Source organism: Delphinus delphis, chromosome 14 (genome assembly GCF_949987515.2).
Source record: "Delphinus delphis chromosome 14, mDelDel1.2, whole genome shotgun sequence".
NCBI classification, from domain to species: Eukaryota; Metazoa; Chordata; class Mammalia; order Artiodactyla; family Delphinidae; genus Delphinus; species Delphinus delphis.
In genome coordinates this window covers 16059940-16119149 of record NC_082696.1, presented here as the reverse complement: position 1 = coordinate 16119149, position 59210 = coordinate 16059940, and the positions used below count along the sequence as shown (strand labels likewise).

At 48.9% G+C, this 59210-nt stretch overlaps 1 protein-coding gene across 1 annotated transcript; it reads right to left on the bottom strand.

Annotated features, from left to right (window-relative positions):
- Window positions 1–17719: 17719 nt before the first annotated feature.
- ZC3H12D (zinc finger CCCH-type containing 12D) lies at window positions 17720–52482 on the bottom strand. The gene is made up of 6 exons (XM_060029813.1): window positions 52062–52482; window positions 44342–44716; window positions 29690–29829; window positions 24695–24929; window positions 21512–21618; window positions 17720–20319 (listed from the first exon to the last, which is right to left on the bottom strand). The coding sequence occupies exons 2-6, from the start codon at window positions 44644–44646 to the stop codon at window positions 19619–19621; spliced, it is 1488 nt and encodes a 495-aa protein (XP_059885796.1). The 5' UTR covers window positions 44647–44716; window positions 52062–52482; the 3' UTR covers window positions 17720–19618.
- Window positions 52483–59210: the final 6728 nt, after the last annotated feature.

Below are 59210 nucleotides of genomic sequence, written 5' to 3'. Positions count from 1 at the left end.
AAAAAGGGCGGGGGGCGGTAACTTAATGTCCACCAATACAGGAACAGATGTGTAAGTTCATACCGTGGAATCTATACAGCAATTAGAATGAACTCCAGCCACACATGCTAACAGAGCTACATCTCAAAATATAATGTTAAGTGAAAAAACCAAGCTGCAGGCAGGATTATGTGGCATTTGGTATCACTTATATAACACTTTAAATGCATCATACCCTGTATTTGCAGACTTATATGTGTGTTGGAAGTATAAAAATAGAAGGGAGGCCACCAGCTGTAGAACACTGGTTACCCCTGGGGAGAGAAGACGGGTGACAGGATTTAGAGTCATAAAGAGAGTTTCAACTATATCTCGTATTCTCATTCTTTTAAAAATGTGATGCATTTAATGGCTAATGTTAGCATTTATTAAGTCTGAGTAGTAGGTTGCATAGTTGTATAACATAACTTTTTTTGTTTTATTATTCATTTATTTTTGGCTGCGTTGGGTCTTCGTTGCTGCACGCCAGCTTTCTCTAGTTGCAGCCAGCGTGGGCTTCTCTTGTTGCAGAGCATGGGCTCTAGGCCCATGCTTCAGTAGTTGTGGAGTGCGGGCTCAGTAGCTCCGCAGCACGTGGGATCTTGCCGGACCAGGTCTTAAGCCCGTGTTCCCCTGCATTGGCAGGTGGATTCTCAACCACTGCGCCACCAGGGAAGTCCCAACATAACATTTTATATGTTGAAAATTCTTTATTAGGAAAGTTGGGGCGGGGGGGAATGATTCAAGTAATCCAGGAGAGAATTCACAGGAACAATCACAGTGGAGATGAAGAGAGGGCAGGTAGGAAGCAGAATGATACATGATACATGATACATGATAGCTACATGATAGTATAAAGTGGAGAAGGAAGTTGGTCAAGGATGTCCCCCAGCCTCTGGCAGGGGCAGCCAGGTAGACAGTGGAGAGCACGGAAAGAGGCGAGTGTGCAGGGAGAGCAGATGGCTGAGCAGGGAACACAGATAAAGGGGATTTGGGGGGAGAGTCATGATATCAGATGTGAGCGTGCTGAGTCCCAGGCACCAGTGAGTCTTCCAAATAGAGCCGTCAGGGGGCGGTTGAAGCCCAAGGTGTGTTCTAGGCTGGAAAGGCAGCTACGTGTCAGTGACGATCAAGCCCGGAGTAAGATTGCCAACAGAAGGGCTGTCGAGTGAGAAAAGGACAGTCTGACCAGTACGCCTGCCCATCACGGTCAGGCAGAGCAGGAGAAGGGGGTGGTGGTGGTGGTAATGAAGTGCAGGGTCCCCTGCATTACTGATGACGGGGTAGATCTGCACGCCTTCTTGGAAAGCAGTTGGGCAATAGGCGTCAGAGACCTTAAACCATGTGTTACTTTGCTCGTGCCTAGTAATTCTACTTGGTGTAAATTCTGGAACGGTGAAAGGGCTTCATGCCAAACATATTTATATGCATAATAGCAAAAGAGAGGAATAAATAATGTGCAATAAATTAAGTAAATTATAGCCTCTCCACGGCAAAAAATATGTAGTTCTAACAGATGATGTTTACAAAGTTTATAATAAGAGGAAGAAATGCTCATGTTACAATATTATAGGAAAGAACCAGGATTTTAAATTATATCTGGAGAATGATCTCAACTGTACATCTGCAAACAAACAACAGCAACAGAAACTTATATATTAAAAGCATATGAGAAGGAAATACACCAAAATGTTACGTGGTTGATTTGATTTTTTTTTCCTCGTCATTTTTCTGTATCTCCTGTGTCTTCTCTAATGAATATGTATCTCCTTAACAGTGGAATACACATACGCATTATTTTCCCAAGAAGAGCTGGTGTTAAGGAGTTGCCCTCAACGTGTGGATGTCTGCATTGTCTGGTAAAGTGGGGTGGGGCACAATCCCCCTGCTTGTGAGAAGGAACACGAAACAGAAGAACCTGCGGTGGTGGCTGCTCTGGCTGTCATGTGACTTTTCACTGCATCATGGTTTGGGTTCAGCTGCCTTTTTATATTTCCCCAGGAAAAGCAATAGTCTTTATCGTATTTCCCAAAGAGCCCATTCAAGGGAATAGAACACAGGAGATAAACCCCGAGCAGCATCACAGGTTGGCCAGCGCCGGGCACGCAGCTGGACTCTGTGCAGGACAGCAGCCATGAGCCACGTGTGGCGATTTAAATTTATAATTAAATTAAGCAAATTAAGTAAAATTTAAAGTTCACTTCCTCAGTCACACTAGCCACGTTTCAAATGCCCAATAGCCACACATGGGCGGTAACTACTCTCTTAGAGCAGAACATTTCCATCACCACAGAAACTTCTACTGGTCCACCCTAATGGAGAAAATTAACGGGCTTTTCCCATATGCAAAGACGGCTCAACATCAATAAATTATCAAAGAAATGCACATTAACAGATGAAAGGGGAAAACTGAATCATCTCAGTAGATGCAAACAAAGTATTCGGGGAATTCAAGATTTATTCATACAAACATAAATACACCAAGAAGAGACTATGGGAAAATGGAAAGAAAAAAGAATTCATTTATAATAATAATAAAGACTACAAGGTGTCCAGGAATAATTTCAATAACATAGGCACCCACACCTTTGCAGAGAAAATTGCAAATTATTACTAAAGGAAATAAAGGACAACCTAAATACATCTAGATATATGCCATGTTCCTAAATGGAAAGACTCAGTATTATAAAGATGTCAATTCTCCATGAACTGATCTATAAATCTATAAATTCAAAGCAATTCTAATAAAATTTCCAGTAAGGATTTTTGTGGGACTTGACAACCTGATCTGAACATTTATCCAGAACAATTAAGGACCAGAGATAGCTAAGACAGTCCTGAAGAAAAAAGAAAAAATGAGAAAAGAGACTTGCCCTACCATTTATTCATTCATTCATTCAACAAATACTTATTGAACACCTACTATGTGCTATAGCTTTAGATGCTGGGAATATGATAGTTAACAAAAAGGTCACTGATCCCTGCCCTTGTAGAGCTTAATAACATTCCAAATGTCAAGACTTGCTCTAAAGCTGTAATGATGGAGATGGTGAGTACGGGCACAGGCGCAGACAAACAGAACAGAGAGCCCAGAAACAGAAACTTGACATGGAATGTGGTTTGATAGAGGAAAAGGACATCCACATGGAGGAAAAAATTCCTCACCACATACAAAAACCAATTATAGGTGGATTAAAGACCTAAAGTGAAATGTAAATTTTTTTAAATTTTAGAAGAAAATGTAGAAAGATATTTTGGTGACCTCGGGGTAGGGAAATATTTCTTATAAGATGTGGAAATGTTGATAAATTTGACTACATAAAAATTTACAACTTTTGTCCGACAGAAGTCCCTAGAGTTGAAATAAGCCACAGATTGGGAGAAGATATTTCCAAAGCATGTAACTGAAAAAGAATAATTATCCAGTATATATAAGAGACTGCTACACATCAATAGGACAAGACAGTACTTTAGAAGATGAGCAAAGAATATGAATAGGCAATTTACAGAAGAGGAAATGCAAAAAGCCAATAAACACCGAAAGATAGAAGTTAGGAAAATGCAAATTAAAACAACAAAATAACTACACAAGTCAGATTGGCAAAGAAAGGAACAAAATTAAAGAAAATAATATGGCCAAAGAAGAAGTCTAGGGCTTTCCTGGTGATGCAGTGGTTAAAACTCTGCCTGCCAATTCAGGGGACATGGGTTCGAGCCCTGGTCCAGGAAGATCCCACATGCCGCGGAGCAACTGAGCCCGTGTGCCACAACTACTGAGCCTGCACTCTAGAGCCCACAAGCCACAACTACTGAGCCCACGCGCTGCAACTACTGAAGCCTGTGCACCTAGATCCCGTGCTCTGCAACAAGAGATGCCACCGCAATGAGAAGCCCATGCACTGCAATGAAGAGTAGCCCCCGCTCACCGCAACTAGAGAAAGCTTGCGTGCAGCAACGAAGACCCAATGCAGCCAAAAAGTAATTAATTAATTAAAAAAAAACACACATGGTTTCATTTAAAAAAAAAAGTCTACACACCACTGGTAAGAGTGTAAATTGATTCAACCACACAAGGCACGATAAAGCAAAAGTTGAGAATTGAAATACACGTGCCCACGGCCTTTGCAATTCCACTCTTCGAGGGAGAAGCTGTCTTGCACGTGAGCACAAAGAGACCTGTGTAAGAATAATCATTGCACAGAAAGTAGTTAGTAGTTGCCTGGCTGGCCTGGGACTGGAAATTAATGGTAAATGGGCATGGGGCCTTATTGGGATGATAGTGAAATGTTTGAAACCTGGATTGTGGAAATAGTTGCACAACTTGGTAAATTTACTAGCGGTCATTAAATTGTATACTTAAAGTGGATAAACTATATGGTATGCAAGTTACACTCGAATAAAGTTGTTTTAAAATTGTCATTGCAGCCTTATCTGCAATGAGTAAAAAATTGAAAACAGCCAATAATTTTACAAATTGATTGCTGTAGAGATTCACTTGAATACAATAAAATGATCCAAGTAAAAAAGCCAGAGCTACTTATATCAACATGAATAAACCTCCAAAATGAAAAATAATGGCTGAGGTAGTAAAAGCAACTTGCAAAACAATACACATAGTGCGAATGGTAACATTTACCTAAAAATTGAAAACACCCAGAACGATACTATGCAATCTTTATGAGTACATACAAATACAGTGGTGGCATAGAAATACACAGGAATGAAAAACACCAAATTCAAGATAGTATTGTCTCTGGAGAGCCAGCAATGGAGCTTCAACTGTATCAGCAATGTTTCATTTCTTTTTTTTTTTTTTTTTTTTTTTTGCGGTACGTGGGCCTCTCACTGCTGTGGCCTCTCCCGTTGCGGAGCACAAGGCTCCGGACGCGCAGGCTCAGCGGCCATGGTTCACGGGCCCAGCCGCTCCGCGGCATGTGGGATCCTCCCAGACTGGGGCACGAACCCATGTCCCCTGCATCGGCAGGCGGACTCTCAACCACTGCGCCACCAGGGAAGCCCCAACAATGTTTCATTTCTTTAAAACAAACGCTGAAACAAACATGGCAAGATGTTACAGTTCAAGTCAAGTGTTTCTCATAATAGTCTCTGCAATTTTCTGTATATTCAAACTAGTTTAATATGAATTTAAAATTACAATGTAAAAATATATTTTATTTGCCTTTCCTGATGTTCGCAATACCCACAGCTCTTACATCTTCCACTAACAAGGAGCTGTAACTGCCAGTGCGCAAGTGTAGTGAGCTTTACCTATATTCTGTAAACACTGTCCACTGTTTACTGGTTACTGACCTCAGGCCGGGCACTGCTAGATGGTTAAAGCTGGAGCACTGTCAAGCGCCTGGAGTCCAGGTCAATACAAGTTGTGTGCAACAGGGACACCTAATGGTCAGAGAAGGTACTTACCTGCGCTCTTGGGTCTGAAGGACTGGGTAGCCACAGGCCAACGCTACCAGCTGTATTTGGAGGCCTGTTCTTTCGGCAGCTAAGTAAAACAGAACAAAGGATTCCGGATTGGAGTGGATTACAGTTGGTCAGCTCCCTTCTCAGCCGAAGTAGATGAACATAAACTAATTCGGAGAATTTCGATTGTGCTTTTCCTCTCCTTCCAAGAGCTGAGCCAAGTCGTAAGTCCTGAAGAAGCTTTCTACTGGCATCCTTGACAACACCAAGGCAGCGTCTGGAGCGCTTTGAAAATAATGTCTCAAACCCACATGTGAAGTGAGCTCTGAGGGGAAGAAATGTTTCTGTAGTTGGGTAGGAAAGACTGCGTGGGGTAGGGACATGTACTTTTATCCATTTCAAAGCAAGCTGGTTAGTGGTGCTACATAAATGGGAAGTAGTTTTCAAAAATCATGGAGTGTCAGGGCCAGACAAGACCTTGGAGCTCATGGTACCAACTCCCCACAGACACTGGATGTCTTGAAATGTCTGAGAATGTACATGTGACCAAGAATAGAAGTAACTCAATAACACTAGTATTTCTAGCACTACATGGAGGACCAGTGACGGGTGTGTTCCCCCAGACAATACACTCGGATGCACCAGCCTTTCTCCTTCCACAGCCACTTATAAATCCTCTAAGTCTGCACAGTAACAGGCCACAAACAACACTGACGGCTTATTTGCTTTGACATTGAAATCATCACCAGCCTGAGCCTTTCAAAGTTACTAAAAATCAACATCTTCATTTGAAGGTCATTAAGTAATTAGTGCAGGGAGAGAGCTAAATTCATCAGTATAATAAAGGTTCTCCAGAGAAATAGGACCAGTAGGAGGGAGAGAAAGGGAGAGAAAGAGAGAGAGATTTATTACACAGAATCAGCTCCCACGATTATGGAGGTGGACAAGCCCCAAGATCTGTAGGGTGAGTCGGCAAGCTGGAGACACAAAAGAGCTGCTGAGTTAGTCCCAGTCTGAGTCCACAGGCCTGAGGGGAGTAGTTCCTGTCCAGAGGCCAGTAAGCTTGAAACCCAGGAAGAGCCAATGTTTCAGTCAGAAGGCCGTCCAGCAGGAAGAACTAGGGGGAGGGTCAGCCTTTTCATTCTTTCTGGGCCTTCGCCTGATTAGATGAAACCCACCCTTACTGGGGAGGGCAATCTGCTTTACTCAGCCTCCAATTCAAATATTACTCTCATCCAGAAGCATCCTCACAGACCTACCCAGAATACTATCTGACCAAACATCTGGGCACCCTGTGGCCCAGTCAAGTTGATACATAAATTAACCATCACAGTCAGTAAGAGTTAATCCCCTGGAGGATGAGGGTAGGAGCTGAGAGAGGCAAGTGCCCACTGCCCCACAGGTGCCCTGGCCAAGGGCCTGATTCCCTACAGCCCAGCTTCTTGTTGTTTTCTGTTCCTGGAAAATGGGTTGCCAGGCTTGTATCAAAACCCTCCTCTTGGGCTTCCCTGGTGACGCAGTGGTTGAGAGTCCGCCTGCCGATGCGGGGGACACGGGTTCGTGCCCCGGTCCGGGAAGATCCCACATGCCGTGGAGCGGCTGGGCCCGTGAGCCATGGCCGCTGAGCCTGCGCGTCCGGAGCCTGTGCTCCGCGAAAGGAGAGGCCACAACAGTGAGAGGCCTGCATACCGCAAAAAAAAAAAAAAAAAAAAACAAAACAACCCTCCTCTTTCCCTTCTCCAGGACACATTCCAGTCATTGTGGATATTGGAGCAGAGGAGGGTGAAAGCCAATTCTTGTAGCATTTCTGGAGTCTTTTTACCTGGAAGTTTGCCTCAGGGGTCATGGATTTGTGAGGAGCTGGGGTGACCAGCTGTCTGGTTTGCCCAGGACTGAGGTGTTTCCTGGGGATGTGGGGCTTTCAGTGCTAAAACTGGAGCAGTCCTGGGCAACCTGGATGACTATCACCCAAGGAGCCCTGCCTTGCCTAAGGGGTTTCAAGTGGCTCCAGGTTCTTTGTCTCCTTTGGTTTAGGTACCTTGTCAACCCTGGACCCATAGAAGTGTCCAATGGTCTCATGGTCAAGCGACTCCGAGCGGGGTCAGCTACAACTTTGGACCCCAGATGTTTTCTTGGTGGTGCAATAGTGATGGATGTTTGTGGCTGCTTCAAGTCACTGCTTGATGTGAAGCCCTTGATACTGTGATGGGGCAAAGCCCTGCCCACAGCCCACAGCCAGGCTCAGGTTCTTGCCAGCGGAGCGCCCACTCCCAGATGGGACTGGGCTGTGCCTGTCTCAGCTCCCAGACAGGCTGCCGCCACTTGCTTATCTGGGAAGCATGGGGCAGTCGGTTCCTTGCAGATGCAACTTTAACAGGAGCCCTGAGATGTTAGAAGCAGAAGGGACCCAGGATCTCTTATAGCCAAATATTTCTATGTGGTCCCTCCCCCACTGAGAGATGCAGGAAGATTCGGGATGTTACTCAGACCAGCTTTCTTTCTTTTCCTTTTCTTTTCACTTTGTAACAGCTTTAATGAGGTATAATACACAGGCCATACAATTCACCCATTTAAAGTATACAACTCAAGCTTTTTAGTACATTCACAGAGCTGTACAACCAACACCATGATCTAATTTAGAACATTCTCATCATCCTAAAAAGAAAGCCCATACCCTTAGTTATTATCCCCTTACTTCTCCCAACAGCACCCGTTCCCCAGCCCTAGGCAACCACTGATCTACTTTCCATCTCTATAGAAATATCTTTAGTTACATAACTCTTTCATGTGTACCGGAAAAAATGTAGCTAACATATCAACCCAGGACCTCACAGATACTGCTGCTTGGAAAATGCTAGATAAAAATGGGTACATGTACAGACACAAAAATAAACTCTAAATGGATTAAAGACCTAAATGTAAGACCGGATACTATAAAACTCTTACAGGAAAACATAGGCAGAACACTCTTTGACATAAATCGCAGCAATATCTTTTTCAATCCGTCTCCCAGAGTAATGAAAATAAAAACAAAAATAATGGGGCTTCCCTGCTGGCTCAGTGGTTAAGAGTCCGCCTGCCAATGCAGGGGACATGGGTTCAAGCCCTGGTCCGGGAAGATCCCACATGCCGCAGAGCAACTGAGCCCGTGCGCCACAACTACTGAGCCTGTGCTCTAGAACCCGCGAGCCACAACTACTGAACCCAAGTGCCACAACTACTGAAGTCCGGGAGCCTAGAGTTCATGCTCTACAACAAGAGAAGCCACCGCGATGAGAAGCCCGCGCACCGCAACAAAGAGTAGCCCCTGCTCACCACAACTAGAGAAAGCCTGCGCAGCAATGAAGACCCAACGCAGCCAAAAATAAATAAACAAACAAACAAGCAAAAATAAACCACTGGGACCGAATTAAACTCAAAAGCTTTTGCACAGCAAAGGAAACTGTAAACACAACGAAAAGACAACCCACAGAATGGGAGAAAATATTTGCAAACGACGCGACTGACAAGGGATTAATCTCCAAAATTTACAGACAGCTCATGCAGCTCAATATCAAAAAAAAAAAAAATCAAAAAAATGGGCAGAAGACCTAAACAAACATTTCTCCAAAGAAGACATACAGATGGCCAAGAGGCACATGAAAAGATGCTCAACATCACTAATTATTAGAGAAATGCAAATCAAAGCTGCAATGAGATATCACCGCACACCAGTCAGAATGGCCATCATCAAAAAATCCACAAACAGTAAATGCTAGAGAGGGTGTGGAGAAACTGGAACCCTCCTCCACTGTTGGTGGGAATGTAAATTGGTACAACCACTGTGAAGAACAGTATGGAAGTTCCTTAAAAAACCAAAAAATGAGCTAACCTATGATCCAGCAATTCCACTCTTGGCATATATCCAGAGAAAAACATTGTTCGAAAGGAGACATGCACCCCAATGTTCATTGCAGCTCTATTTGCAATAGCCAAACATGGAAGCAACATAAATGTCCATTGACAGAGAAATGGATAAAGAAGATGTGGCACAGATATACAATGGAATGTTAGCCATAGAAAGAATGAAGTAATGCCACTTGCAGCGACATGGATGGACCTGGAGATTATCATACTAAGTGAAGTAAGTCAGACAGGGAAAGACAAATATCATATGATATCTCTTATATTCAGAATCTAAAAAAAAAAGAGAAAAGAAAAAACCAATACAAATGAACTTATTTACAAAACAGAAACAGACTCAGACTTAGAGAATGAACTTGCAGTTACCAGGAGGGAAGCGGCAGGGGGTGGAGAGGGTATAGTATAGATTGGGAGGTCTGGATTGACATATCCACACTGCTATATTTAAAATAAAATGCCTTTCCATGAAAAAGAAAAAGTATGAGAATAAAAAATAAGAGATTAAAAGAATGGGTAGGCAAATGTAAAATAGATAGCTAGTAGGAAGCAGCTGCATCGCACAGGGAGATCAGTTTGGTGCTTTGTGACCACCTAGAGGGGTGGGATAGGGAGGGTGGGACGCAGAGGGAGGGGATATGGGGCTATATGTGTACATATAGCTGATTCACTTTGTTATACAGCAGAAACTAACACAGCATTGTAAAGCAATTATACTCCAATAAGGATGTTAAAAAAAACAAATGGGTAGGTGTAAAATCAAGTAAGGAGAAATGCCAAGTAAACACTAGTACTGGTGCTCTGGTGAACGGACAGAAATGGGAAGCTGGTATTTTCTCGTGCCTTCTCCTTTGCTGCTGTCACTTTCTCCCTTCCCTGCTCCTCCCATTTTCCAGCTGTTCCTGGAGCACTTATTTAAGAAGCTGCCTGTGCCCCACGTTCCTTGTCTTTCCACCAAATCTCCAGGGCATTTCAGTGCCGGGCCTGAAATGAGAAGGGCTGCCACCTTCAGGAACTTCCCCCCCTCCACCCAAGGTGTCCACGAAGGGCCAGAGAAAAAGGCCCTGGACAGCAGAGCAGGGACTGGACGGGGGTCAGGAGAGCGGTCCAGCAGCCCAGCCACAAGGGGACCTACCTGGAAGAGTGGGCCCTGGGAACAGCCAGGACAGGGCCCTGTGCTCCACGGAAGACCCGGCAGCCCTGCAGTCTCTCCACAGACCAGCCCCCATGTGCCACTGAGCCTTAGATGGACCTACCTCATTCAGTGGGGACACACAGGGCAGGGGCCCCTCCTGCTGGACTCTGTGCGGGACAGAGAGGCGACGGGGTGAGGCTGGGACCCAGCTCACAAGACTCACAGTGACAGCTGGTCCGCATCAAACCCTCCAGAATTAGTTCTTTTGGGAACACGTTTCTGTGCAGTTTTTGTTTTTCTTCTAAAGAGTTTTACTAAAATATAATTAACATACTACGAACCGCACATATTTAAAGTGTACAGTTGATGAATGTTGACATCTGTGTACACCCACGAAACCACCACTGCAATCAGGATGATGTATCCATGGCCCCCAGGTTTCCTCGTGCCCCCGGGTAACCCCTTCCTCCTCCTCCTCCCCACTCCCTTATCTCCAGGTAAAGTTGCACTGCTTTCTGGCACTAGAAATCAGACTACATTTTCTAGCGTTCTACATAAATGCTATCATACATTATGTGCTCTTGTGAGATGGGCTTCTGTCACAGCCTCATTTGAGATCCATTCATGTTGCACATACCAGGAGTTCATTCCTTTCCCCTGCTTAGTGGCATTCCATCACACGGTTATGCTACAAATTGTTTATTCAGTCACCTGGTGACGGGCATTCAGGTTGTTTCCAGTGTTTGTCTATGACAAATAAAAGCTGGTATAAAAATGTATGTGGAAGTCTTCCTACGGATATACACTTTCATGTCTCTGGGGTAAATACCTAGGAGTGAAGTGGCTGGATCACATAGCAGGTGAGTGTTTAACTTTTTTAAAAACTGCCAAACTGTTTTCCAAAGTGGTTGTACCATTTTATTGATGGTACATTCCACCAACAGTGACGCAGTTCCAGTTCCTCCACTTCCTTGCCAACACTCGACATGGTCTATCTTTTTTATTTTAGTCATTCTAATAGGTGTGTAGCGGTATCCCATTGTGGTTTTAATTTGCATTTTCCTAACGACTAACTATGTTGAGCATATTTTCATGTGCTTATTAGCCATCTATACATCTTCTTTGGTGACGTGTCTTATTCAGTATCTTTATTGGTCTGTTTGTTTTATTATTGAGTTTCAAGAGTTCTTTATATTGTCTGGACACAAGTTATTTAGCAGGTACATGTTTTGCAAATGTTTCCTCTCAGTCTATGGCTTATCTTTTCATTCTCTTAATAGCATCTTTCAAAGAGCAGTCCAATTTACCAATATTTTCTTTTATGGATCATGCTTTTGTACCTGAGAAATCTTTGTCTTAAAGGTCAAAAAGTTGTCTATGTGTTTTTGTAGACATGAAACTAGAAGTTTTATAGTCTTAGGTTTTACACGAAGGTCTGCGGCCCATTTTGACTTATTTTTGTATATGGCACGAGTTCAGAAAACAATCTGAGTTTGAGTTTTTGTTTTGATTTGGCTTGTACACGGACATTCAATTGCTCTAACACCATTTGTTTAAAAAACTATCCTTTCTCCACTGAATTGCCTTTGCACCTTTGTCAACAATCAGCTGTCCTAAACAGGGTTTCGTTTTGTTTTGTTTTCCGTTCTGTTCTCTGGAGCTGTTTGGAGCCTCCCTTAAATCGCAGGGGACGGCAGCCCCTGCACCAGGAGCAATTTGGTCTTTGCTACCTGCTGTCCAGCCCTCGTCAAGGCGCCCTCCGACCCCAGCTCTCCTCACTCCTTCAGTGAGAACAGCGCAGTTTTCCACATGACTGTCCGTCCCCGTGATGAAAGTGGTCAGTGACTTAAGCAAACTGCTGCAGCCACACGGTGGACCCCTAAGAAGCTCCCTCCCGCCTTCCCGAAGCTTCTGTCCACTCCTTATGGCCTCCAGGTCCCCAGAGGTTCCAGCAGACAGCCATGCTTTCTCCTTCGCAAAGAAGAGAACTATGGATCCCTGCCCGGAAGGGTCCTGGGGCCGAAAGCTCCCCTGGGCCTTGAGCGAGCCTCCCAGGAAGGGAGTCCCTGGGAGTTTCCTTCCAGCTCCATCCTGATAGGAAAGCACCACGTCTGGTCCACCAGCCGCAATGGCTCCAGCACAGCCCTCACCTACAGCCCCCAAGAAGGAGGCCCAAGCCACTGGAGTCCATGGGCACCACAGGCCCTGGCTGTGCTCCCAGACTCTGTAATGAGCTGACCCATCAGAACCAATACAAAGTCGTGTGGCTCAGCTCCCAGCGAGGAAAGAGCAGGTGTGGAAGACACGGGGGACGAAGCGGGGCTGCAGGCGGCAGCCATCCGGTGAGATGCACGCTGGGAATCTCCTCGGGGGCTTCTGGAAAGGGGTTAAAAGCCGGAGACTATGAGTGACGTGGTCCAGCGAGTCCAAAGGACAACTGCCTCTCCATATGAGATATGAGGCTGAGCTCCGACCAGGGTGTGAGCCCTGAGGGCAGGGGCCACGCGGTCAGGTCCCGGGGCGGAAGCGCTAGGGAACCCTTCTTGGCACTGCAGGTCCTAAACCACTCTTGGTAAACAAGCAAAGGGAAATTTCCCCAGGGCCCCAGGCAGGGACTTGCCAACAAATCAAAGGTCAGCAGAGCCACAAATCAACTGTATTTGCACCAAATAGTTTGTGAAGAGTTATTTGAAAAATGCCTTGGCCAGAAAAATTCCCTGGAGCTGAATCAACTCAAAGAACAGAAACAGAGAATGGGAAACGTGCATCTTCCTCCTCTCCCAGGCAAGCAGCTGAACAGTGAGAGCTGCCCCCTCTCCCCCGCAATAGCACGATCCCAGATGTAAGTGTTCGTGGCCCCGGGTGCCGAAAGGTCTTCATGCGACAGCCACTGCGGCCCGCAGACATAGAGCTTGGGCGGGGCCTGCCCAGATCCTTCAACCTTCCCGGGATCCAGGGCCTGCACGAGACGCTCTGGCAGTGGAACCAGCACGAGGCTCTGCTCACCTGGACTGTGATGTCACTGACGTCAGCCAGGTGTGACCCGGGCCCTAGCCCCTGAGGACCCTCTTTCAGTTAAATATGCACGCGTGTATGGAAAGAGATCTGGAAGGACCTACACCTTGGTGTTATCAGATGTCAATTCAAGATGCCTGAATTGTCTGAATCTTTGATAATGAATGTGTACTTTTATTATTTTTTTAAAGGCAGCATTGTTTAGCAAGAAATTGTTTTCTTGTTACCACAGTTATTAGCTATAGAAGATTTAGAAAACTACAGAGACCAAAAAGGGGAGAGGGCCACCTGTGATCGTAATCCCCCCACCCAGATATATTCTCTTGAACTTCTAGTAAATTTCCTTTGGTTCTTTTCTATAAATATGCATTTTTTACACAACAAAGAGAGATCATATGGTACATTCTTTTTATAAGCTACTTTTCTACTTCATAATGTGTGCTCCACATTTTCTATGTCATCCACATCCTCCTACGATACCATTTCAGTGGCTTACAGTATTCTATTAAATGGATGTCCCATGCTTCATTTAATTCGTTCCTTCCACTGAGGTTTTCAATCAACAGACACATCTCTCTAAGCCACTGCAGGCAAATTGTCATAGTGCTGTTCTACAAATAGGCCTACCATATGCAGACATACAGTAGAATTGCATTTTCCTGCCCCTGGGGAGTTAGGTGTCCTCATATCACTTGTTTTGGCCAATGAAACAAGAGCAGTGATGAGCCTGGGAGGAGCTTTAAGCGTCTGTGCCCATTTGAGAGCGGTCTGTGCACGCACAGCCCCAGCCAACCTACAACGGACACAGAGCACAGTGGGGAAACGAGCTCTGGGGTCTTAGCCATTGGGATTAGGGACCGTTTTGTTTCTGTAACGTAACCTCTCTGGCCTCGACTGCCTGGCCTCAGGGCTGATGGAGAGACAAGGTTAAAGACAGAGTCCCAACCCTCCAAGTGTGTGTGGTCTTGTTGGGGACGTCCAGCCTGAATGCAAGGAAAGAGTTCAATGATGAGCCGCCAATCACCATTCAGAGCCAGGACGCCGTGGAGCAGACGGGAGACGTCCAGCCCCTGAAAGGACAGCAGGACGCCATCTGAGCAGAAGGTGCTGGGATGGCCGGGCAGGCTTTGTGGAGGAAGCATGAAGGCTGGGGAGGTTTGAGGGCAGGGGTGGGGGGCAGGAGGTCAAGGGCGGTGGGAGAGCAAAGGTGTCGTGATCGAGCACAACACGGCGCCCAGAGGACTGCTGAGCAGGGGATTTTGTGTGAAGCAGAGGTTCTGAGCAAATGGGGGCTAAAAACAGTCAGAGAAAGAGAAAAGGGCCTGTTTGGGAGAAATCACTGCTGCAAGGAGAGACGTTCCCATTTTTCCTTTGGAGAAAAAATGCCTCCATAACCTGCCTCATCAAGAATGGCATGGGTGAATCTGAACTTCGGAGGTTTAATAGGGCTTGTTGAAGTCAAGCATGCCCTTGATTTGAAGACAAGAGTAAGGTGACTTCAGATAGTCAAAACTATTGTGGTTTTCAAATCCTATTTGAGTGATCTCTCCCCACAGCTACAGGTGCTGACCACACTTTCCATCTTATCAGTCAGCCAGTGTCAGTCAGTCAGTCAGCCTGTCAGTGTCTCTCAGTATCAGTCAATCCACCAATCACTGTCTGTCAGTCAGCCAGTCCGCGTCTGTCAGTCAGTCAGCTAGTCAGTAAGTACAGCATTCAGCTGGTTTCTGAGCGCCGTGCCCATTTGCCTCTATCCACCCAGCACCTTTCCTGTTTCTGTCATGGGGATAGGTATGTCATTCCTCCACGAGGACACACAGGTGATGTTGTTTCCCCAGGAATTCAGAACAAAGTAATTCCCCAGCTGGGTCAGGCCCTCAGCCCCTCATTTTCAGCCTGGCTGCCAGCTGCTAGGCTGAGCAGCCGTGATCCCAAGGCCTCCTGAGGGCATCAGCTCAGAAGTGACTGAAAGGGACCCAGGTCACCTTAGACTCTGGGGAGGCACTTCCTCCCCTGCAGGGGTTTTGGAGGCTTCCCACCTAAGTGCTCATCTGGCCGCAGTCCCAGGACTGGCAAGATGAACACAATGATACCTCGGGTGCCGTAGCAGCAGGGCCTCCCAACTTCCTCCCACAGAAAGCTCTGCCGTCTGCTGTCTGTGGATGTGACTAAGGGGGAGTGAATAAACACAGCAGCTCCTTTTTCGGGTGCAGCCAGTGTTGGGGGTGGAGGAGGGTGGGGACGTCCTAAGTCCTGGTGCACAGGGACCTTCCCCAGTGATAGACCCCCTGTGTTCCCCATTTCTTGCTTGTAGAAAAAGTTTTAGTCTCCTAGGCCTTCCCTGAGTTCCAAAGAACAGGCCCAAGCAGTTAATGATTAGAGAAATAAAAAAGCAGAAACAAAGGAAAAGCAGTGAAGCAAAAAAGTAATAATAACCTAAATAATAGTCCAGCCATAAAAGAATCACAAGACTCCGAGTTTCTCCTTGAGGGCGATAGATAAACTTCTGACTCACATTTTTAGTTGTTTTTACAGAAGCCAGGACCCCACCAAGTGAAGACTGCTGACCACAAACACGTAGACCCTAGACTGGTTGGACCAGAAGGTTGATGACTGAGATTACCGAAACATCACACTGTTACCTCACCACTAACCAATCAAAACACTGTCCATGTACTGTGCAACCCTCAGCCCTGATTTTGCCTTTTAAAACCCTTGCCTGAAAGCCATTGGGGAGTTCAGGTCTTTTGAGCACCAGCTGCCCATTCTCCTTGCCTGGCTCCATGCAATAAATGCTGTACTTTCCTTCCCCATAGCCCAGTGTCAGTAGATTGGCTTTGCTGTGCATGGGGCATTTGTTTTGTCTGCCTGGACACTGTACCCGCTTCTTTGAGGGAACCACTCACCATCCCCAACTCCCCACAAAGTACCTGGGTTCAGGTGTGAGCTGATAATCAGTGTGCACCTAAGACCCAGTGAACCAATGGTAGAACCTCACAGCAACTGGTTGGGATGGACACGTGATCCAAGCCAGGCCAATCAGAATTCTTCCCAGGATTTTTCTGAGGCTGCCTCCTGAGTCCTTTAGCTAGAAGGCTATGTGCCTGTCTGCCAACAGAATGGCTTTCACAGTGCAGGGAAAATCTTAAGGGAGAGAATGATCACACATATAGAAGAAAACAGATGAGAGAGTCCTGACAGGGTTCGAGCCCCTAAATTCAGTCAACCCCACAGCTGCCCCCATCCTGGCCTCCCGCCATTTGGTTTGTGAGCCTTGCTTGTAAAAAACCACCTTGCCCGACACAAATGAGCATGCCTGCTGCCCTGTTAGAGCCCCCCCTGCGTACATCTGGTACTCACTTGGAAGTGGCCAATCCAGTGTGCAGTTTGCCAATCCCCCCGACTTCCCCTCTTCAGTCTCTTGCATCAGAGGAGGGCACTTAGAGGGCACTCGTTTCAATGCTCAGTTGCCAATGTCTTGAAATTCTTTATCACTTTTGAACAAGGCGCCCTGCTATTTGACTTTACATAGGGCCCCACGAGTTACCTTTGCACAGGGTCCTGGCTCCACGCGTTCCCTCATGGTGGGATCTGCGATTCCACTTCGTCGCTCCAGTTCCCAGGGCCCCCTCCCCCATCACCCACTCCTTAATAACCCTTCCACTCACCCCCTCCCCTATGCTCTTCTCTCCCACCGGAGGCTTTTTTCCCAGAGGCAGCGAGCCATACCCGTGCCAGCTGGGAGTTGTCTATTTGCTCCCCATCTGAGCTCTGTAAAATCCTGAGAGCAGGGATTCACTTGACCTGGAACAATGCCGACAACAGGAGTGGCTTCTCTTGCTTCTAGCCCTCAACCCCCAACATTCTGCAACTGTGTCTCAAACCACCTTCCAGAGGCCTCTGAGAAAGCTACACCACATAGCAAACAACAGTCCAGCACGGGGAGCCTCAGATCTGAGTGACGGAGGACTCTGCCTGTGTCCTCGGGTACAGCCTGCTGAACGTCCAGCAAAGGCACGTCCTTGCCTCGGGCTTCGATGCTTCTCCTGGAAAAGGTGAATTCCAGCCCTCTCCCCGCCTCCCCCAAGGGGGGAATAACACTGAATAAAGCAGCTATAACCTCAGCCTTCACACCCACAATATTTAACGTGAGAAAACCGCCTTGGGGGGGGAGAAGCCAGCACAAGGGAAACTGACATACAATTTGACAATGGAGAGTCCAGGTGTGGGTAAAAGTGATTTATTTTTGGAGCACAGTAATAGTTATGCAACTAGGAACATTTCATTCACCCCCATCCCATTCATGTTTTGTGTCACAAAGACATACCAAGACTTTGGAAAGAATTCCAAAGGGGATTACATTGAAATGTGCTGTTTCTTCACTTGTTTTTGTGCTCGTCTTAATCACAGTGCACCAAATAAAATAGCTTTACAGCTTACTCAAACTCAAACTTGTCCTCAAAGGAAGCAGTTTAAACATTTCTAACTGTAAATCAGCAATGCAATGATTCCAAGTCAGGACACAGACCCAAGAGACAAAAGCAGCTCTAACATAAAGCCTGTCTTGTCAAAAGAAAAAAAAAAACCACACCACCATGAGGGGAATCCAATTTGCCTAGAAAGAGTGGGTCTTCTTCAGGACTGCAGTCCCAAAATATTAGGATACAATTGTGGGTGTTGTCTTTGGGAAAAAAAGAGGTGAGGAAGAGATCTGACCTAAGCCGCACTAAGAATCTGGTTTAAAAAGATGAAAGGGCTCACAGGGGACACAAGGTCTCTGTATCTCCAAAGGAAACATTTACCCCACTGAAGGGGGCAGGAGCAGATTCTCCGGGGGGCGCACTGGGCTGCGCCAGCCATGCCCATAGGGAGCGCTCGCCAGTCTGCAGGAGGCTTGGGAGCTGGTTTTCCACTGGGAGGTACCTCACACTCTCCTCATGAACAAACCAGCCAAGATCTGTGAGCTGGACTCATAACCCTGAGTGAATGGGTGGACGCCACCCAGAGATGCCACGGCCCCGGAGGACTCAGGGCCCGCGTCCTGGCAGCACTGTCTCATCTCTTGTCCTTTGCAAATGAGTGGGTCCCTTCCCCCCAAAATTCAAAGCAGTAGTTAGCTAGGAGAAACAGCCATGGTTGAAGGTGGCGAGAAACCTCCATGACCAAGGCTCACCCCAGCTCTGACCAACCCCCCAGAGGTTTCTGAGCAAAAGTCCTGACTCACAGGGCTTGGGCTCAGCTGTGAGGGGTAGCTCAGAAGGCTTGGCCAGTATAGGGCCTGGGCTGGAAACTGCCGTGATAGACGGCTGAAAAACAGGGACGCTTAGCCCTGAGTCAAGGGGCGTGTGTGTGTGTGCCGTGTGCCTGTGTGTGTGGTGTGCGTGTGTGAAGGGTGTGAGGGCCCCGGCCAGATGCCCCTGCCACACCCCCACAGACCAGCACAGCCACGTAATCTCAGAGTGACAAGTGGAGCCCACACGTGGAGGCTAGAACTGGGTTCCCCTCAAGAGGTTAGAAAGAGCTCATGTGAAAACCTCCTGATGCCAACATCTGCACCAGCCAACTGACTACATATTTCAAGCGTGATCTGATGTAATGAAATTCAAGGCCATTCACCAGTTTTCCACCTTTGGCCATGGCTGCCAAGGGCATACAGGCCCACCCGTGGCCAACAAAGGAGAGTTTCCCACTTAGCCTGATTATGTGGGGTGTGTCTCTCTTCCGCTCTATTTCGGGTGTCACCCACTAAATTGATCTTGGGACCCACCTGTGGCTCCCAGTTGCAGCTGGACCAAACAGCCCTGGAGTGTTCTGGACAAACCCTTGGAGCCCTAGTGGGCTTTTGCAGTCTTCAAGCACAAGAAACCACTCCCTCTATGGAAGGCAACCTTATTCTGCAGAACATGGACCTCCAGCAGCAGCCCCTGTGTGGTCAGGGAAGGTCACCAAGTGCCACCGTGGGCACCGCAGAGGGTGAGGAAGCTGGCCTCCTCCAGGGGATGGACCATCTTTAAAGGAAAGGGGGCTCCACCGGGTGGGCCAGCCCAGATGCAGGCTGACCACGGCCACCAGCCCGGTGGGGTCGCAAGGCAAGACTGGGACAGCACATGTGGTAGCCTCGATGAGCTCTCAGGGCTTCCCCACGGGCGCACCGGACCTCTGGAATCTCTGGATAAGGAGGATGAGCCTGGCGATGTCGGAGAGCTCGGGGAACAGGGCCATGACGCTGTCCACCTGGTGGGCCGGGAAGGTGCTGCAGAGCACGGTGCGTGCCCTGGCACGCGAGTCCACCTCGGGGGCGGCAGCCTGGGGCACGGACCCCGAAGCCCCCCCGAGGTCGTCTTCATCCCAGCGCGACCCCGCCCAGGCCGAGCGGCCCGGGAGCCAGTCGGCCCCTAGAGGAAGGGCCCACGGGTCGGCGGGCTGCCGGCGCGGGGGGCGCCGGTCACTCTGCGGGGCGCCGGGGCGGTATCCGCCCCGTAGGCCCGGCGGGCTCCGGGGGCTCTGGAGGCCGGGCAGCACTGGCGGGGACGGCGCGGGCCCGGACGCCCCCCAGTCGGGACAGGGCGGCCTGGGCGCGCGGCCGCTGCCGGGGCCCCGAGGGGGCGCGCAGAGGGGCCCCGGGTCGTCGCTGAGGACGAGCCGCGAGAAAACGCCTCCGAGAGTCGCCACGTCGGCCGCCCGCGCGCTCCCCCGCTGCGCCTCCTCGCCGCCCGCGCCCCGCCAGGCCAGCGTTTGCGCGCGGAGCTCATCCGCCACAGCCAGCTGCGCGTGGTGCGGCCTCTCCGGGTGGTAGAACTTGCACTTGATGCCGTAGGTGCATTTCTTGCCTGGAAGGGGCGGGGCAGGGGGAGAGGGCTCCTGGTGAGAGACCTTGGGTGGGGAGGCCCGGTGTAGTCCGGGCAGTGCCCGCCCTGCGCGGCCTTTCTCGTTGGAGATTCCTCCGGGAAGGCCCCCGGGCCTGCTGCAGACTTGTCAGGTTTAGGGCGGGACGAGGTGGGGAGAAGTGCCCTGGGGCGCAGACAGGACGAATGAGGGTGCGGCACCCTACTCCTCGTGGTATTTTCCACTGGACACGGTACCCCAGTGTTACCCACCCAGCGCAGGGGGACTGTTGTCTGGAAGTTCCCATGACCAGGGACTGAGACCAAATCTCTGGATCCAATGACCTTCAGCCTCCACTTCCCCAGAGACACTGGATCCGGCCAACCTAGTGGTGGGGGGGGGGGGGGTGTTGGGAGTGGGTGCTCATGACATAGGATTGTGCCTCCAGTGCTGACTCAGTTTACCCTATTGTCCACATCCCTTGTACTAATCATTGCCCTTCCCTTACATACTGTTTTAACAGAGGTGATCAAATAATTTATCATCCAAACCAGGGCCCTTCTGACAGTGGAAGGGAACAGGATGGGCCACCTCAACGTGTGTGTGTGTGTGTGTGTGTGTGTGTGTGTGTGTGTGTGTGTGAGATCACCTTAATTCTAACAAGAAATGACTCTGAGTATCACTTACAGCATCTTAAACTTCTATAGGCACAAAAAACGAGACATTAAATAACTTGCCCAAAGCAAGCTAATGAAAGAGCTGGCTAGAAAGCTAGTGTCCCTGGAGGGCTCTGGGAGAGAATCCTTAATTCTTGATGGATCGCACCAACCAGAGTCCCTAAGGGTAGGTAGGGGTTTAGGTGAGACTGTGGGGCAGGATGTGGGCACAAGGTGCCAGGGGAGGGACTGAGAAAGGAGAGCGTGGGGTGCACACAGCATCCCTGCTCCCTGGATATGACTTTGCTCTGTGTGTGGCCCCTTCATCCAGCCCTCACAAACTGCATGCAACAGGGGTCCAGGATGGCAGTTCACCATTACAATAACCCTGTCTGGAACCTGCCGTCCAGAGAGGGTAAGTTACCTCCCCAGCGTCACACAGCTGATTAAGGGCAGAAGCCGGGCTAGAACCCAGGCTGCGGACCACCCAGCCAGCGCTTCTGACCTGAACAGGGCTCACAAGGCGTGGGGCGCTACCCACCATAGGGGCAGTGTTGCCAGGACGGCTCTGGGGGCTTTGGCTTCCTGCTCAGGAAGTTGCTCAGGGTGGGTCCCCGACGGCCCAGGGGGTCATCAGGAGGCATGAACCTGGAAGACAAGCACAGGGGAGTGACTGCGAGGCCCACAGAGACCCGCCGCGGGCAGCACCAGGGCTCTTGCCGTCCAGGACTCTTTCTCCCACCCAGGGGTTGTCACAGCGTGTTAGAGCAGCACAGCCTTCCTCAACACTGACCCGCACAGAGCACAGCGCTGACAGATCCCAGGACAGCAGCCCCTGGGCCTTGTCCAAGTTTTTCTCCTGCTGAGTCAGCAATGCCAGAATCACTTAGCAACTCCTGGAAACATGCAGGCTCCGGGCTTCACACCAGACCTGCTTAATCAGAACCTCAAGTTGTTCAGGAATCTGCATTTTAACAACTTCCCAGATCATTTTTATCCACTAAAGTTGAAGCATAACTGCACTAGGGCCTAGTCTGAAAGCGACTCTAAGCTGCATTCCAATGTCCTCAACAGAAGGCTGGAGACCTCCGGGGGGCCCGGGGGACTCTCTGGTCCTGGGAGCTCCATTTCTCCTGTGTTGCCCCCACAGCTCTGGGCCTCTCAGGTTGGGGATGAAAATTAACAGAGTTCAAAACGCCAGCTGGTGGGTCAGCGAAGAAGCGGATCCGGGGGCTGCCTGCACACAGGTGCGGCGGCACACGCAGCCCCAGGGCTCAGCGCAGGCTCCCCCCTCCTCTGCAAACCATGGGCGGGGGTCACTTTGTCACTCTCTGACACCACCCTGCCCCCCGCCTGCCCCTTCCCTTCCCTGGCTTTGGTCTGAGGAGGAAGGGAATGCATCCTCGATGCCCGCAGCTCAAAAGGGAAAACAACGTTCCTCAGAAGGGAAACTCCCTGGTTCAGCACGATCCACTTTTCCTACGAACATACTGTCGTTCCCAGGAGGCGCTTCCAGGTCACACAGAGGTTCCACTGGAGAGGGAGTGGATTCTGATCGGGGGCTTGTAGCTACGGGCTGCTTTCCCCCTTAGTGTCAAGGGTCACGCTGGGGTCCCACCGTGCAGACCACATCCCCCAGGCCGGCCCCCAGCTGGGTGATCCCTGGTCCCGGGTAGCCTGCGTGGCTCAGATCCCAGCTACACAGCCGGCTTCTCAGAGTTGGGCCCTGACCAAGAATCCAGGGAGCCACCCAGTGCAGTTATTAAAAGTTCCCAAAGGCGTCACCTCCTGCTCTTTCCCGGGCCTCACAGCCGGGAGCTGGGCCAGGAGGGCCCTATGGACGTGCCCTGGGCACGGGGCGAGCGTCCTTGCCCACAGGCAGGCGGCAGGCTCTGCCCTCTGGCAGTCGGGGGACCTTCGGGCAGGCCCTGAGCAGAGGCCAGTGTGTCAAGAGGACTTGGCCTGGACCCCAGGCTGTCACCAGGTCAGAGGCGGCCACGATCCACCAGAACTCAGTGAGGATTTTCGGGATCCGATGGTGCCAGCCTTGCCAGCTTCCTCCGGGCCTGAGCCAGAGAGAGGAAGCCTCCAGCCTCCTGAACGTGGAAGTGACCGTGGGGGCTACTGCGGAGCAGCTGCTGTGACCGTCCGCCCTGGGGCGTAGGAGGGTACCTCTGCCTCCTTGGCTGTGGGTACGCCCTGGAGGCACATGTCCTGGCCTGGCCTGAGAATAACCGCTACCACCAGGGGTACATACAGTCCTCTCTGGTCCTCACGACCATCTCAGAGGTAAGTGTGACTAATCCAAGGGCAGATGATTCAAGGTGAAGAACATTCAGCCCAGGGAGGTTGAGAGCTTTCCTCACCACACACAGCCAGTAAGTGGCAGAACCTCAGTTTGAAACCTCATCTGCTGCTTCCAGAGCCCTAGCCCTTTCCACCACACACACAGCCCCGCAGGCTCCAGGTCAGGAGCTGGTCTGCCGTGTGCAGGTGGCCTGATATAGCGGCCACGTGGCCTCTGTCTCCCCATCTTCCCTACCCAAGGGCTGCAGCCATTTACACTCACTCACTCAGTAATCTACAACTAGTCACTGGGTGCCCATGATGCGCCAGGCTGGCTGGAGCTGTGGCACATAAGACACATACCGTCCCTGCCCTCACGGAGTTGGGGAGCTTGTCCCAAACCACATTCCTACAAGCCAGTGAGAGAGCCCAGAATGAGGACCGAGCTACCATGCCTGGAACAGAAATCGGAATGGGAGTGACGTCCCAGCCTGCTGTGCCCTCCCATCCTGTCCCACCCTGTGACCACGCCCACCTTGCCAGGCTCTTCAGCATGCCCCAGGACACCTGCAGTGGACCAGCCATCACATCCTGCCCACCTCAGCCCGGTCTAGGGGCTCACCCAGCACCTGCTAACTGGTCTGTGCTTTGTGGACCAGCCATCACACCCTGCCCACCTCAGCTCCGTCTAGGGGCTCACCCAGCACTTGCTAACTGGTCTGTGCTTTGTGGACCAGCCATCACACCCTGCCCACCTCAGCTCCGTCTAGGGACTCACCCAGCACCTGCTAACTGGTCACCCAGCACCTGCTAACTGGTCTGTGCTTTGTGACCCTGACTTCGTCCTCCCTTCGCTGTAGCTGGTTGGTCCAGGGGGGACCTGACCCAGGAGAAACACCCTAGGGGACAGATGAACCAACCAGATTCTCTTGAAAGTGTCAACCAAGACGTATTAAGACAGAGATGGTTCCAAGATCTTCACAGCCCCAAAGAAAAGGTGATGGTGCCCACTCCCATCCGGAATTCAAAACTTTGAAAAAAAACAGACAGAAGCATAAAAGAAGTGAAAGGGAGTGCAAAGTTCAGATTCACCCCATGATGACAGTTCCAGTGCTCTTATCTGAAATGTTAAATTCTTCAAAAATAAAAAAAAAAGAAAGGTCCCCCCAAGGCCATGCGTCAGGCAACTGGGTGCTGGCTCAGCTGGATGTGGGCGTGGGAACAGAAAGGTCACAGGACACTTGGGACAAGACAGCCCCGTGGGGGAAATCTGGTCACGAAAGAGAGGAGGCAGAGAGGGCCAACAGAGAGATGTGCGGCGGGGAAGGGGCGCGGGCGGCCCGGGGCAGGGGGTTCTGAGCCCGTGACTAAGCCCCGCGGGGGCCCTTGTCACCGCCCCGCCCCCTACCCGCCCCGGGACCCCACGGGCCACACGCACCGGTCGTTGACGAAGGAGAACATGAGCAGCCTCTGCTCGATGAACCACTTCCACTCGGGGTTCTCGCTCTGCAGGTCGCGGTAGTTGTCGTTGGAGACGATGACCCCGTCCTGCTCGTAGGCCACCTTCACGATGTAGCGGTCGTCGTAGCAGACCACGCGCTTGCCGCTCACCTTGCGGGACGGCGTGTACACCAGCACCGCCTGCCTCTCCAGCTCCTCCAGCACGTGCTGCTCTGGGGGCCACAGGGCGGGGACCGCATGAGGCGCTTTCTCGGAGGGGCTCTCCACCCCCAGAGCCGTCCTAAACTCCGGAGCGGCTCCGGCAGCTCAGGGCTCCTCTCCGATCAGCTCGCCCCTCCCACCCGTCCCCGCCTCCCTCCCCCTACTCCCCCTTCCCCTAGACCCCTCCCCCCTCTCCCCCCTCCCCCTCTCCCCTATGGCCCAGCCTAGCAGGCGAAGAGCAGGGAGGTCTCGAGAGGAATTTGCCAGCAGCCTGAGGTCAAGTGGGCTCTTGGCTTCTGTCCTGCCTGCGTCATGACCGGAGCCCTGAGGATGGTGCCCAGCCAGGGAGACACACTTTGGAAGGAAGAGTGAAGCCACAGCTCTTGTCGTTGTGATGGTTACCTGCCCCGTGCCCCTCCCACGGTAGACACAGAGGCCTTCTTCTGGAGAAAGACATTCCTATTTTAACTAGCATCCCGGCACCTAGGAATTACCAGGAGCCCTGCATCCACCTGGAAGAGTGCTGCCGGGGCCCTTAGCGGAGAACCACTGCCCCCTCTCCCATGACACAGGAGTCTGCTGGGACACCTTCAGGACGGAGCAGCCCACAACTGACAGCTCTGAGGGACACAAGAATGTCACGCAGAGAGGCCGGGATTAGGAATCTGCAGCTTACATTCCGCTCTTAGCTCCAGCTCTCGGGTTTTTCACCCCTCTCTGAACATCAGGTTTTGCACTTATAAGATGAGGAGGATGACTCCTGCACCTGCCTCACAGCATCTGTGGGCGACTGGACCAGCGCACGTGGGGCGAGCCCCCAAGAAGCCAGGGAGGAGGGAGTGTGTCCCGGGAGCTGCAGACGTTACAAGGTCTCTTAGCAGGAGCTAAAATCCGCATCTCTGGACGGCCTACTCTTTGATCTTAGTTTTGCCTTCGGAGACAAAAGAAATCCCTTCCACACGAAACAGTTACTCCGCATGTGGAAGATGATTAGCATATTCGTCCCCCATGTCTCAGTCCTTCCCTATATGACATGGTTCCCAGACTTTTCAAAAGTGCATAATGCATGTATGGTACAAAGAATAATTTCTTTTCAATGCCGTGTGTGTGGTGATCTTTTTTTTTTTTTTTTTTTTTTTTTTTTTTGCGGTACGCGGGCCTCTCACTGTTGTGGCCTCTCCCGTTGCGGAGCACAGGCTCCGGACGCGCAGGCTCAGCGGCCATGGTTCACGGGCCCAGCTGCTCCGCGGCATGTGGGATCTTCCCGGACCGGGTCACGAACCCGCGTCCCCTGCATCGGCAGGCGGACTCTCAACCACTGCACCACCAGGGAAGCCCTGATCATTTTGTAGTGTATAAAAATATCGAATTGAGACTGGAAGGAAGGCGGAAGGACACAACTATTGAAAGAATGACACAACCATTAAGAAGAACGGGATGCGACAAAAACTGGTTAGAACCTACTAGGCGCAACACGGCAGAAGATTAGACTTCCCTAGACCTTGAGCCTCATTATACCCTTATTGTAATGCATTAACTAAATGACACTATGACAGGCACCATGACAGTTTCAAGGCTAGCCATAAAAGGCCAAAAAGCAGGGGTGCCCCAATTCCTAGAAACCCCTGCCCCTTCTCCAAGACAGTTAGAATATTCCCCCCACGCGTTAGCCCAGCCCATAAAAACTAACCACTGCATATCGCAGGGCCGGCTCTCACCCTCTGAGATGGCCCACACTCTGTCTATGGAGTGTGTAGCTCTCTAAATAAACCTGCTTTCACTTTACTATGGTTCACTCTAGAATTCTTTCCTGCCCAAAGCCAAGGACCCTCACTTGGTCGTCTGTCCCAAGGACTCACACAAGACCTCAGACATGACTATCCTCTTGTGCCCCATTTTTCCTGCAACAGAATCACTACGTTGTACATCTGAAATTAATACAATACTGTAAGTCAATTATACTTCAATTTAAAACTACAGTTCATTAGTTAAATGCCATGTGTGTGGTACTCCCTTTGAGAAATAGAACACGGCCTGTGCTTTGAAGTCCCCATTGCCCCTCGAAGTTTGCATCTCCCTCCACTCCCTTTAAGATAACCCAATTTTGAGAACTTTGTGTTTATAATTCCCTTGCTTTTATTTTTTTAAATGCATATCTATGTACCCTTCAAAAGGACAATTTCCAATGTGATTATGAGCCTCCAGACTTCACACAAATGGAATCACCTCGCACATATTCTTGGGCGACTTCTTTCCTCATTGAACATTGTGTGCCTGAGGTCTGGCCATGTCATGACTGTCAGTTTTGCACAGAAGTCTCCTGGTACAGAAGGACAAGGGTTCCTCTAGGGTCTGTCTTAAGGAGTGATATTGCTGAGTTGTAGGGAAAGGCACTTTACAAGGTAACGCTGCGTTATTTTCCAAAGTAGTTATATCAAGTTACTACCCAACACGGCGTCTAAGGCAACCTTGCCAGCACTTGGCATTTGCAGGTTTTTCAAATTTTTCCCAGTCTGGTGGGTGAAACGTGGCCTCTTGCTGTGATTTTATTTTGCATTTCTCTGGTTACTAATACAACTGAGCATCGCTTCATATGTTTATTGGCCGTTTGTGTTTTCTCTTCTGTCAAAGGCCTATTCATGCCTTAGCACATTTTTCTATATATTTGTCCTTTGTCTTGGTCTTATTAGTTTGGATAAGTTCCCTATAGATTCCAACAGGAATCCTTCATCAGGGATATGTGATATATGGCCTCTCCCAGGTTGAGGCTTGTCTTTTCGTTTTCTTGTTTTTGTGGTATTTGCTAATGAACGGAAGCTTTTATTGTAATGTAGGCAAATTTATGACTCTTTCCGCTGTCTCTCTGCATTTGTTGTGGCTTGTTTAAAAATTCTTCCCTACCCCAAAGTGAATTCCCTACTCTTTATCCATTATGTATCGCACAATATATATTGCACAATATTGCACAGCTGTTGAAAGACACCATTCTCCGTGTTCAGACCATAAAGAATAATCTGGGACAACTGGTCCATGATGAACACAAGTGTTCATCCCCCCTCCTTCTCATAATCCCATTGAAAGAGAAGGGAAGCAGTACAGAAGGGGTAGGGAATCCATAAGCACATTAAAAATGGGCTTGGGGACAGCAGCAAACCCAGGATTTTGACAAATTTTAGGAAGACAGAAAGCAGGTAGGATCAGAGACTTCCCTGGCGGTCCAGTGGTTAAGACTCCATGCTTCCAATGCAGGGGGTTTGGGTTTGATCCCTGGTCAGTGAACTAAGATCCCACATGCCACGCGGCAAAAAAAAAAAAAAGAAAGAAAGAAAGAAAGAAAGCAGGTAGGATCATATTGATCCTACAGTACAAAGGGAACCACAGCCCAGATGTGCATGGAGGCTGAAGAGGAGGTAGAGCCCGTTCCCTGCAAAGTCCCAGCGCTCTCCAGCAGGAGTGGCGAGTCAGCAGAAGTCGGATTATTAACTGAAAGGCTACCATGGGGCAGCTGCATCCACCCTTTCTGGTCCCTATCACTGTATGGAAAGTGAAGATATAACTAGGAAGGAGGAGGTTCCCATGTGGCCTTTGACCTCCTAAAGTAAGACCATCATCCTCGTGGCACTGGAATGTGTGGTGGGCAGAGGCGTCCAGCTGCCTGCCTGCTCTGCGCAGAGTGTGCTGAAGTGAACTCTCCTGCTCAGCACATTCAATGGTCAGTCCTACCTTTTAGGGAAAGATCCAAATACCAGGAGAGGAAGCCCATGGCAACTGCACAGGTATGTTTTTAACCAATCTGGTTCTTTTTTCACAAGTAAACACTGACAAGCAAAGGATCACCAGACTTTTGAGAAGAAGATTTAACAGCACAAAGAGAGAGAAAGAGAGAGATGAACAAACAGAACTGACCCCAGAAAAAATAAATAAGATTCATGGAACTTCAGAGAACTTTTTTAAAGTCTGTATTAGTATAGAAATAGTCAAGAAGATACCGTATCTGTAAAACAAGAATAGCGTTTTACTTAAAAAACAGAATCCGAAAGAGAAGAAGAAGCAACTGGTAACCACTGACAGAACTGAAAACAAAACCAGCAAGTTTTGGTTAAAAGGCTGGAAGAAGAAGTCAATGAAACCTGCCAGGATCACGAAGAGGTCGGTCCCAACATTGCGGGCTTGGCTGACATGATACCAGCAGTGGCTCAGCATGTGACTTCTTATAAGAAAGTCAAACAAACAAAAAACCCTGTTTATTTAAACCACCTGTTCTATTATTTGTAGCTGAAAATATTCCTAGCTGATATAAGAATTAAAAATAAAGAATTCCCTGGGTCTCGTTTCCCTTTGTTTTTTTTTTTTAAATGAAGAGATTGAACTAGATATTCAGTTAATAAATCTCACTGGACCAAACAGATGCCTCTTTCAGTGTCTGTATTCTACTAGGGGTGGGATGCAGACCCAATCTTTCTGCAGTGTTAAAAGTTATAAGATTCTATTATTTTTGGAACTTAATCTTTCACACTAAAAGAGTAAATACTTTGTTCATTTATCTATCAACAACTATTTATTGGGCACCTTCTATATGCCAGCTGTTACGCTAGGTGACAGGGCTCCGGCAGGGCACACTCATGGTCAGTGCTTTCATGGAGCTTATAGTCCAGTGAGGAAGACAGACATCATCAAACAAGCGGTAAGCAGATAACTGACTGTGATTTTCAGGAGTACTGTGGAGGAAAGGTGTATAGTCCCTCTTGAGAATGTACCTGCTCCAGCATACCTCTAATCGGGGTATCAGATCTTGGTGGTTCTTTCCTCCAGGAGGGGACAAAAACTTTGATGTAGGTGTGTCCTCTGTCCCTGAACCAGTCCACAGCCAGCTGGATTCCCCGGCAAGAGAAGGCTTCTTTATTTCCATGACTACAATGAGAAAACAAAGACATCTGCAGAGAAACAGGAAGGGTTCCTCAAGAGTGACTTTTCCTGGGAATAGCCTGGATCATAGTCTCATAATCAAAGGGAATCAGGCAAATCTGCATTTTGAAAATAGGTCATTCTTTGCACAAAATATGTCCCTTAATTGGAACCAATTAGCTTGTGATAATATGTAGAGGGTCTCCGGCTCCAAGGAGAGTGCATTCCAAGGATTAATAGACAAGATCCTCTTATTAACTGAAGCTAATATGGATCAAGAGAGGGTTGTCAGGGCTTCCCTGGTGGCGCAGTGGTTGAGAGTCCACCTGCCGATGCAGGGGACACAGGTTCGTGCCCCGGTCCGGGAGGATCCCACATGCCGCGGAGTGGCTGGGCCCGTGAGCCATGGCCGCTGAGCCTGCGCGTCTGGAGCCTGTGTTCCACAACAGGGGAGGCCACAACAGTGAGAGGCCCACGTACCGCAAAAAAAAAAAAAAAAAAAGAGAGGGTTGTCCATGTGATATTGGTCTTCCCAAATCCAAGTAAGGATGCCAATGTGCCCCACAAATTCCACTGTAACCATCCATCAGTGGAGACAGGAAGGAGAGAGCAGTGTGAGAGGAGACCCAAGACCAGGCAGGGGGACTTCCCTGGTGGTCCAGTGGCTAAGACTCCGTGCTCCCAATGCAGGGGGCCCAGGTTCGATCCCTAGTCAGGGAACTGGATCCCACATGCTGCAACTAAAGATCCCGCATGTCGCAACGAAGATCTCGCGTGCCGCAACTAAGAGCCAGAGCAGCCAAATACATAAATAGAATAAATTTAAAAAGAAAAAGACCAGGCAGGGTCTTAGGAGCTAGAAGATCTGTCTACTCCTAAGAAGCATGAGAAGCTGTAGAAAGATTTTAGGATTTTAAGACTGGGGGTATATGTGATGTGATGAGATGTGATCTGATGTATGTTTCAAAGAGTTCAACCTGGCAGCACAGAGGACAATAAGTTGGAAGGATCCAGAGTAGGGGGGACACCAGTTAAGAAGCAGCTGTAGTCATCAAAGCAAAACCTGATGGTGACCTGGACCCAGCTGGTGGTGGTGAAGAGTAGGTGAACCTGAGAGATAGTATCTCCAGAATGTGCTGATTGACTGGGTACAGGGGTGATAGGGGAAAAGGCACTGAGGAGACCTCTGACTTGTATAAGGGGATGCAGGGCTCCCTGAGACAGATCCTGTTTGGGAGGAAGACAGGATTTAGAGAAAACAATCCTGAGTTTGGTCGTGGACACATGGAGAGTTGGGAGGAGCCTTGGTGACCTCTAAGTGGAAATATTAAATAAACAGCTAGGGTTCAGAAGAGAGGTCTGGGTGGTAAAACATGTGAGTCATCGTTTAAGCACCAGTTGGAGCCACCGCGTGGAGAGAATTGCCTGGACAGAGAGTGAGCATCAGGGGCTGGACCTGGAGGAGCCCTGGAGCCGAGCAGCTGGTTGCAGGTAGAGCAGGACAACCAAGGGAAGAAACAAAGGCATCTCTCAGAAGAGAAGGGGGGTGCTTCCCTGGTGGTGCAGTGGTTGAGAGTCCGCCTGCCGATGCAGGGGACACGGATTCATGCCCCGGTCCGGGAAGATCCCACGTGCCGTGGAGCGGCTGGGCCCGTGAGCCATGGCCGCTGAGCCTGCGCGTCCGGGGCCTGTGCTCCACAACGGGAGAGGCCACAGCAGTGAGAGGCCCGCGTACCGCAAAAAAAAAAAAAAAAAAAAAAAAGAAGAGCAGGGGGTAAAGCAGAAGAGGCTGCATCGTGGAAGCCTCAGGAGGAGGGCAGCCAAATGCTGCTCTGAGGGGCCAGTGAAGCCTGAAAACACCCCTCAGACTTCATGAGTGGAGGTCAGCAGCATTTTGCTGGAGAGGGAGACAGGTACATAGATTTGAGATACTGAGAATGCAGACTCATTGGGACTCGACCACGGCCTGGTTTCAAGACTAGCTCACCCCCTGCTCACAACTTCCACCCAGCCACTGGCACTCCCTCAGCCCTTTGTCCTGACCATGCATCTCCCTTCACTCCCATCACAGGGCCTTTGCACCAACTATTTCCACTCCTCTCAGCCCAGCCCATTCCTCCTTCGGCTTCATCGTCACTTCCTCAGGAAAAGCATCCCCTCGCCTCTAAATTCCGTCAGATTCCCCTGTTAGGAGTCCTCACAGCACCATCCTTGTCCTTCCTGGCACCTGTCACAGTTGGACATGCACACTCCCCCACAGGATGAATTGTGCCTCCCCCTTTCTAGAGCATAGGTTCCTGTTGCTGCCTGTCGTTCCCAGCACCTAGCATGGTGGTGCCTGATAATTGGTAAGGGCTCAACAAAAACATGCTGAAGAAATGAATGACTGAGAAGAAACAGGTCTTATGAGCAGCCCGAAGAGAAGCAGCCCAGGCACAGGGAAGGGTTGGCTGGAAGGACCCTGGTGCAGGAAAGGCTTGCGTGTCTAGGGACTGAAAAGAGGACAGTGCGGCTGCAACCCGTGGAGCAGGCGAAGGGGAGGTGGGAGGGGCAGGGCTGGGTGCTTAGAGAGCCAAGGGTCCCCATGGCCCTCGCATCCTCTCCACGTCCAGGCAAGGCCAACACATCAGATCTTCACATTTGTGCTTTCTCTTGTGCGTGGCTTCTTCCACTACTTTCTCAGAGAGGATTAGGATAGGTCCAGGTTTATAAAGTAAAAAAGGGAGTCTTAGAAATGCTAATCAGGGGCTTCCCTGGTGGCGCAGTGGTTGAGAATCTGCCTGCCAATGCAGGGGACACGGGTTCGAGCCCTGGTCTGGGAGGATCCCACATGCCGCGGAGCAACTGGGCCCATGAGCCACAATTACGGAGTCTGCGCGTCTGGAGCCTGTGCTCTGCAACAGGAGAGGCCGCGACAGTGAGAGGCCCGCGCACTGCGATGAAGAGTGGCCCCCGCTTGCCACAACTAGAGAAAGCCTGTGCACAGAAACGAAGACCAACACAGCCATAAATAAATAAAATTAAAAGAAAACATCATGAAGTCTTAGTATATGACACCATATGGTAAGAAGTCATTAATTCTTTAAAAAAAAAAAAAGAAATGCTAATCAATGGTGTTAGAAGTTGGGCTTTGTGGAGATTCAAGAGAACTCTAGATTCCTGTAGCTCCAGTGACGTATCAGGAACCAGGCCTCACCCCCCTAGATCTGTAGGGTCTTCCAGCTTAGAGAAAATAGCCCTTTGGCCGTTGTCGCTGAGCTGTGAGGCTTATGCAAACAGTAAGGAGAAAATATCAACAGGGGGACTTCCCTGGTGGCACAGTGGTTAAGAATCCGCCTGCCAGGACAGGAATAAAGACACAGTTGTAGAGAATGGACTTGAGGACATGGGGAGGGGGAAGGGAAGCTGGGACAAAGTGAGAGGGTGGCATGGACATATATACACTACCAAATGTAAAACAGATAGCTAGTGGGAAGCAGCTGCATAGCACAGGGAGATCAGCTCAGTGCTTTGTGACCACCTAGAGGGGTGGGATAGACGGTGGGAGGGAGACGCAAGAGGGAGGAGATATGGGGATATATGTATATGTATAGCTGATTCACTTTGTTATACAGCAGAACCTAACACACCATTGTAAAGCAATTATACTCCAATAAAGATGTTTAAAAAAAAGAGTTTTTAGTAAATGTAATTTCATCATGTAGAATTACATTATCTACTTAATCCATTATTACTGAACATTTACGTTATTCCCAGTCTTTTGCCATCATAAATAATGACATAGTTAACATCTTTGTGCATAAAACTCTACTTGTATTTCAAAATTATGTCGTGAGGATAGATTCCCTCAAATTAGAATTACTAGGTCAAAGAACATGAGTATTTTTATTAAGGGTGTTGATACATATTGCTAAATTATCTTACGGAGAGATTGTACCAATTCACATTCCCACCAGTGGTGTATTAGAGCACTGCGTCATTTCAACAGTTTGGTAATTTTATTGGCAAATAATGAAATCTTGCTTTAATTTGCATTTTTTGATTACTGATGAGATTGAACGTTAAAAAAAATATGTTCATTAGCTATTGTTTTTTCTCTGTGAATTTTCTATTCATGTTCTTTGCTTATTTTTCTATTGCATATATTTGGGGATGTCTGTTTTTTCTTTTACTTGTAAAAACATTTACCTATTAACGATATTAAGCTTTTGTCATATTATTGCCAATGTTTTTTCTAGTTTTGTTGGACATGTAATTTTACAATTCTTGACATGTAGAAGTTTCAGATTTTTATATATTTAAGTGTACCAATCTTTTTCTTTGCAGTTTTTTTTTAACTGAGTTTAGAACATTATTACTGATTCAAGGTTATGATAAATAATCAACTTTGTTTTCTTTAGTTTTATGACTCTTTTTCATACTTATCTTTTTAGTATTCTAGAATCTGTTTTGTGGTAGAATGTAACATGCAGCTCTATGCAATTTTTCTCTTTCAAAGTAGATAGTTGGATGCTGTACACAACTGATTGAATAACCCAATTTCTTTCCCATTGACTGGTGGCCCTTTCTTCATCTTATATTACTTTCTTATGTAGTCAAGGGTCTATTTCTCCAATGGTTTGTGGTTTTTGTTCTCAAGTAATACATTAATTATCAGCAATAATACTACTTTTATATCTTCTTTTCCTACAGTTAATACCCCTTATTTCTAATTCAGTATTTTTAGTTAGACGAGGATTTTTTTTAGAAGACTGTCTAATAAAAATGGTAATAGTAAAAAAAACCCACAAAAAATAAAAGAATCCACCTGCCAATGCAGGTGACACAGGTTCGATCCCTGGCTCAGGAAGATCCCACATGCCGCGGAGCAACTAAGCCCATGTACCACAGCTACTGAGCCTGTGCTCTAGAGCCCACAAGCCACAACTACTGAAGCCCACGTGCCACAACTACTGAAGCCCGTGCGCCTATAGCCCGTGCTCCACAACAAGAGAAGCCACCGCAATGAGAAGCCCGCACACCGCAACAAAGAGCAGGCCCCACTCTCCGCAACTAGAGAAAGCCCACGTGCAGCAACGAAGACACAACACAGACAAAAACAAAAACAAACAAATAAATAAATTTATTTAAAAAAAATCAATGGGGCCGTCTGTGCTAAAAAGGAAGAGGAAATGGAAAGCTAGTCCCTTCGGCCCCAGCAGAAGTTGCAAAACAAGGAGAAGGAGGGAGAATGAGGGGCCACTCACAGCGTCCTTACCCTGCCCCCCAGGCCTGCCCCACTCGCTGAGCCAAGAGGGGACGGGAGGGCTGGCGACACCGTGATGGATGTGAACAGGAGGCTGAAGGCTTGTCTCTCAGCACAGCCTGGGTCTATTGCAAGCCTCTCAGAGAAATCGTGGTTTCAGTGGGTGCAGCCTCCCGCAGGGCTGCAGAGCTGCCGTGGAGGAAAGTGGCGGATAGGTGAACCGGAAGCGACACCCCTGGATCTCTTGCTTCCCCAGGCCTGGAGGATTTCACGCAGCCTGGGAATGGACAGCACTTTAAGCCAGCATGGTTCCCCAAAAGGACAAATGGGACCGATAACGCTCTCTGTTGACCATTCCGGAAGCCAGGCCAGCCCATTGCTCTGCAGAGGAGCCCGGTGACCGTCGCAGACCCCTCTGCCAGACAACACCAGGTCTCAAAAGCCTCCAGATGCCATTTGGGAGAGGGGCAGGGGAAGGGAGAGGAAACACGAAGCCTGAGTCCTCCAGAAGACAGAAGACACTGAGCTATCACAGACGGGCAAGTGTAAAGTTTGCTCCTTCCCGCTACCTAGAAGGTGGCGAAGAGATTTCATCTATCATAGAAAACAAGGTCTGTGTTCTGTGCACACTGCAGCAGTGATGTGAACATCGGATGATACCCACACTCCCACCCCGCCCCCGAGCATACGTATCTCTTGGCCGCAGCAAAGTGCCCACAGTCCATTCTCAAGAAAACATACCGTTGCCACGATTCTTTTAAAATTTGTTTCTCTGGCATGCCATGTGGCATGCGGGTTGAAGGATCTTAGTTCCCTGACCAGGGATAGAACCCGGGCCCCCTGCATTGCGAGCGTGGAGTCTTAACCACTGGACCACCAGGGAAGTCCCTAAAATTTGTTTCTTGATTGCTCTCTTTTCTGTGACTACCTATCTGTCTTTAACTGTTCAAAAGCCAACTTTCCATCCCTGATGCCTTTGATGGGTGTGTGACTTGGGACGGGGGTTGGGAGGTATAAATCTCACACCCATCAGAGGTATCAGGCACCCCATCCCTGTGAGTGGGCAATGGGGAGCAGGGTGACAAGTTCCAGCGACTCTGGAGGCAGGTGGAGGGGAGGCAGTTGGAGGTGCAGAGATTCAGGAAGAGAAGAGCTGAGGAATGGGGCCACCATCAGCTTCATGCAGCAGAAACTGGCCCCACGGCCTCTCTGATACAGGACTCCAAGATGGCAGACCCCAACCAAGAGGCTCCAAAGGACAGATACGTACCCCCCAGACCAGTGGAAGATGGAGGGAGTGTACATCTTCCCATCAGTGCGGCCAGTATCTTCCCTCTCTCCCTCAGAGGTACCCTGTCTTCCAGCCTGAATTCCAGGCACAAGGAGGTTGGGGACTGGCCCTGAGAACACCTAAGTGTTCTGGAATGGAGGATTTTTCATTCAGGTCCACCGTTTTGCACACACTCTACCCCAGCCTCATGAGCCTTCTGGTCTCTAGAAATGTGAAGATTATCTATGTTCAGTTCTTGCCATGTCTTTTTTTACCAACCTCAAAACCCCATCATGGCTGCCCTAGTCCTGGCCACAGAAAGCTCTGAGCAATGGCAGGGTTGATGCCACAAGCAGGGGTCACCTCCTCACCACGTGGGGCTCTGTTTCTAGGAGACGGCAGAGCTCTCAGTCAGGTAATAAAGCTCAGCGGTCACCCTGGAAGCCCACACCCCACGTACGTTAGCCAGAGGCACCCCTTCCCCTGGGCTTCTCCTCCACTCGCTCAGCATGCAGCTGTGAACATCTCCGTCAGCAGGGCACTGTGCTGGGGGCCTGGGGAGCAGTGAACGAGGCAGACCTCACGCCAGCTTCTTGGAGCTCATTCTTAACAGAGTCCTGTGTATCTGACCACTTTGCACATGTGCCTAATTTAATCATTGCAAGAAGCCCTTGAGGAAGTGACATTGGTCCCATTTCACCCTTGAGGAAACTAAAGCAAAGCCATGTGCTGGCTCGCTGATCTCAGAGCCTAATCTGTTGGGCTGCAAACTCTTCCTTCCCATCTCGATGTATTCCTGCCCCTCTCCAGTCTCTGCTCCTGGGACCCAGACAGCAGCTCCTTCGGAGCAAAAATTACCACCTGTCCACAACACTGTAAATCAACTGTGCTCCAACCAAAACTTTAAAAAATTACCAGCTGTTAAAATGCTCGAGCTGGGGGAGGGACCTTAGCGCTTATTAAAAGCCACTGAGAACCATTTATCAGGCAGAGAGTTGAGCGCCAATGCAGGGGAAAAGGAAACAGGAGTGGGAGGATTTGAACAAAGGGAGGTGGTAACGGAAGTGGGTAGGTACCTGAGGCAAATCCTGCCTGACGAGTGTGCCTGGGCAGCCACCATCAGCGCGTAGCCGTTTACAGTAACTGACAATCTAAGTGAACGCCCCTGTATCATTAACTGTTGCCCAAGAAGTCTCTGCAGAAACCAGCAGACGGTCTTATGAAGAGCGAGGCGGTGGTTTGGGGGTGGGACGAAAGGAAAGACAAGCGGTGATTCCTTTGGGGTGTGAGATGTAAAGGCCCAACACTGATTGACTCTGTTTCTTACTTGGGGTTAAACTGCAAACACTCTGAACCTGGAGTTTCTAGCCCTTCCACCAAGAGATCTCCCCAGCTCAGGTCAGCAGGGAGACAGGGGTTGACCTCTGAGAGAGGGTGCTCCCTCATCTCATAAAAGGAGACATGGGTGAGACTTAGGTGGGAACCCAAGGCCAATGTTGGTTGGAGTCCATTCAGGGGCTGAGAGGCAGGTTGGACCCCCAGCCCAGGAGTGTGCCCCCTACACCCACTGAGAGGGGCCTGATGAAAACCTCCCATTGCCAACCTCAGCTCTCTCATCACTGAAGATTTGTTTCTCCAGAATACGCCAGATGCTGTTAAGGTTTTTAAGAGTTTAAAAAGGTAAACAACAAGTCAAACAAAAAACCCTGTACACCCCCAAATGAGGAAACACTCAAATGAAACCCTTGTCAAGGCCAGTAAGAGGATGTGAAATTATCAGGTGTTTTTTCCCCAGGCTGAAAGCCTTCAACTCACTCCTTTCCTAAATTTGCCTACAGAACATACACCACTGGTACTTGTCAGTACGTGTGGGTATTTGTGAGTTTGCCAGGCAAGAACATGTTGGCAAGAGTCAGCAGCGAGAAGCAACATTCTTCCCAAACACCACGGTGCAGCTGGTCACATGTTTTCAACGAAAATCACCTTTTTAAAACCTCTGGCCATTTTTCTTAAGGCCAAGTGTACAGCGACTCCAGTGCTCGGCTCACAGCTTCCTCTTTCCTGCACATGCCCACATGCACATACACGTACGCACACACCCCTGAAGGTGTAGGGACTGAAAATCCGTCTCTGTGCTGCTGGTCAAGCAGAGCCACCATTCAATGCACGTGTGACCTTCTGAGGGTTCCCAACAGGCTGGCAGCTGCAGGAGGGGCATCCTGGCCCCTGGTGAGGGAGAGGGGTCTGGCATGTCCTGTCTGCAGCGGGCACGTCTGGAGCTCATCGTGCCTGGGGAGGACTTTGGGCAGCACAGGCAGGCTCTGGCCCCGGAATAAAAGTCTATGGGGTCAGGGTCTCCCACTCTGAGACCAAAGATACATGGAATTAGCAGCCCAAAGATACACAGTGCTGGGGAAATGGAAGAGCACTGAAGCCAGAGCCTGCCACTTACTGCTCTGGGACCTGTGGCAAGTTACTTACTCTCTCTGAACCTCTGCAGAAGGAGAGACATTCCTTTATAAGAAAAATGCATCTATTTCTTTCACACATGCATAAGATAATCACCCTGAATCCGAGAATGTTAGAGATGAGAAACTACATAAGATTATTATTATTCAGTCCAACCTCTTACCTGTATAAACAGGGCTCAAAAAAGTCAGGTGACTCTATTTACAATAGCCAGGTCATGGAAGCAACCTAAATGCCCATCGAAAGACGAATGGATAAAGAAGACGTGGTACATATATACAGTGGAATATTACTCAGCCATAAAAAGGAACGAAATTGGGTCATTTGTAGAGACGTGGATGGACCTAGAGACTGTCATACAGAGTGAAGTAAGTCAGGAAGAGAAAAACAAATATCGTATAGTAACGCATATATGTGGAACCTAGAAAAATGGTTCAGATGAACCGGTTTGCAGGGCAGAAGTAGAGACACAGATGCAGAGAACAAACGTATGGACACCAAGGGGGGAAAGCAGGGGGTGGGGTACTGGGATGAACTGGGAGATTGGGATTGACATGTATACACTAATGTGTATAAAACATATAACTAATAAGAACCTGCTGTATAAAAAATTAAATTAAATTAAAAACAATTTTTTAAAAAGGTCAGGTGACGCATGTGGAGGTCACACAGTAGGTAAGCTGAGGAGCTACAGCTGTACCGTCCGTTATGCAGACACTCACCACATGTGGCTATTTACACTTCAAGTTAATTCAAAAGAAATAAAATTGGAAATTCAGCTCGTCTGCCACACCAGCCACATTTCCAGTGCTGGGCGGCCCCGTGTAGCAAGCGGCCACCATACGGACCACCATATGCGGGTAAAGAACTTTCCATCGTCACAGGGAGCTGCGCTATTGGGCAGCCCTAGGCTAGAGGTCACAACTCAGATCTTCGGACTCTTAAGCCTATGTTCTGTCCCCTGCTCCTGACCTCCCTAGCTTCCTACGTGAAATACAAGGATTTCAGCAAAACTACGGACAAGCATGAGGTCTGCTTCCCAGGTCCCAATCTTACACGCCCGCCACTGCAACTTAGAATTCACATTGAAGTTGACCCACCACTTAGGAAATGATAAGTGAAGCCATTGCTCCTGCTTGTAAGAACCAAATAGACTCCTTTTGTTGTTACAGTGAGGAGATGGGAGGTTTTTGGAATTGGGTGGTATGGTCCTTTCGAAATGACTTGAACAAGATGTGTGCTCTGAACAAATACATTCCCACTTATCTTAAAAAGCACTTGGCCAGTGACCCTCACTGCCGATCTCCAGAGGCAGCCACCCCAGGCCTACTGGGTTCAGCCACTACGAATAGACTTGGGCTACACATTCTGAGGCTCTGGGGAGAGGAGCCCATGGAAACTCCTAGAGTGATGGTATGGTCAGAGCACAAGGCTGGAGGCCAGGGTCTGATGGAGCCAGTGTTGATCTTGGCTAAGCCCTTCTAGGCCCTTCCTGTGCTTTTTCCTCTCTCGACTCAGATGGTCAGAGGCAAGGACAGATGACCCCCTCTCACGTTCTCTGTGCTAATGGAGAGGCTTAGCGCCCTGCCGTAAAGCATGACATTATCTAGAACTGCTCATTCTACATCAGTGTTTCTTTACATTTTGGGGATCACAGACCTTCTAAGTAGCTATTGGAAGCTGTGGATCTTCTCCCAAGGGAACCAATATATGTATACAGATTCTACTTTTTGTAAATCATTTCAGGCCACTGCTGGCTTTGAAGATGGAAGGGGCTATAAGCCAAGGAATGCAGGTGGCCTCCAGAAGCCGGAAAAGGCAAGAAAACATATCATCCCCTAGAGCTTCCAGAAAGGAACACAGTTCTGCTGACACCTTGATTTCAACCCAGGGAGACCCAGGCCAGACTTCTGACCTCCAGAACTACGAGACGATACATTTGTGCTGTTTTAAGTCACTACATTTGTGTGGTAATTTTGATATAGCAGCAATAGAAACTAATACAGATTTTTTTTGGTCTTTAAAGATCCACTGAAACACAACTTCCCAAAGATAATGAGAAAAAAAAACATGGCTGAGGGCTTCCCTGGTGGCGCAGTGGTTGAGAGTCTGCCTGCTAATGCAGGGGACACGGGTTCGAGCCCTGGTCTGGGAGGATCCCACATGCCGCAGAGCAACTAGGCCCGTGAGCCACAACTACTGAGCCTGCGTGTCTGGAGCCTGTGCTCCGCAACAAGAGAGGCCGCGATAGTGAGAGGCCCGCGCACCGCGATGACGAGGGGCCCAGCTTGCCGCAACTAGAGAAAGCCCTCGCACAGCAACGAAGACCCAACACAGCAAAAATTAAATTTAAAAAAAACAAAAAAAAAAACATGGCTGAAGAGTCAGGCTCTTGTTCTCTGTGAGCAAAGGCAGACACAGTCCCAGGCTCCAGGGGACAAAGCCACAGTCAGCAAGTCGGCAACAGGCACCCTATAGGATGCTGCTGCCAACAGAAGACACGCTTCTCACCTGCTCAGGGCAGAAAGGACATGCATCCCAACCTGTCTTTTAGGCTCCTCCCCACTCCTTCCAGGACCAGACAGCACATGAAGCAACAGCATCTTCAAAAACAGAGAATGGCAATGCCTGCGATACTATAAAACTTCAGCGAAGGAGAATTTTCAGAAACCATGTTTCTGAGGTTAACTGAGTTTTGAGGTCAGCAGATAACGAGTAGACACCATGCTGGGTTTCAGTAATCTGGCCCCTCTAAAGACACGCCCCACACTGGGAGCTGTCCTTTACAAACGAGGATCTGGCCGAGCCTGAGGTCAGGGGTCCTCTTGAAACTCCGGTTGGAGGACACGGGAGGTGTTATTGTAGGAGAAGGAGCAGGTGTGGATCTGAACATCGGACCCCAGCTCTCTCCCAGACGGGCCTTTGAACAAATTAAGTCCCACCATCAGGGAGCTGTGAAATTTCTCTTTTTGTTCCTAACTAAGGGGATGAAGGGGGGCAGGGGAGGGGATGTTTGTGTATACGTGCATACACGTACGTACACACCCTGAGAACACACACAAATACATGTGTTCTAGGTATCTGAGGTCGTTTTTAGGCAGCACAAGTCTGAAAGAATTCATGTTCTGACACACACATGTTCATAATAAGCCTGAGAGATGGTTTCCATTTGTAAGCCACAGACTAATTACAATCGTAGGAGGTGAGGGCGGGGTGGGACTAAATGTATTTACCCAGAACACGTCTAAGTCATGTGCAAATAGAGGACGTGGTTTAAATGTGAATTCCAAGCAGCAACAGAGACTTTCATCAAAAGAAAACCCTCCACCATCACCCTATTGTAGCCGTTCCTAAAAAACGTCTGGTCCCTAGGGCCTCCCTGGTGGTCCAGCGGCTAAGACTCTGCGCTCCTAGTGCAGGGGGCCTGCTTTCGATCCCTAGTTGGGGAACTAGATCCCACACGCCACAACTGGGAGTTGGCATGCCGCAACTAAGAAGATCCCACACGCCAGAACACACACGGCAACGAAGATCCTGCATGCTGCAGCTGAGACCTAGTGCAGCCAAATAAATAAATAAATAGTAAAAAAAAAAAAAAAGTCTGGTCCCCAAAGAGAGAATGCTTTCCTGTAGCACCTGAAGTAGTTGTTTTACCCTGCAGCCATTCTGCTCTTTTGAGCTGGAATCGGAGAGCTCATATAATCTTAGGACTGGAAAGGTCTTCAATTTAAGCAATATCATCTTACTTTAAATACAAGCCAGGGACTTCCTTGGCGGTCCAGTGGTTAAGATTTTGCCTTCCAATGCAGGGGGTGCGGGTTCGATCCCTGGTAGGGGAGCTAAGATCTCACATGCCTCACAGCCAAGAAACCAAAACGGAAGCAATATTGTAACAAATTCAATAAAGACTTTAAAAATGGTCCACATGGAAAAAATCTTTACATGTAACCCATGTCTTTCTACTGATGTCTAGAGGAAGAGATGCCTCATCCAGACCAGGCAGAGGCCAGGCCCCTCTCAGAACCCAGCAGACTTTCTTCCTAGGATGCTCAGAACCTACTGGATTCTTAAAAATCCCTTTAACTCCCCCAGAGATCTTGAATTAAGCAGGATTTCAGAGTCTCACCTATCTGGTGCCTCCACAGAGCATGCGTGAGAGACCGAAGGACCAGCTCCTAGGCCCCAGGGAAAAGGCAGGGCTCCATTGCCTATTGACATAATCAAGCCCAGGGAGACTTGGCTGGCTAAAACTTGAATGAACTTGTCCTACACACCAAGCAGGGCATACTGGAACTACCCCCAAGCCTGGGCCATCTTGAGTTAACCTTTCCACACTTCTGTCCTGCAGCGCCCAACCCAAAGTGAGCCCAGGGACTTCCCTGGTGGCGCAGTGATTAAGACACACACACCCCCAGTGCGAGGGGGCCAGGTTCAATCCCCGGTCAGGGAACTATAGATCCCACATGCATGCCGCAACTAAGGAGCCTACCTGCTGCAACTAAGACCTGGCGCAACCAAATAATATTTTTTTTAATTTAAAAACAAACAAACAAAAAAGTGAGCCCAAATTTTCAGGGAAGACCACTCGGTCTGTCAGCCAAGGAATACCCTGTTGACACATTCAGCGCCGATAACACTGCTCTTCTCCATCCACCGTGGCTCAGCTTTGGGAAAGGGACGAGCGTCTGTTTGTAGTTGTGAGTGACCGCCTTCCTACGGCTCTGCCCTTTGCGGGGCTGCAGCCCAGCCAAACAGTAAAATAACGCGCTTGTGTGGGCAAAGCCTCCTCTGTGCCCAGCGCGGAGTGTGGGTGAGGCCGCAGAGCTTCTCTCTCAGCTGAACTTGGCCTCTCCAGGAAAGATGAGTTGGGGCGCGAAGCTCTCATCACCGAAACACACACGATGCCAATACACCAGTATAACACTGCCTCTAGAGCTCAGGCGCCACAAGCACACCTCCCGCACCCAGCTAGGGAGCCACTCCACCACCAGGGCCGCCACCAGCACGGCTCACAACCCCCAGCAGAGGGCTTCCAGCACGGTTCAAGTATTACGTTTTCCCATCTGCTTCTCATAATCTTGAGCGGAGTAGAAGAGTTCTCTCTTGACCTGTGTCACAGAGGAGGAAGCTTGAGATACCCCAGCTTTCCCAGAGTCACACAGCTGGTCAGGGACAGACACCAGACAGGGAGCCGTGCTCACCAAGGCCCAGCTCTAGGCTCTTCCCCGATTATTCCTGAGTTAGTACAATAAAAGCTGCCGTTTGTTGAACACTTACTTTGTGTCAGCACTGCCCTAGGCATTTCTGTGCAGCTCCAGTTCTTACAATTACCTTCTACGGAGCTTGTAGACCAACGTTACAGGTGGAGGAAGTGAGGCTCAGAGGGGTTAACTGACTTATTGAAGGCCACACAGCTACTGAGGGATGGAATGGGGATTCCAAGCCCCATCCATGGGCTCCAAAGCTCCTCGGACAGACCCACCGAGAAGAAGGGCAGTTCTCCCCGCCCGCGGTTAGGGGACGAAGAAAGCTACCTCATTGCCACGTTGCTGCCGTCGATCACTATGGGTCGCAAGGAACTGGCTGGGCCTCCTCTGTCCTCTTCCGGGTCCGCCCTCAGCCCGCGCTGGGCAGAGTCGGGGTTCCCACAGGAGCCCCTGGGAACGAGCAGGGGCACGGCGCTGCCCTCGTGGGCACTGGGCCGGCTGCCCGTCTGGATCAGCTCCTGCAGCACGTCGTTGACCAGGGCATCCTCGCCCAGCTTGCCCAGCACCCTGACCACATCCTCCCGGCCGTAGCCCAGCTTCTGGAAGAACTCCATCTTTCTCGAGCGCTCCATGCTGTGCCAGCCGGGCCCCCGTGAGGGTCCTGCCGCCGGCCTCCTCCTGGCAGAGCCCTACCGGCATGAGCTAGAGAGAAAAGGCATCCATCAGGTGTTTCCTGGGCAGAGGAGGTGAATTATGGGTGCTCTCTCCCCCCACTTATCTGTCAGGAAGTCACGTCGGGGCCTGGTCCCCTGAGGAGTTTCAGTGGCTCAGCGTGCTTGAAGAGCCGCGATGCAACCACGGTGCCTGGACTAGTGGCTCTCCCAGGCCTTCACCCCCCTCCCGGTCCCGCAAGGGGGCCAGAGGGACCCGGAGCCGCTGAGCAGGCCACCCAGCCCTGGGGACATTTGTGCACAGGCCAAAGAAATGTCTTTGAGGCTCTGCTATGGCTGAATTGTTTCCCCCGCCAAATTCATATGTTGAAGCCCAGCCCCCAGCCCCCCAGTATGTGACTATTTGGAGATAGGGTCTTTAAAGAGGTGATTAAGGTAAAAGGAGGTCAGTGGAGTGGGCCCTAATGCAATAAGACTGGTGTCCACATAAGAAGAGGAGATCCGGACACAGTTGGGTACGGAGGGAAGGCCATGCGAAAGCACAGGGGAAAAAGGCCATCTACCAGCTGAGGAGAGAGGCCTCGGAAGAAACCAGCCCCACCGACACTGTGATCTCAGGCTTCTGGCCACCTGAACTGTGAGGAGGTGATGATAATAATAATAGTAATAATAATTATAATAATAAATTAAAATTTTAAAAATAAATCTATAAAGTCATCCCTTGGTAGTGGGGGCAGGGGGCAGGCTCCAGGATCCCTGCAGATACCAAACTCTGTGGATGCTTGAGTCCCTTATATAAAATGCCTTAGTATCTGCATACAACCTAAGCATATGCACCGGTATAGTTTAAAGCCCCTCTAGATTACTTATAATACCTAATACAATGTAATGCCACGTAAAGAGTTGCCAGGGTGTGGGAAATTTAAGTTTTGCTTGAATGGCCCAGGTCTCAGGCTTTGGGAACTCTTTGAGTTTGGTTAGCTGTTCAGGGGGAACGGGGGTTAGCCAGACAGAGGAAGCAGGTACAGATTCCCCCTTCCTCCGTGGGTCAGTCTTGCCCCTCAGCCAGGCCCCACCAAGCCAGGAAGGAGGACAGGTGGCGGGACAGCTTCTCCAGGGCCAGAGCAGGTGAGAGGCTCAGCCTTCCAGGGCCTGGGTCTGGGAAATTTCTGGGATTCTTTTTCGAATATTTTGAATCCACAATTGGTTGAATTCGAGGATATGGAGGGCCGATTGTATACATATTATACGTGCATAAAATAAATACCAAGTCTGTGGTATTTTGTCATGGCAGGCCTGGCAAACTAACACAGCTCCGCGGCTTAAATAGGGGAAAATGCCCCTTGGTGAATTCTATTCCCAGAAGCACAACGCTCTGACCTAAATTCAGCTCTGTGCACTGGTACGCTTTCCCTAGCAATGAACTCAGATCGTACGGAACCTCTACAATAGAAGGGCCTAACCCAAATTTGATCCTTTCCACTCAGCCATCACTGCCTGGCCTGCACCTTTGGGGTAGTGTTGGGCAGTGGGCTGCAGCCTGACAGACGTTTACAAGAAAAAGATGAGTGAGCCAAAGGGGACACTCTGGACAGACTGGGTCCCTCTGTCTTTTCCCTCTTTTCTACTCACAGAGACCTACATCTTTCAAAAAGCCTTTTAAAATACAGAAATAATCACGAAAATATATCAAGTGTGAAAAATTGAAGCAATGTAAAAGTATAGCAAATAAAAAGATATAAGGTCTCTTCATACCTACCCCAAATCCCACTTGCCCCTCCTGTCTCCTTCTAGAGTTTTTTCTATGCATTTACTTGCATATCTAATAGATACACACATATACTGTTTAAAGGAGGTGATTTTCACATAAATAGCATCATTCTGGACTTATTGTTTAGCAACGTACTTTTCTTACTAAAAAGGCATTTTGGAAAGCTTCCCCTGCCGGTTTACCTGTTCTGCTGTCCACCATAACCCCAGCATTTAGAACAGTGCCTGGCACAGCTGAATCTCAATGCATATTTGTTGAATGAATGAATGAATGAATGGTGTTTATCCATATGCCAAATGACGGAAGTTTAGATGGTCTTCGATCTTTCCCTGTTACACTTCATGCGCAGCGCACATTCACACACGTCTATCATTTCACCTCATCCTCTCCTCAGTATTACAGGTTCTTTATCCTCAGTTCCCAGTCTCTTGTTGGAATCCTCTGCAACATTCCCTCTTCTGGGTTCCCAGCATGGCCACCCCCTCTCCTGCAGGGTATCTCCCGGTAGTGCTGGAACCCAAGCAGGACTCACAATGCCTGGGGCTGGCAGGTCAAGGGCACTTGTAAGCCAGCCTCCTGAATGGAGAGGTCTCTCCTGCAGCCTCCACTTGTCAGCTCCCACCCACCTGGCCCACTGACTGCTGCAACACCACAACCGCCCCCAAGGTCACCATGACATCCTAACCGCCCAATCCAACGGCACCTTCACACGCCTCGCCTTAGGCAAACTCTCTGCGACTTTTGACTCTGTGGACCACTCCCTTCCTTGTGATTTTTAAATCCAAAAATTTTGGACCATCTCCTTGAAACTCTCTTCTCCCTTAGGTTGTACAACTTGGCCTGGGTCTCCTCCTAAGTCTTTCCAGCTCTTTCCTTAGCCTCTGCTCCTTTGTTCAACGTCAGGGCCCTGCCCAGGCCATCTTCCCTCCCCCTCGTGCCCTCCACCAGCCCCTAGATCACTGAGCGCACAACTGCGCTTCTGGCTCAGACCTCTTGCTAGCACCGGGCACACGTGGCTGCAGATCTAGGAGATAAACGCCCTGCAGGCTATGCGATAAAGTGCTGTGGGAACTCACAATGCTGTCACGCACCAGGCATTTGCTGAGCCCACTTCAGTGGTTCTCAAAGTGGGGTCCAGGGGGAGCCCAAGACCCTTTCAGGGAGTCTTTAAGGTAAAAACTATTTCCATAATAATGCTTAGGTGTAATTTGGGTTTTTTCACTCTCATCCTCTCATGAGCGTACCATGAAGTATCCCAGAGGGTACCTGTTGTTGTGATATTGTGACAGCTTGAATGTGGAAGCAGATATGAGAAGCAAGTGGTCTTCTATTAAATTGGCTGTTAAAGAGATTTGCAAAAAATGTAAATCAGTGCCAGTCTTCTTACAAATTTGGGGGGTTTTGGAAAATAGAGTTCTTTTTCATAAAATACATCATTTATATTAATATAATTGGTTTATTCTGATTTTAAAATAAATGAATATTTTTAAATTTCATAGTTTTAGTTTCTAATAAGGTACATATGCATAGATAGCTAGAACCCACATAAGCAAAATTTCTTTGGGGTCCTTAATAGTGGATGTCAAACCCTTCAGCATGAGAGGCAAGGCCCCTCACAACGGCTGCAACCCCTTCTCCAGTCTCAATGGCCACATACCTCTAGTTCAGTCTCACCTTTTCCCTGACCAGTGGCCAGCCCTTTTCTCTGAGGAAGGTTGTTCCCTTGGGCCGGGGTCCAGCTTTGGCCCAGTGTCCACAGAGGAAGGGGACACTCACCCGCCCGGCAGGCCAGCCTCACACCAAGGATTGTTCACTGTCCCTGAAAGACCCTGGTCTCTCAGGCCTGGAGGCCTCCCCTCGGGTCCTTCCCACTGCGGAGCACCTGCCCCTCCTCCACCAGACCGAACCCCACTGTCACCTCCTCTGAGAAACCTTCCCAGTCCTGGCGGCCCCAGTCGCTCCCACCTCCACCCCTCCCTGCTTACGCCTGCTCTGTAGCACTTATTTGGGTTTGGAAGAGAGAGAGAACGGAGGCTTGAGAGGATGGGTGGAAGAAAGAAAAGAGGGAGGGAACACAAACGAGAGAAAAGGAAAGAGAAGAAAGACAGTACAGGCAACACGAACGTAAAAGTCTGTATTCGCGTTGTTCTTCGTTTCCATGTCGCTTTCTTGTAGAGACTCTTACTTGAACTTCCCATCATCCCTGGTGGTTAGACAGGGTAGATAAAAGTACTCCCTTCTCACAGATGAAGAAACTGAGGTTCAGAGTGGTACAGAGTAAAGGCTATACAGCTACTAAATGGCAGAGACTGACCATAAGTAGATGCCCAAAATAATGGGTTGCTTTGAGTTGTGTTCAGGACGGAGGCAACACCTTGCCATCACAGAAATGGAAAAACCAGAATATGACTGTGTCAGGTGACTTCTCTTGGGTCACCAAGTAAGAGCTACGAGGAGAGTCCACATTTGTTTTGTGACTTTGCGTTCTGGTATGACAGAAACATGAATATTTTCAAACTGAAAAAACTTGGCCTTTTCCCCTGGGGCAGGGGAGAGGGAGTGGGACCTGACCTTGGCAGCTCCCCACAGAACCCTCAGGTTTCAACAGGGCTCCTTTTCTGAGCAGACTTCTGAAAGGCTATGTGTGGGACAGGAGGGCTGTTTTTACACAAAATTAACTGAAAGAATTCACCTACTTCAGAGGCTCCCCCCCCCTCCTTGAGACTTTAAAATAACTTCATTTCCTCATAAAATTTCCAAATAAGGGAGAACACGGGGGTGGGAGGCCGCTCTCCGCAGCCCCAGGTCACAACCCTCCCCCTTCAGCTGTGTCGGCCCTTGAGCTGCACCACTGCCAGCAGCTACTTTTTCCTTTCTATTTTTAAGACCTGAAAGTATGAACAATTTCATCTTAGTTTTCTTCCTCAATCTTGACTGGAAGTCACAAACAGCACAGATGATTAGTGACACTTTGAAAATCTTCCCAGGTCTCCTGAGCTCTGACAACGGTCAGTGTGGCACGCTGCTCTGTGCTCAGTGTCAAGGCTGTGGAGGTGGGTTCAGGACCTGACAGAACAGCAGGAAAGGAGGGGAGGGACACCTCACAAGTGGAACAACGGGGGTCAGATCAGGTCTTCTAGAATCAGCCAATCCAGAGGGAGGGGCTCTGGGCCAAAAAGGCTGTAACCTCTGGCTGGAAGAGCCCCTAAGGAAAAAAATAAATGAGAAACAGAAGGATGAGAAAATGAGAGGGATAAGAGCTGTAGAGAAACAGCAGCTCACATGGGCACTGTGTTTTCTAGTTACAAGTGCCTGCTGGTATGTCACCTTTGGAAAATCCCAAAGTCCCTGGGACATGGAAAGAGTTCCTCACGTTGCAGGTAACAAGACTGAGGGAAAGAGAAGTTTTGATGCTGTACCCAGGATCCCACAGCTAATGGATGGGAGAGACTAGGCTCCCAAGGGCGTCCCAGTTCCTGCCAGAGGGTGCAGTCCAGGGCTGCTCGGCGGCCACAGAGCAGGGCCAGCCCTCATTCAACACACGACACTGACCCCCAAGTCCGTTCCTGGGTCGCCTTTGCCAGCTCCAGGGAAACCTACCACAGACACCCATCAGAAGTCACCCACTATGCTGAGGAGAAAGTTCTAAACAGGGTCCACGCCGAAGTTTTCCGGTTCAGCTCAGATCTAGAGGCCCTCAGGGAAGCTGTCAGAGTTTGAAGAATTCACAGAGAGGCAAAGACTTCAGCCCGTGAGATTTGTGGTTTGGGTCTGGTCTTTTTTTTTTTAACGGAATTATAATTTTTTTAAATCGTGGCAAAGTGGTCATAATATAAAATTTACCGTTTTAACGATTTTTAAGAGTGCATTTCAGCGGCATTAAGCAACCAGCACCACCATCCATCTCCAGAGCTTTTTCATCTTCCAAAATGGAAAGTTTCTCCCCATTACACACTAAGTCCCCACCCCCTCCCTTAACCCCTGGTAAGCATGGTTCTACTTTGTGTCTTTATGAATTTGACCTCTCCGGGTACTTCATATAAGTGGAATCATACAGTATTTGTCCTTCTGTGACTGGCTTCTCTCATTTGTCATAATGTCCTCAAGGTTCATCCATGTTGTAGCAGGTGTCAGAATTTCCTTCCTTTCTAAGGCAGGAAATAATAATACTCCATTGTGCGTATATAGCACATTGTGTTTATCCATCCATCCATCCACTCAAGCAACCCAAGTGGCACGTGGGCTGCTGCCACGCTTTGGCTGTTGTGAATAGGGTAGCTGTGAGCCTGGGTGGACCGGCTTGGTCTTTGTTTTCCCCTCAAACTTGTCTCCTGCTCTTGTGTGCTGTCGTAGGTTACTTCAGGCATACACACAAGTATTTACAGTCCTGATCCCAGGGCAACTCTGAAGCAAAGTTTAAAACAAAACCCTCTACTAAATGCCACTCCCAGACGCAAGAGGGAGGGGATATGGGGTTATAAGTATACGTATAGCTGATTCACTTTGTGATACAGCAGAAACTAACACAACATTGTAAAGCAATCATAGTCCAATAAAAATGTTAAAAAAAAAAATTCCACTCTAGGGCTTCCCTGGTGGCGCAGTGGTTGAGAGTCCGCCTGCTGATGCAGGGGACATGGTTCGTGCCCTGGTCCGGGAAGATCCCACATGCCACGGAGCGGCTGGGCCCGTGAGCCATGGCCGCTGAGCCTGCGCGTCCGGAGCCTGTGCTCCGCAACGGGAGAGGCCACAACAGTGAGAGGTCTGCGTACCACAAAAAAAAAAAAAAAAATGCCACTCCCAACCTATTCACGTGCCAGGTGTTGGCACTCCCACCTTGGCAACGTCTGGCCCTGGAGAAGAGGTCATATCTTAGGGTTCATGGCCAAGCATTCTAATGGCTCCAGGGAACTGGCCAAAATTACATTCACTGCCATCAGGTGAAGACTTATTTCCATGTCCTCACAGGCCTTCTTGAAGCCCACAGGGTCATCTTCTAGAGGAGACGGCATTTGGGGCCACTGCCAAACGTTCCTGATCTGCCAGGAAACTAGACACCTGCCAAAAAGCATTTAGTCTAGGAGATACTTTCAGGAGCACGGAGACAGGTTTCAGATGTGCTTGAGAGCTCTAGTTCTTCTGAGTTCATAAAATTAAAACATCTTCAAAGACCACAGCAAGAGTTTTTACTTAAACTGAAGAGCTTCCTCTCATTAATCTTTCTCCCACAAAAGCCCTCTTTTTTAAAATAATAACAGAAAGCTTACTGAGAATTTTTTTATGTGCTAGGCATGGTGCTCACACTTGACAAATTCTCATTCAGTCCTATGACAACCCTTCAAGGGAGGTACACAAAAGCCCTCTTGACATTAACTACAATTTTGCTAGAATGAGCAAGGTTTCACCCAAAGGAGGTTAAAGATGCTTACCTAATTGTTTTCTGCTGAGCCCTCAAAGTAATTGAAGGAGATGATATTGCTAGGACGCCACGCATCCAAGAACTGCCCCCCCTTCCCCGTGTGCTCTGTCTCTCTCCTCCCACCCCTGGACCCAAGTCTGACAGCATTCTGTCACACTGAAGGATGGCCAGGGGACATGCACTCACCAGCAGGGCGTGTCGAGGGCCCTCACAATGGATGCTGTGCTCCCCTCAGCAGCGGTCACACACTGTCCTCCCTGCTGGCCAGGTGTCCCCGAGGCCCGGGGAGCCACTTCAGGCCAAAGCTCCACTTCCTTTCACCAGAGTCATGTTCAGCTGCAAAGGTAGTTTTGCTTTGCACTTAAAAAAAAAAAAAAAAAGGAAAGGAAGAAAGCAATCAGATGAGGGAGGGAGATAAAGCCTGCGCCTCAGCATGAGTCACTGAATCAAAGTTCAACAACCACATGCAAAACACGCTCTGTGAGGGCAGGGCTGGCCGCAGACAAAAGCATGAGCTCTCTGGCCTCCGACAGTGGACACAGCTGCTCCCACTCGTGCCGCCAGAGGAGAAGAGCATCTGAGCCTAGATGCTCCTTAGGAGGCTGGGTGCTCACAACTTCACAAACAAAACTACAGCATGGGGCTTCCCTGGTGGTGCAGTGGTTGAGAGTCCGCCTGCCGATGCAGGGGACACGGGTTCGTGCCCCGGTCCGGGAGGATCCCACGTGCCGCGGAGCGGCTGGGCCCGTGAGCCATGGCCGCTGAGCCTGCGCGTCCGGAGCCTGTGCTCCGCAACGGGAGAGGCCACAGCCGTGAGAGGCCCGCATACCGCAAAACAAAACAAAACAAAACAAACAAACAAAAAATACAGAATGCAGGAGCCAAGAGGGGGCAGGGCAGGGAGAGAACAGGGAGAGAACAGACATGGCTGTGGAGACTCGGTGCAGGGGGGTGTGGGCAAGTGCCTGCCATCACAGGGGTCCCAGGCAGGTCACAAAGTCCTTCCAGCTCGAGGATCAGGGCACTGGCCTCTGTTGGGGATTATATGACCCTGGGCTCCCCTCTCTGCAGCCCTGTATGGGGTGTGCAGCTGCTTCTCTCTCACCCTAACCCTGGACACCGTGACCCCAGCATCCTGCAGCCCAGCTTGCTGCAGCCTCAACAGGTACAGGCAACAGACCCCGAGCTCTGTGGTTATCTCCTGCATTGGAGGATGCCCATCAGGGGTCAGAATAAGAGGAAGGAACACAATCAAATCCCAGAGCAGCCCACCTGCCAGCAAGTGACAACGCCCCTAAAGTGACCTGTCCAGAAATGCACAGTCAGCCAGATGGTCAAGCTGAGTTTAGATCCTGGGAGTTGGTGCCGAGGAAATAAAGTCACAAGTTCCCAGACCTTTGCTGCTTTTCTTTATTTATTCCCCGTCTGTCTCCCACAGAAGATTGGACGCAGTCTGGAATATTAAAGCACCTATAGAATGGATCATCTAAATTAAAAAAAGTACAATCAGAGGAGGGGAGGGATAAATTAGGAGTTTGGGACTAACATCAACGCACCACTATATATAAAATAGATAAGCAACAAGGACCTACTGTATAGCACAGGGAATATACTCAATATTTTGTAATAATCTGTAAGGGAAAAGAATCTGAAATATATATATATATATATATATATATATATATATATATATATATATGACCGAATCACTTTGTTGAACACCTGAAACTAACACAACATTGTAAATCAACTATACTCCAATTTTTTTTAAATGATGAAAATTCATAAAATTAATAAAAAATAAAAGTACAATCAGAAATCATTCAAAGAAAAAAAGAACATGTACTAGAACCTGGATGAAAATAGTCACCTCATTTGAACACTAATCATAGCTTTGAAATGTGGGGCACAATGGATTTTCTAAAATAAACTGCCATGTGTCCAGCCCCTGCAGTATATTTGTTAACGTTCCGTCAAAGTTTCCTAATCCCACAATAGCTCTACGCATAGGAATTATTATTCCCATTTTTGAGATGAGGTCATCGGGGTTGAGGAAGGGTAACTAAACTGCCCAAGTTCACTCCGTAAGTGGCTGAGTCAGGATTGAAACCCAGGGCCATCAGGCTTCAAAATACTCTTTTCTTTTCTTTTTTTTAATTTAGGCTGCGCCAGGTCTTAGTTGCGGAATCTTCATCGCGGCATGTTTAGTTGCTGCATGAGGGATCTTTAGTGGGGGCATGCGGACTCTTAGTTGCCACATGTATGTGGTATCTAGTTCCCAGACGAGGGATCGAACCCTGGCCCCCTGCATTGGGAGCGCAGATTCTTACCCACTGGACCACGAGGGAAATCCCCAAAATACACTCTTTACATGGTCACGTGTAGCGTCTCAGCTCCCACCCCCTAGTAAAGCACGCACAGTTTTCAAGAGAAGTAAATATTTTCCTGGTACTAAATTTTAGGAGCAATCAAAGTCCTTATGTTAAGTAACATATCAGACAATATCTTCAGCTCGAGTCCTGTAGAAGAGGCATGGGCCATCAAATGCCCCTTCTTTACTGGAAGCCTCCGTCAAAGCGGAATTGTCACACCTCAACTCAGGAGAGGGTTTCTGTGGGGAAATGACCTAACGTTGTCCAAGAGCCTTGTTCTCTGTCTAGCCAAATAAAGCTATAGAACTCAGAGCCACACACTGCAAAGGGGCTCCTTGGACCATCTCTCCCAAATACCGGATTCTGAGCCACAATATTTTTACGTACAGGATAGAAACCCGTCAAGGAAGGAATTCTCTGCGGAGATTGTCAAGTGCCACCATGCTATGAACTTAATAAAAGATGAACCTGGGCGGTGAACCTTATGAATCCTGATCTGTGTCAACCCCAGGCGAGGGGCACCTCTGCACAGGACAGGCACCACAGTGGCCAGCAGCTAACAGTTTCGCCAAAAAGATGCTTGAATCTGCTCAACTATCAGACAAGTAAGTATTTGGCAGACATCCTAGAATTCTGTGTCTGAAATCTTGGAGATGTTATGTAGACCAGAAAAATTATTAGCTTAGCTGGCTTCCTGAGAAAAGAGCCACCATCTGGTGACTTTAAATAACATAATCTGATTTAAAGAAATCTCACCTTGATTCCTCTACAGCTAAAATGACTTAGCTGCCACCACTCTGAGAAGCCAAAAGATTTGCACCACTGTTTTAGGTTATTTCTCCCCAGTTGTAACTTGCCAGAGGTTACAATTTTAGGTACTGTATCACTCACCCCAAACTAGACTCTGTCTACGGTAGACTGAAAAGAGGACAGCAGCTTCCCACTTGCAGAGGTAACTGGGTCAATGTCTACATGTCTCTAAAGCTATTAGACTTGGAGAACAGTGGCACACTTCCTTCTTCTGCTCTGTTTAAGACTGGCACTGAGTCTGACCTGAGGCTATTTTTTCTGCACTCTGGCCCTCGTTGTAAGAGACAGAGGTCTGTACTTTCAGGAAGCAGCCTGGAGGTGTGGAGACAGTGTTCCTAAATGTGGGGTACAGACCCTCCCCAGAGAGGAACACATGAACGCGCGGGCAGACGGCATGGGCTGTTTCAGGACCCTGGGAGCCTGCGGATGGACCCAGGGCAGGAGCCCTGGCTTGGCTACCTCCCGTCTATGTATAGCATCAGTGAGCACCAAGAACAGTCTTTTATTGTATGATCTGTTTTCTCTGTGAGCTGAAACACGGTGCAGCTGTTTGTAGCTAGGGCGCGCAAAGGCTCAGCCCTGCTGGAGGTCACCCAGCTTCCTCCCCAGAGACTGCGCTGCTGGCAGTGCGTGGGAGTTCTTGTTTCTCTGTCACCCCACGAACATTTGAGCCTGTGAGACTTTTTGCTTCTTGCCAACCTGATGTGTGAGCAATGGTATGTCACGTCTCATGGTTATTTTAACTTTTATTTCCCCGATTACTAGTGAACTTGAGGATTTTTTCATATGTTCACGGAGAGCACAGTTTTCTTTTTTCCCTCTATTGCCCATTTTCCTACTGCGTAGTCTTTTCCTTATTAATTGGTATTAACCTGCATATATTCTTCCTACTAATCCTTTATCTTTTGTATATGTTTTGTATATGTATATCTTTTGTAGCTTTCAGCTCCCAGTCAAATGCTTGTCTTTTTAGCTTTGTTTATGATGTTTTGGGGCCTGCAGATGTTTTTCCTTTCATGTAGTCAAATCTACTGGCTTTTCCTTCATCATTTGTGCTTTTTGAATCTTGTTTAAGAAATCCTTCCCTATCCTGAGATTGTAAAGATATTTTCCTAGATTTTCTCTAAAGTTGTAAGTTTCTATTTTTCATAATCAGATCTTTTATCATGATCTGGATTTTTTTTTTTTTTTTTTTTTTTACAAATTGTATGAGAAAAGGCCTAAGCTTATCAGGATAGGCAGTTTGGTGTCATGAACTTGAAGTCGGGCTGCCCTGTCACTTACTAGCTGTGTGACCTTGAGCAAATTATTTAACCTCCCTGTGCCTCCATTTCCTCATGTGTAAAATGGGGATAATAATTACACCTATCTCACAAGGATATCGTGATAATTAAATTAATTAATGCACACAGAGTGCTTAGAACAGTGCTTGGCATAGAGTAAGTGCTTAATAGTTAGATGTTATTATTATGAGCACAAATTTTAATGAAGATAGGATTACCAGAACTTATGATGGCCAAGTCTAGCACCCAGGGAACACTGCAAAACTGTCAGAGGGCTACAGAGACAAGTAGAACAACCTTCTGGGTCATCAACAGGGAAGTGTACGTCCACTAACCACACAGAAGCAAGTGGGGAAGCTGCTGTCATTGTTCTATCACTTAGCCAATAATCTAACCTCAGTTGTTATTGGCTTAGCCCAATAATCTCATTTAAAACAATTGTGCATTTAAAACAATTTTTGTTATTAAATAAAATCTATGTGTCACTTTCTTTGAGTTCTACCTGAGATGTTACCATAAACAAGTGCAGGGATCAAGGCAATAAACACACTGCTTAAAAAAAAAAAATTGCTAAATTCGTTTCACTTTCATTTCACACCACGCACCAGGTTGAGAACATAAACACCAACAAAACAAAGTTTCTGCCCCCTAAGTGACATGACTGTCAACAAAGAATGACAGAGACACTGTAAATGTTAGCGTGAAGCAGCGTTAGACTAAAGCAACCTCGGCACCACTGATGTCATGGGCTGGATAATTCTTTGCGGTGGGTGCTGCCCTGTGCGGGGTAGGACGTTCATCTGGCCTCTACCCACTAGATTCCAGCGGCGCAACCTTCCACATGGTGACAACTAAAAATGGGCCCAGACATTGTCAAGTGTCCCCTGGGGGTAAAATCGCCCCTGATTCAGAACTGCTGGGCAAGAGGTTCCGTCAACGAGGAAGTACTGACTGCACGAGGGGCAGAGGAGGCCTCGTGGAGGAGAGGGTGGCTTGGGTGACTTTGAAGGAGAGGCCAGAGTGTCCCGAGAGAAGGCTGGGTTCTCTGGGATATTCCAGATGGAGGGAAATCTAGGCAGAGGCTCAGAGGGACAGGAAGCATGCCCAGCGCCCTGGGGCTGAGGCTCGGGCCCAAGGGGAAACAACTCAGCTCAGTAAAAACTTACACTTTTTTTTTTTTTTTAGGAAGCATTTTCATTTTTTAAAATACAATTAACTGAATCATTAATATGTTCTTTCACACATGGGTTGTTTTGTAGTGATTTCCATTTCTGGGCCGTCATGAAGCTACCAGGTTGGGAAAACAGAGGGTATCAGAGTACTCGAAGTTATCAAGAGAAGAGCCTGGGGCTTCCCTGGTGGAGCAGTGGTTGAGAGTCCGCCTGCCGATGCAGGGGACACAGGTTCGTGCCCCAGTCCAGGAAGATCCCACACGCCGCGGAGCGGCTGGGTCCGTGAGCCATGGCCGCTGAGCCTGCACGTCCGGAGCCTGTGCTCCGCAACGGGAGAGGCCACAACAGTGAGAGGCCCGTGTACCGCAAAAAAAAAGAGAACAGCCTGGCCTTTCAAAGGTCATCTAATCTTTGAAGCATCTCAGACCTTCTTACCAACCAGAAGTAAGAAAAGTACCGGTTTTCCAGGGCACTGTCCAACTGACTCTATTCTTTCTCCACCCTTGGCTACCGAATTCGTTGCCCCATTGTTTAGTGTCTGAGTCGCTGACTGAGGGCTCGAATGCCTTTGTGTTTGGTCCTGGAGACAGTCTCTACTTAGATCGTGAGATTGCATCTATGTAATTATAATAAGTTGGCATTTTGGAAAAGCTCCCTAAAGCTGCTGCAACCACACCTACAGTTTCAGTTGACTCTGGGGAACCCACATTTTCTGGAGTCCGTAGTTGTCTCACAAAAAGCCTTGAGGGAAATATGAGATGGTCTAACACTCTAGCCATTGCAAGGAAGAGAGACCGTGAATCAAAAGGTGTGAGGTCTATGGGAAACAGGTGGAGGAACCCAGGTTAAGGGCGTAGAATGAGTGACAATACTTGTGTTCAGATAAAGCACTACTCTGGGTCTAATGACAGCAGATGTAAGTGGTCACATTTGAACACCTGCAACACATTCTACATCTAGAAACTTGGGCTCTAAGGCTCAGCTCCATATTCTCTTAACAGCATCTTTTCTGGCCTCTGGCCAAAGTGCTACAGAGGCTTTTCTTGAACTTTGCAACACCTCACTCCTTGCAGTGGGTTGAATTGTGCCCCCCAAAAAGATATGTTCAAGTCCTCACCTCCAACATCTGTGAATGTGACTTTACTTGGACATAGGGTCTTTGCAGATGTAATCAAGCTAAGGTGCTGTTGCACTGGATGCGGGTGGCCACCACATCCAATGACTAGTGTCTTTACAAGAGAAAAGATCTGGATACAGAGACACAGAAGAGCTGCCGGGAGGAAGGCCAGGTGAAGAGAAGCAGAGATTGGAGTGATGCAGCTGTAAGCACCAGAAGGTAGGAAGAGGCGAGTTAAGATTCTTCCCTAGATCTTTCAAAGGGAGCAGGGCCCTGCTGACACTTTGACTTTGGACTTCTAGCCTCCAGAACTGTGAGAATCAACCTCTGTTGTTTTAAGCCACCCAGTTGGTGGTAATATGTAATGGCAGCCCTAGGAAACGAATACACCCCTTAACCTCCAAAACGCCTTCCCTCAGGGCTCTTAGCCGTGGTAACCGCTGACTAAGCTAAGCACACTCCTCCTGTGTAGCGGGAAGAGTTGAGTCCTTGCGCCCAAGGGCTGCTTGGCCGGCCGAGAAGCGGCTGTCTGCACGTGATGCACACGGCCTGTGCCTACACATGCTGGGGTGTGCCGCAAG

Excerpts from the sequence above, each read along its gene's own strand:
- ZC3H12D (XM_060029813.1), bottom strand. The coding sequence starts at position 44,646 with ATGGAGCGCTCGAGAAAGATGGAGTTCTTCCAGAAGCTGGGCTACGGC. Across the intron at positions 29,830-44,341 it reads GGCAGCAACGTGGCAATGAG|TCATGGAAATAAAGAAGCCT; the intron begins GTAGCTTTCTTC and ends TTCTCATTGTAG. Across the intron at positions 24,930-29,689 it reads ATCTGATACCCCGATTAGAG|AGCAGCACGTGCTGGAGGAG; the intron begins GTATGCTGGAGC and ends TGTGGCCCCCAG.